The sequence below is a fragment of the Adiantum capillus-veneris genome, chromosome 2 (genome assembly GCF_014529385.1).
Source record: "Adiantum capillus-veneris isolate H3 chromosome 2, ASM1452938v2, whole genome shotgun sequence".
NCBI lineage: Eukaryota > Viridiplantae > Streptophyta > Polypodiopsida > Polypodiales > Pteridaceae > Adiantum > Adiantum capillus-veneris.
The window spans coordinates 29,496,569-29,568,657 of NC_140932.1; the positions used below are offsets into that span (position 1 = coordinate 29,496,569).

The 72,089-nt window shown below is 45.6% G+C and overlaps 3 protein-coding genes and 1 pseudogene across 3 annotated transcripts; 2 read left to right on the plus strand and 2 right to left on the minus strand.

Moving 5' to 3' along the window:
- Positions 1-28,020: 28,020 nt before the first annotated feature.
- On the plus strand, positions 28,021-29,107 carry LOC147462566 (uncharacterized). The gene has a single exon (XM_086484386.1). It carries the CDS (start codon positions 28,366-28,368, stop codon positions 28,969-28,971), a length of 606 nt encoding a protein of 201 aa, XP_086340512.1. The 5' UTR covers positions 28,021-28,365; the 3' UTR covers positions 28,972-29,107.
- A 99-nt stretch (positions 29,108-29,206) lies between these two features.
- Positions 29,207-31,575, minus strand: LOC147462567 (uncharacterized). Its single transcript, XM_086484369.1, has 2 exons — positions 29,521-31,575; positions 29,207-29,341 (listed from the first exon to the last, which is right to left on the minus strand). Exon 1 carries the CDS (start codon positions 31,573-31,575, stop codon positions 30,601-30,603), a length of 975 nt encoding a protein of 324 aa, XP_086340495.1. The 3' UTR covers positions 29,207-29,341; positions 29,521-30,600.
- Positions 31,576-31,608: 33 nt separating this feature from the next.
- Positions 31,609-31,986, minus strand: LOC147462568 (uncharacterized). The gene has a single exon (XM_086484393.1). The coding sequence runs from the start codon at positions 31,984-31,986 to the stop codon at positions 31,609-31,611; it is 378 nt and encodes a 125-aa protein (XP_086340519.1).
- A 612-nt stretch (positions 31,987-32,598) lies between these two features.
- LOC147462569 (uncharacterized) lies at positions 32,599-33,211 on the plus strand (annotated as a pseudogene).
- The last annotated feature ends 38,878 nt before the right edge of the window (positions 33,212-72,089 follow it).

Below are 72,089 nucleotides of genomic sequence, written 5' to 3' on the forward strand. Positions count from 1 at the left end.
TGGGAACCCACTGCTACTGAGTAGGCACGTGAGGGTCACTCTAAGTGCCAGACTGTCACTATGGCCCCTGGCGTCGATGGCCACGGGCCTGCTGCCACCCCTCCTCTGCTGGAGCCCCAGGCTCGAAGGGTGGCTCTGAATCTGTGTGTTGTGCCGTTGACTGTGGCTGCGGCCGTGGCTGCGGCCCCAGCCTTGGCAGGCTGGGGCTGAGACTGAGCTGCAGGTCATGGCCTCCTCCGTGGACAAGCCTTCGCTAGGTGGCCCATCTGTCTGCAAATGAAGCACTGGTTCAGGAGGCCCAAGTACTCCACACTCTGTCTAAACTAACCCCCACTCACCCGAGGCAGAAGGATGACCTTCGGGAGCGTGTGGGTATCTCTGACCAAAACTCTAACTGAGGGGATGCCAACCGCCTTGGCAACTACTGATGCTGTCGTACGAGGTGTCTCCAGGACTGTCGCGATGGCAGAGCCAATCATGGAAAGAAGTGGTAGGTACTCCCTCCGTAAACCCGGAAAGCACACTGACATGGGGATGTCTGCCTCCTCTACTAGCCCATCTGAAGTCGGGTCAAAACCATGTCGCCATTGTCGAAAGTGGGTGCGTGAGGCTCGGATGGCTAGTGGACTGATAGCTATGACCTTGGAAGCCATCTCAGAGGTCTCGAACTCGATCTGATAGTAACCCCGTCCAAGAATTTGGACATCCAAGATCTTGCCCACCTCTGCGAGAAGGCGGGCCTGGAGAAGGTCTCGTAGCTCTCCTTTGCTAGGACCGGTGCCGAGAATTTTGCAGATGACCAAAGTCACCTGCAAATGCTCTACCTCAGCGGCTAGGCTCGCTTGCTCTATCGGCGATAGAGCAAGTCGAATGGTGGGCTCAGCGGGGTCGGGCGAGGGGGCTTCTGGCGAGTCCCTGTGTGGCAAAGCTGGAGCCTCCATCTGTGTCTACTGTTGTGTCATACGAAGAGGTCGACGGGTGGGCGCTGCAATCAGGCATAGGAGACACTGCCCCGAAGAATGAAGCAATGCCGAGGAGGCCGAACTATAGTGGTTGACGGGGAGAAACCGAGGCGGGGGGGGGGGGGGGTGGAGGAGGGCTGGTAGGGGAAGGCGAAAACGTTGGCGGCAACAGGAGGAGGGGGTGACGGGGGGGGCGGCAGAGGGCAGGCAGCGGGCGGGCTGGAGGCAGCACGGGCAGTGTGGCAAAGCTGGAGCCTCCATGTGTGTCTACTGCTATGTCGTAAGAAGAGGTCGACGGGTGGGCACTGCAATCAGGCATAGGAGACACTGCCCCGAAGAATGAAGCAATGCCGAGGAGGCCGAACTGCAGTGGTTGACGGGGAGAAACCGAGGCGGGGGGGTGGTAGGGGAAGGCGAAAACGCTGGCGGCAACATGAGGAGGGGGTGATGGGGGGGGGGGGGGGGGGGGCAGGGGGGCAGTGGGCAGGCAGGAGGCAGGCAGCGGGCAGGCAGCAGACGGGTTGGCAGGGGGCGGCGCAGGTTGACAGGCAGCGTAGGGGTGGACAGCAGGCAATGGGGTAGGGGGGGAGAGGCAGCGGACCGAGGAGGAGGGGGGGGTGTGAAGCTAGGCGTACGCAGGTGGGCAGCAGTAGAGAGCCTTACTCTTCTTTCTAGCAGGACATTTAGAGGATGCTTGCTGATTTTTTCCCTATCGACCCAACTGTAAGTTATTTCAGCATCTCGCTTAGTGCATGATTATATTCAAATATTAAGTGGTGGATATCATCTTTGATATGTTTCAGATATTTATCCATCGAATAGGATAGATTGGAAACCAGTTGAGAGCATAGTTGGGATTTTTGATGCTTTCCATGCGTTTATTGGTGAGCAAATGTACCGAGGAAGACAACACAAGGAACTTGCAGATAATGGAATTTTCTTTTATGATATGTCATATGTGGAACCGAGAACTTCCATTGGTTGGGGTCGTGTAGCTCCTTTGTCACTTCCATCCTTTGATAGCAAGGATTGGTCCTTGCCTGCTTCGCAAACTACTGAAAGCTTTAGGAATAAGTTGTTTCAGGATATACAAAAGTCTCTCAAGTATTCAATTGCCACAAAAATAGTTAGGCTCGCACTATTTATACCTCTTGAAGTGTTTTTAGATTTTTTCTTTGATGAGCAAATAAGAACTACCGCAACAATGTTCATTTGCAAGTCTGAGAGCTGTTTGGAATTTTTAGATGATAATTAGGATAGGAAACAATCACAGAATAAAATCTGTATTTGCAAAAGAAGTCCATAATTTGCAAGTTCATTATAATCTCTCAAAATTTCTTAGTATCGTTTTACTATATTAGATATCATCTTCTTAGTGGGCAGCTTATTCCACTCAACCAAGATACAAAGAACAGTCTCGAGAACAAACCTTTATCAATGGAGCTCTACTTTCGAGATAGCCTACTTACTATGATGGAGACAATGTCAAGCACAACTCTTGCACAGCTCAGGATAGATCTTACATGTGAAGAACTTCCACTTTTGCCGGAATTGTATGCATTCAGTCTCAACAATAGAAAGGTGCTTACTAAATCAATAAATTTTGATTGTCTTTAATACATTAAGACAGAATCTAACTTTTTCTTCTTTTCAGATTCCAAGGCGTAAGGAGAAAACAACATTGTGCAAGGAGTCACTAACAAATACACTTCACTTAATTGCTTTCACCAGAAGCTAGGTCACATACCTTGTGCACGCAAAGAGCTTTGATGCCATGCAAACCATGATGTACTCTTCAAAATGACTAGTGCAGAGACATTTTTTGGCGGTCAAACAATGTTTCAAAAATGTACATTTTCAATGTTTCAAAACTTTACATATTGTGTTGTTTCTATCAAGATTTATACAAGTAAATTGCTCCCTTTCCCTGCTGTTGTCCTCTCCCTCGGTTTGTGCCACTCGTCCCCTATCCTCTCCCCCGGTTTGTGCCACTCGTCCCTTGCCCTTTGCTCCGGTTGCTCCCCTGTCCTTTGCTCCAATTGCTGCTACCTCTGCCTCTGGGGACGCTGGTCTCGGGCATCCTTTCGCGTCGCTCGAAATCAGGGGCCTCTTCCATGGCTTCCCATGCTTCTTGCACCTGTGAAGCTTCCCGTTGTTCTTGCTCTTGCCGTCGACGTGTAGCCCATTCCTCTACTTCTGCAACGTCCGCATAATATTGATTTATTGCTTCTTGCATATTTCAAACTTCTTCTTGAGTTTGATTGCGGCGTTGCGTCATCTCGTTAATGCGAGCCTCTTTGAACTCCTCAGCTCTCGCCGCTTCCTCTCTTGTGCGTCTGTTTACCGAGATTATAATATGCTGGATGGCCATTACAGAAAAATGTTGCACATCGCTGGGGGTGTAGTTATGTAATCGAAGCTCTTGTAGAAGCGTGATACAGACATTTGTTGCTTCATACATACGTTGCAGCAAACAATAAAACAACAGATTACTTACGTTCGGTACATCCATAATTTGACTCATGAGCAACAGGGCATTCAAACAGGTTCGCCAGCCACAGCTATAGTCATCAGTCTGCGTGGGCACGGTTACCTGTTCGTGCCGGACTATATTTCCTAGATCATTTTCTAACAAAAGATGCTATATACAGCATACAAGTTTTTTCGCGACACTACATACATAACCACTTGAGTCAACAACACATTACAAAGAGACAGTGCTTTCCAAATGTACCCAAATGGGCCTTACGTTTTTACACGACCGTGAAACACCTTGCTTTGCCCGGAGTTTGCGTAGTAAACAATCTTAGCTTCCATGTCAAATAACATCAGACTCCAATGATCACTACAAAGACACCATCAAAGATGAGGAGAGATTCTAAATGCAACATGTTTTTTACAAGGCAAGAAAATACTCATGATTGATTGTACGCAGTGACCAGAAAGCGCGCTAGATCAAAGTTGACTTTGCTAAACCAGTTCATCAGACTCAAAAATGAATCTGAGTTGTTCTGCAGATAAGGCAATATCAACAAATCTATTACATATACTTTGTCTTGAACCTTAGGGGGCAGAAGCGAGACAGCGTGGCTAACATGAACAAATGACAGAGATTAGACTTGAGGTATTTCAGCGGGCTGTCACTGCCACAAACCCGTGAGTCAATATTGAGCGAGTGGGGCAGCTATTGAATTCCATCTGCCACTGACTCGCTTGGTATTGACCCATGTCTTAACGGTAGTGAGCCATTATAAAGAAAAACTTGACGAGCGACTGCCGCAAAGACATGCGTCAATACCGAGCGAGTCACTGGAGGATTCCAATTCCATAAGCCACTGACTCGCTTGGTATTGACCCATGTCTTTAAGGTAGTGAGCCATTATAAAGAGAAACTTGACGACTGTCGCAAAGACATGGTTCAATACCGAGCGAGTAGTACCACTATCCAATTCCATAAGCCACTCTCTCGCTTGGTATTGACCCATGTCTCGGTAGAGACCCATTTAATGAACCAAACGTGACTTTTAAAGAGCATGAGAATTAGCACAAAGCAATGTTGACGACCTCATTTGTTGCATTGGAGTTGCTGAAACTGTGCATGCACAAGAAGTCTAGATGATCAAGTTTGAGAAAGCAGGCCTCCTCTGACCTTGCAGGCAGCTATATCTGCGCATGCAGAGGCGCTGAGCTCAACAAAACTCTCAACTCCTCTTCATTCTCTTCGTTGATTTGCTCTAAAATAATTAACTCATCCAATACGTTGGATGTCCCTTGTGATGCAGAGCCTTGCCCTTGCTTTTCTTGAGCTGACTCCCAGGCTGCCTCAGGCTCCTCCCTAACAGCCTCAGGCTCCTTAGGCTCCGGATAATTTTCCTTCAATATTGGTTGCTCCATAGATGCCTCAGGCTCCACCCTAGCCTGCTCTTGCCCCTCATCATCCCTTACTGGCTGCTCATTTTTGTGTCTAGCTGGCTCCTCGATAACTGTCTCTATTTCTTCCATGACTGCCTCGAGGTCCACTCTGGCTTGCTCATGCCCTCTGCGGCTATCTCAACCCGCCCATCTGTGTCGTTTCTCTCGACCTGTGATCGGATCCTTCTTCTGTTTGTTTCAGCCCTAGACGGCTCTGTCTGTCATGCACGAGGATGGAGAGGGGGGATGTTGAGAATATCCATGGTTCTACTATCCCGAATAGGCACTAGCTGAAGCAGCCCATCGTAGCAAAAATGCAACCTACGAAGAGTATCAAAATCCCGCGGCATGATAGTGACGCGGTGTGCATGGGCAGCCAGGATATATCCATCGCTGAAGAATTCCACAAGGTAGTCTTCAGCAATTTCTTGAAGGCAGAGTAGTGCACTACTGGCCCATCGCATGCCGACTCTCCACTGCTCGCAAATCTCCCACACTACTCGCTGGAAAAGGGAGACGTGGAATACCAGGTTGAACATGTTGTTCTATCCTGCGCAGCTCTTGCAGTACACCTCTGTGCGCCTCATATCGGCATCTTCTTGCTTGAGCATTCAAAGATTCACCTGCTGCCCTCCTAGCCATGGCCTTTACACGAGGCATCTCTACAAATAGCATAACATCAAAAGACAATTCATTTGTCAGCACAAGGGACTTCATATTTCAAAAAAGGTCAGTACTAAGCGAATAGGTGCATAGGAAAGAGTTTACCTTCCCATATTCGCTCGGTAGTGACCTCTAAAAATAGTAATAGCAGACATGACTTATATTTTTTGAGGTCAGTACCAAGCGAATAGGTGCATAGGAAATAGTTTGCCTTCCCTTATTTGCTCGGTAGTGACCTCAGAAAATAGTAATAGCAGACATGACTTATATTGCATGAGGTCAGTACCAAGCGAATAGGTGCATAGGAAAGAGTTTTCCTTGCCTTATTCGCTCGGTAGTGACCTCAGAAAATAGTAATATTAGACATGACTTATATTTTTTGAGGTCACTACCAAGCGAATAGGTGCATAGGAAAGAGTTTTCCTTGCCTTATTCACTCGGTAGTGACCTCAAAAAATAGTAATAGCAGACATCACTTACATTTTTAGAGGTCAGTACCAAGCAAACAGGTTTGTATCCCCTGCAGCAAAATACCTTATTCGCTTGGTAGTGACCTCAAAAAAGTGTACAAGCAAGCGAACAGGTTTTCATCCCCTACAACAAAATACCAATGTGAAGGAGATGTTTAAATCCATGGGGTCCTAACTGTCATGTTGTTCCCTCCCATCACCTCCCCTAATCTGGGGGGGATGGTACCATTGATTCTCTCTCCCGTGTCCACCTCTCATGAAACCGCATGGCGGTACCACCCCTCATAGACCACTCACTCATAAGCTAGAACACAGGCTCTGCTTTTTAGGCATGTTCATCTAGTCTATTTAACCAGAAGTTGTTTCAGAACCTCCCTCAGGGTTTCGCAGAACAACTACAAGAATCTTACGATAGTGGTGATGCCTTTCCAAGGTATACTCCCACAGTGCCAGCAGCACCGCATCTGGGCCCTCCTCATGAAGTCCCCCCTTGGCCCTCCCCCAATGTTACCCTTAATGTTCTCGACCGACACAGCCTGGGAGTGGCTGCTGTCAACACGGGAGTCAATTCTCGAGGTAAGCCGCTGGCTTTCTGCTCCCAATTTCCAAGCTCCTAGTTTGAAGAGCTTATTTTCTAAATGCTATGTGCAGGATGCTAGCCTGAAGCTGCAGCAAATGCTGATCGTCAGGCACAGGGTCTCAATCCTTAAAGACTCTGTAGAAGCAAGAAGGCCTGAAGACATGTAGCGATTGCTCGCCGAGAATGGCTATGTAGAGGCTATCTTTAATTGGCTACAGGAGATGAAGGATGAAGTGCTTGAGCTAGCCAGTAAATATGAGTAATCCATTAACTTTGCCAACAAGCTTCACGAAGAGATAGTCAAGTTGTGAAGGAAAAGGACTACATGGTTATTGCAAACCCTAAACCCCCAGAAATTAGTAGGCCACTCTTTGTAAAGTCTGAAGTGTTTTCTAACTCAAAACCCGGTGTTAAGTTGTAATTTTGTTTCTTTCTTATAAATTCAAAACGCGTATTTGGCAAAAAAAACCCTAAATCTGCAACAAACAGGGTTTACCTTCCTCTTATTTGCTTAGTATTGATCTTAGTATTGTGGTTGGTAAATCGTACTGCATGGGAATCTGAGACCATTTGTTACTTGTTGTCCTTGTGAGTGCAGCCCATATGCCTTTTTGAGTAACCGTTTAGGGTCAGACAGACGCCAATTGCCCTTGCAGTCGCCATCTCCAAGCGGAACAAACAGATCGCCGCTGCCTTTGCCTTTTTTGCGCTCTTCCCCTTGGCCAGCTCTCGTGATGCTGCGTTTAGAGTCATACGCCGATCGCCCTTGCATTCGCCATCTCCATATCCAAGTAGAACAAACAAATCGCCATTGCCTTTGCATTTTCTGCGCTCTTCCCCTTGGCCACTTCTTGTGATCCTGCGTTGAGAGTCGAACGCCGATCGCCCTTGCAATTGCCATCTCCATGTCCAAGTAGAACAAACAGATTGCCGTTGCCTTTGCATTTTTTGCGCTCTTCTGCTTGGCCACCTCTTGTGATCCTGCATTGAGCAACCTTCACTGGGTCGAGTCCTTTGCTGCCGCGTCGCCATCTCCATCGCCACCTTCTGGATCTTGCTGTCGGTGGACTGCAACATCACCATCGAACTTGGCGCCATTGGATATTGCAGAGACAGGTTCTTTCTCCATGCCTCTCCCCTTCCTGTGTGTTGTTAACTGTGTGCGCACCAAAGCCACTGCGTTAGGGTAAAATTAAAAGTCTCAAACCGCATGCATGGTTGGAACAATTACTCCTTATGTGACCATGCCTGAGTTTAGCCATAGTGAGTGAGTAGGCCTATAAATCTATCACCAATAACATTAAATGCTCTATTCTTATCCACCTGTTCCAAATGCTTGGGTCACAGGATAGAACTAAGCGAATAGGGCCCTTTGGAGATTCTTGGGCCCCTATTCGCTTGGTTCTGACTCAAGAGCCATCACCTTTTATGACATTAGCACACGGGACAGAACCAAGCGAATAGGGCCCTTCGGAGATTCTTGGGGCCCCTATTTGCTTGGTTCTGACTCAAGAGCCGTCACCTTTTATGACATTAGCGCACGGGACAGAACCAAGCGAATAGGGCCCTTCGAAGACTCTTGGGCCCCTATTCGCTTGGTTCTGACTCAACTAACGTCACCTCTTATGACATTAGCGCACGGGACAGAACCAAGCAAATAGGGCCCTTTAGAGATTCTTGGGGCCCCTATTCGTTTGGTTCTGACTCAACTAACATCACCTCTTATAACATTAGCGCACGGGACAGAACCAAGTGAATAGGGCCCTTTGGAGATTCTTGGGGCCCCTACTCGCTTAGTTCTGACTCAACTAACGTCACCTCTTATGACATTAGCGCACGGGACAGAACCAAGCAAAAAGAGACATTTGAGGGGTACTCGAGGCTCAATATGTGCTTGGTTATGACACCAAATAGTTTTGGCTTTCTTTTACTTTCAGTCATGGGGATCATAGTCTTGGAGACAGACATGAGCAAGGATACATGTGAAGAAAAGCTATTCACGTTCTTATATAATGCCCGTGCTCATCACCGTGCACCAAAACTATCAGGAACGTTCAATGCAGAGTTTTCTATACAAAGGATTATAGATTGCTCATTTGAGTACCTACAAACCCATTTGAAACAGTATGAGGCAGTCACTTGTGACAATTCCATGACAGTTGATGGCATGAGATATGTGCACCCAGCCGACCTTGACCCTGACAAGAGTGCTTCAAGGAGACTAAATCGATGTCTAGAAAAGTGTCCCTCTAATGCACTGCTTGTACAAGATAGGTGTATGAAACACTTCAAAAAGTGTCGCTTAGTGGAATTCTACCATGGGTTTGTCTGTTACTTATACTTGCAGACGGATGGTGAGTCAGAGACTTCCCAGTCATTAACAACTTTTGGTAGTTGTCCATTGGCGCCAGAGGACGAGGTAGAGGATGTGGAGGTGTAGTTCGACCCATAAGAAGAGCGGGTAGAGGTACTAAAGGAAACATTTGATGCGGGCTTAACTCTTGTTTCTCTTGCGGATGCAGCAATAGGGTGCAAGCAAGAAAGTCCAAGTAAGGAAGTGACTTTGCCTCTGAATTGTGCTCCCAGCTTTGCTATGGCGGGCGACACCCACTATGTTCTACTCACAGATATCATGCATGAGCTCAATATACTGGAGGACTACTGCCTAGCGGCAATTGAAAATTTTTGTGAGGCAGACATGGGGTTTGTGGACGATGATGGAGTGGACCAACATCTTATTGCTGACACAGCTGTCCGTGACTCACAGTTCACTTCAGGGTGACAACTGATCAAAGATACGTTCAATGAAGCAAAGTCTGGAGAGGCCAATTTGCCAACAGATGAGCAGTTTGAATCGATAACAAAACAACTCGGCTTGGAAAACATGGGTAGGCACGTGGCACTCAAAGATCAGGTAATGAATAGTCAGTCTATTCACTTGTGGGGGACGTCGATGCTGGAAATGGACGAGAATCAGATGGTAACTTTTATCGTGCATTCAGATGGTATTAGAGATGGCCCAGTGATAAAATATCATGATCATTTTTTTTGATGCCAGGTGCTAGTGTAAAACAATAGTTTCCTTAGAAGAGCGGGAGGCTCACGGCAAGGGCTTGTCACTGGAGTCCAAGGCAAGGATGCGACGTTGTCTCACTACATCGGGCGTTTCAACCACAAAAAGGTTTGTAGAAACAATTCAAGTACTTTACAATTATACTCATCTCACTTACAGCCCATAAATTCATTACAATTTTTATGTAATCATAATATACCACAAGGAATACTTCGATGACAATGCAAAGTTCCCACTATTTGCAATAAAAGTTATTACAAGATTGTGTGGTGGGCACCCCCTTCCAGTAAACGTAGAAAGACTAATTCTGATTGAGAAACGGTTTTCTCTACGCGTATTTGGCATTGGGTATGGCACTCAAAGTCCCCTATTTCATGTCCTACACAGCTCAGGCTCTGACTGCAGGGGTTGAAGACCCAGAAAGCTTAGATCCATACAACAAGCGGCTGTTTCTGAGGGAAAGAAGACGCCTGATGCCCGTGGGGATACTGCCATCAACAAAGGAACGATCTCGTCTACAGAGCTTGCACATCGAAGAGGTACAAAGTGAGGAAGGAGGAGGTGCATCGAAGAGGATAAAAAACGACGGGCTCAGGTCCATCTTCTCTCGCTCCTGACTCGTGACCGTCGCCACCTCGCATGGCGCTCCGCCGCATTTGAAGCTCCCCAAGCCATCTGTTTCTTCTCTTTGCGGATGTGTTATAAAGACCGTGTAATTTATGAACTCTTAAGACGTTCCTTCTGCCTTGCTCTATGAATTAGTCGTCTATAAGTCCATTGGTGTAACTCTAATAGGCTATTGGCCTTTTCTCTTTCCTCCCCCATGTCTAGTGTGCTTAAAATAACCTGTTCTTGCCATGTAGTGGGTTTTTTCCATGCCTTGTGTGGACCATATTGATAGTGAGCCGTATGTCTTGGCAAAATATGGACCATGGTTGAACAGTATGTGCTGCATTGAAATAAAACAAAATGGTCAGTAGAGTACAATTTAAATTTTTCTTTTGTATACGTAGAATGCCAACCCACCATGTAATGTGTGATATGTTGCCCACCCCACCCTGTAAGGTAAGCTTTTCTCCAATCTAGCAAGGCTGCTTGAAATGATGTGAACTTACTTTGGTCCCAAGAATGCTGCTCAACGTGATGGAAAATTTTATCTAGTGATTTTCACACGTTCGCCTTGTGATTCTGAATTGCCCCACCACTAGCATTGTCTTTAACCACTTTATGTAACTGTTTTCATTTGTTGAACATGTTTCTCCTTTCTTCTCTATCTGAATCTTTGAGGCTAAACCCAAGAAACCTTCTTTCCTTCGCTCCGCCTATCGATGCTTTCCTCGGTACCTTGTACCTACTTTGAGACATCTTAGGGTCCTCTTCGATTTTGACATTGCCTCCATGCAAACCAATGTCTGAGAGCACTCCCTCTAATGCTTTGATCACTCTTTTCGACTCACTCTCTGGCTTTAATGTCCATGCAAAAAATATGTACAAATGAACCACCTTTTCAATTATTCGACAGAGTGCATGAAGTGTACAGACGTGAACTCTATTCAGAGGAATATCAAGCACTGGTTTAAAAGTTTTATCTTGAAGATGTCTGTTGGGAGCTCTATTCCATTGCACACTCTCAAGTGATTGTGCATCAGCCATGCAATATAAGCATGGATTTGCCACAGCTGCTCCATGTGTTATGTTGTAGATACACTTAAGAGTCTTTAAGTCACCTGCCATGTGCCATTCCACTGTGTAGTCACCAAATCCTTCCACTGAAAGAATGGCTCCGTTTCTTTGTTCACTGATGATAGAAGGAATTTGGGTTTGACTAAAAACGCAATCGAGGATTTCAAAATTTTCCTTATCAACCTGCAGTGAAAAACAAAAACACAAAATCAACAACCAAATAATCAATATTTTTGTTACCATAGAGTGAACGAAGTATACCTGAAATGATCCTAGAGTTAGAATGTTGTTTTCTGATTGCACGTTCAAGTATCATGGATCCTCTTTCATTATTGATGGATCCAGAGCTCTGTTCATGAGGGTAATGGTGACTCTCTCCAGCTTCTTGTTCTTCAGGACCTCGCACTCGTCGAGCTTCAAAACAAACTTGAGAACCCCACCGCACTCGTCTCGACTGATGTCAAAGAAGTGAACTGCATACCTTTGCAATGCTTCAAGATCAACGAAGAGGTTGTTGTGCTCGTTAAACTGTACCTCTCTGCCGCCCTTGCCTAAGAACGTTGCTTCAATATGGAATGGTGACCCAAGTTTCTCAAACACCTCATCGTTTACGTGCCGACGAGCAGCCTTTACATGTGATGGCTTTGGCAGCAATGATCCTCTCTGTAGTTTATTTTGAGACTTTTTAACTAATGCTTTGAAGAGTGTCTTGTATCCCATCTACGAGATGCCACTCTCATCAAGTATTGCTTGCACTTCCGTTGGTTCCAACTGATTCTCGTTCATGAAGGAGGTAAGTAGCCTCCCTTTTAACTTACAAATTTTTTTCTAAGTTATCATCTCTTCAACTACTTTTTTTGGAACTAGACGGCTGTAATGCACTCCGGCATTGAAGCCTGCACCGTTCGAGTTTGGATGCAATAAAGACCTGCCAAAAAAGCACCATGCGTTATTATCATGTATAGGAAAGTAAGTGTATCCATTTCTTAATGAAGCACATTGAAGAAACAAACTTTGAGTTACCTTAAAGCTCGTATTCGTTTTTTCAAGCCACCACTACCAACCTTCATGTTCTCAATGTTGCACAAATCTCGTTTTCTTTTTCGACTACCAAGCACGGTGTCTTTCTCTCGCAAACTTGTGATCTTCTTCTCAAGGCCTTGTATTGTCTCTCTGTTTGATGAAATCTTTTGAGAGCATGCTTCATTAAGTTTCTTCAGCTGCATGTTCTCCATCGCCAGGAAGTTTCTTTGCCTTTCCGCATTCAATCCTCTCATTTACAAATGTTCGGTGTATCCCAATAGCCCATCCTTGCCATCGCCTGTGAAATGTAAGAGGTTAGTGATATTAGCAAAGGGAGGTGGCGCATTTGTCGTAGGATCCTTTGGATAAATAGACCCATCGGTCCATAAATCCAAATGATGTTCCTTGTTTGTCCTTCTAAGTTCTTTCTCCCGTTGAGATAAGAAAGACCCCTCCTACGTTTCTGCAACGATGCGTAGTCTTGCAATACATCAACATGAAGATGATGTGTGTTATTTCTTTGGGTAAGTGTTAAAGATGAAGGGGCTGAGGATTGTAAGTTCAAATTAGTGTTTTCATCAGGAAAAGATGCGTTCTCCATTCCTAGAGTTGATAGAGAAGAAGATGGAGAAATATCTCAGGTTTTGGGAGGGAAGGCCATATTCTCAAATTTAGAGTTGATAGAGTTCGTGTGGCTTATGTTTCTGGAGGGAACGCTTGTAAGCTGGCATTTCAAATCATTAGTCATATGGTTAGTTGGATTCTTGACAAGAGAACGAAGGATAAGAATGATAAGGACGGTGGCTACCTACCAAAGAATGTCATTTTGGATTTTTGTTGTGCAGAAAAGTATCACATAAAATGCACAATTTAACATTTTCATTTTCTCTGTCTAAGCCAACGTGGCACTTTTTACAGGGCCCAAAAGTGAGTCCAACTTTCTCCTAATGGTGAGAGGATTCCTTTTTCCTAGTGGATTAATTGTGGAATTAATTACACTAATTACATCCTAATATTTGAACAATTTGAATCTAAACATAGCTATATAAACATTGTGTGGTAATAGAATGACATAGAGTAACCTTATCACATTGCTGGTTTGATTCTATCATTCATTAACTATAATGACTTAGTGGATAATTCTCTTATTGCTAATCATACATTAATCTATGATTAGGAGAGGTTAATTGTTTGCATAATTGACAATTAGAATTAAGAATGTGCAATGAAATAATCATATAGCAATTTAGAGAGTGTCTAATGAGAAATTTAACTGTGATTATGCATACTAGCAGCAGAATTATGAGAACCATAGAAGGAATTATAACATACGTGAAATTAGCTTTATGTTACCGTAGTTTGGGTTGAATTTGAATCAATTTGCTGATCCAATGGAGCTTCTTGTGGCGAGAATTGGGTAGCACTTCCGTCTTTTGCTCCTTCTCCAAAGGCTATGTGTGCCGGCAGCACCTCCCCAGGGTATGTGTGTGTGTAGGAGTGTGTGTATACTGAATGTGTATCTGAGCATATATGTGCTTGTGTGTGTGAGCATGATCTTATATAGTCTCACAAGCTCAAAATTTTGAAATCACCTGCTATGCTGGTCTGGAGTCCACTCAAGCCTTCATGGGCAGGGTTACTTGCATGGGGTGCATGGGCTGTAAAGTGTCCCATTTGCTATTCTAACTCACTCACGCGACCAAAAACTTACTATTTTTGGAAAATTTCCACAAAAATTATTTTAATTCACTTTTGGAAGCTTTATGACATTCTAAACATCATGGCATCGACAGATTTTAGAAAACTGCTAAAAATAACAACTTTTTTCATTATTATGATTGTTTCATGGTACAATGGTATTCTTTTAGCTCGGGGTCGGAGACCTTACAAGTAGGATTGTGATGTCCATGAAACTTATCAGCAGTGAAGAAAGTACAAAAATCCTTGCTCGTAAGTTCCATGGGCATCGCAATCCGTCTCGACAGTCTACAATGGCACAATCACTAGTTTTTGACCATTGGGACCTTAGCAAGTTCAAAGCGGAAAAATTGGTGATTGTGCCACCCTACACCAACGAGAGGAGAGAGCATAACCATGACACTTTGCAGGGGTGAAGAAAGAATGCAAATCTTGGCCCGTAAGCTTCATGGGCATTGCAATCCGTCTCGACGGTCTACGGTGGCACAATTGTCCTCGCCAGTTTTTTACCATTGGGCCCTTAGGGAGGCCAAAGCGGAAAAATTGGTGATTTTGTCACCCTAGACCGATGAGATGGGAGCGGATGTCTATGAAACTCTACAAGGGTGGATAAATCACACAAATCATTGCCCCTACAAAGTTTCATGTACATCCCAATCGGTCTCGATCGTCTACGATGGCACAATCGCCAAATTTTCCGCTTTGGCCTCGCTAAGGGCCTAATGGTCAAAACCTAGTGATTGTGCAATCATAGAGCGAAGAGTAGGATTGTGATGTCCATGAAACATTGCAGGGTGGGGAAAGCACACAAATCTCCACTCTTGCAAAGTTTCATGGGAATTTCATTTTGACTCGACGGTCTACGGTGGCACAATCGAAAGATTGGCGATTGTGTCATCCTAGACCGACGATATGGGGACTATGAAACTCTACAGCTGCAAGAAAAGTACACAAATACCCACCCTTGCAAACCTTCATGGACGTCGCAATCCGTCTCGAAATCAACGGTGACACAATCGCCAATTTTTCCACTTTGTCTTGCTAAGGGGCCAATGGTAAAAATCTGGCGATTGTGGTACCCTAGATCGTCGAGTAGGATTGCAATGCCCATGAAAATTTTCAACGGCAAAAAAAGCACACTAATCCCTGTTCATAAGTTTCATGGGCATCTCAATGCGTCTCAACGGTCTACGATGGAACAATCGCTAGTTTTTTCACCATTGGACCCTTAGCGAGGCCAAAGCAGAAAAATTGGCGATTGTGTCATCCTAAACCGACGAGACGAGAGTGGATGGCCATGAAAATCTATAGGGCAGAAAAAGCACACTAGTCCTTGTCCCTACAGAGTTTCATGGGAATCACAATCTGTCTCGATGGTCTACGGTGGCACAATCGCCAATTTTTCCGCTTTGGTCTCGCTAAGGGCCCAATGGTCAAAACCTGGCGATTGTGCCACCGAAGACCGTAGGATAGGATTGTGGTGTCCATGAAAATTTTTAGGGGTGGTTAACGCACACAAATCCATGCCCTTGCAAAGTTTCATGGGCATCATAATCCGTCTCGACCGTTTACGGTGGCACAATCATTAGTTTTTGACAATTGGACCCTTAGCGAGACCTAAGCGAAAAAATTGTCCATTGTGCCATCCTAAACCGACGAGATGGGAGCGGATGCCCGTGAACCTTTGCATGGTTGAGGAAATCACACAAATCCCCACCCGTAACTTTCATGTGCATCGCAATCCATCTCGATCATGTACGATGGCACAATCGTCAATTTTATACCATTGGGTCCTTAGCGAGGCCAAACCAGATAAATTGGAGATTGTGTCACTTTAGATCAACGAGACATGAGCGAATGGCCATGAAACTATAAAAGGGTGAGGAAAGCAAACAAATCCTTGCCCCTAAAAATTTTCATGGGCATCACAATCTGTCTTGACGGTCTACGATGGCACAATTGCCAATTTTTTCGCTTTGGCCTCGCTAAGGGCCCAATGGTCAAAACCTAGTGATTGTGCCATTGTAGACCTTCGAGTAAGATTGTGACGCCCATGAAACTTTGCAAGGGTGGTAAAAGCACACAAATCCCTGCCCCTGCAAACTTTCATGGGAATCGCAATCCGTCTAGATGGTCTACGGTGGCACAATCACCAGTTTTTGACCATTGGACCCTTAGCGAAGCCAAAGCGGAAAAACTAGCCATCAAGTAGGATTGCGATGTCCATGAAATTTTGGAGGGGCAAGGAAAGTACACAAATCCCCGCCTGTAAGTTTCATGGGAATCCCAATGTGTCTCGACGGTCTACGGTGGCACAATCGCCAATTTCTAACCATTAGGTCCTTAGCGAGACCAAAGTAGAAAAAATGGGTATTGCATCACCCTAGCATCACCCTAGACCGACGAGACGAGAGCGGATGCCCATGAAACTTTTCATGGGTGGAGAAAGCACACAAATATCCGTCTATAAGTTCCATGGGAATTGCAATCTGTCTCGACGGTCTTAGCGAGTTTTATACCATTGGGTCCTTAGCGAGGCTAAAGCAGAAAAATTGGCAATTGTGCCACCCTAAGCCGAGGAGACGGGAGTCGATGGCCATGAAATAGTGCAAGAATAGGAAAAGTACAAAAATCCCCACCCCTACAAAGTTTATGGGCATCGCAATCCATCTCGATGGTCTACTGTGGCACAATCGCCATTTTTTCGCTTTTGCCTTGCCAAGGACCCAATGGTAATAAACTAGCGATGGCGCCACCGTAGACCATAAAGTAGGATTGCGATGCCCATGAAACTTTGCAGGGGCAAGAAAACCACACAAATATCCACCTGTAAGTTTCATGGACATCGCAATGTGTCTCGACGGTCTACGGTGACACAATCGCAAGGTTTTGACCATTGGGCCCTTAGCAAGGCCAAAGCGAAAAAATTGGCGATTGTGTCACCTTAGACCATTGATACGGGAGCGGATGGCCATGAAACTCTACAAAAATGGAGAAATAACACAAATCTCCACCCCTGCAAAGTTTCATGGGTGTTGCAAACCTACTCGACGGTCTACAATGACACAACCGCCAATTTTTTCACTTTGGCCTCGCTAAGGGCCCAATGGTTAAAAACTGGCGATTGTGCCACCGTAGATCGTCAAGTAGGATTGTGATACCCATGAAACTTTAGAAAGTACATAAATCCCCACATGTAAGTTCCATGTACATTGCAGTCTGTCTTGACGGTTTACGGTGGTACAATCGCTAATTTTTTACCATTGGACCCTTAGAGAGGCCAAGGCGGAATAATTGGTGATTGTGCCACCCTAGACCAACGAGACGGGAGCTGATGCCCATGAAACTTTGCAGGGGTGGAAAAAGCACACAAATCCCCATCCCCAAGTTTCATGGTCATAGCAATCTGTCTCGACGTTCTATACTAGCACAATCGTGAGTTTTTGATCATTGCATCCTTAGCGAGGCCAAAGCAAAAAAATGGCGATTGTACCATGCTAGACTGACGAGACGAGATCCGATGGCCATGAAACTTTGTAGGGATAGAGAAAGAACATAAATCTCCACCCCTACAAAGTTTCATGGGCATTGCAATCCGACTCGATGGTCTACGGTGGCACAATTGTCAATTTTTGACCATTGGGCCCTTAGCGAGGCGAAAGCGGAAAAATTGGTTATTGTGCCACCCTAGATCGAGGAGATGATAGCGGACAGCGATAAAAATCTGTAGGGGTAGGGAAATCACACAAGTCCCCACCCTTTCAAAGTTTCATGGGCATTAAAACCCGTCTCAACGGTCTACGGTGGCACAATCACCAGTCTTTTACCAATGGACCTTTAGCGAGGCCAAAGCGGAAAAATTGGCAATAGCGCCACCCTACACCAACGAGACAATAGCGGATGGCCATGAAACTCTGTAGGGGCACAGGAAGCACTCAAATATCCACCTTGCAAAGTTTCATGGGTATCACAATCCGTCTCGACAATCTACGGTGGCACAATCACCAGTTTTTGACCATTGGGCCCTTGGCGAAGCCAAAGCGGAAAAAATGGCGATTGTGCCAACTTAGACTGACGAGATGGAAGCAGATAGCTATGAATTTCTAGAGGGACAAGAAAATAAAAAAAAATTATGCTCGTATGTTCCATGGGCAACGCAAGCAGTCTCGACAGTATACGGTGGCAGAATCACCAGTTTTTGACCATTGGGCCCTTAGCGAGGCGAAAGCAAAAAAATTGGCAATTGTGCCACCCTAAACCAACAAGACGGGAGCATATGGCCATGAAATTTTTCAGGGGTGGGAAAAGTACTCAAACCCTTTTCGTTACAAAGTTTAATGAGCATCACAATCTGTCTCGACTGTCTACGGTGGTACAATTGCCTATTGTTTTGCTTTGGCCTCGCTAAGGGCCCAATGGTCAAAACCTGGAGATTATGCCATCTTAGATCGTCGAGTAGGATTGTGATGCCCATAAAACTTTGCAATGGTGAGGAAAGCACACAGATCCCTATGGTCTATAGTGACATAATTGCCAATTTTCCACTTTGGCCTCGCTAAAGGCCCAATGGTCAAAACCTGGCGATTGTGCCAACGTAGACATTGGGTAGGATTGTGATTCCCATGAAACGTTGCAGGGGTGGGAAAATCACGCAAATCCTTTTCCCTATAAAGTTTCATGGGCGTCGCAATTCCTCTCGAGATTCTACAATGGCATAATCACCAGTTTTTTACCATTGGGCCCTTAGCAAGACCAAAGCGGAAAAATTGGCGATTGTGTCACCCTAGACTGACGAGACGGAAGCGGATGCCCATGAAACTTTTCACAGGTGGAGAAAGAGCACAAATCCCTTTCTGTAAGTGCCATGGAAATTGCAATCCATCTCGACGGTCTACGGTGACACAATCACTAGTTTTATACCATTGAACCCTTAGCGAGGCCAAAGGGGAAAAATTGGCGATTGTGCACCCCTAGACCATCAAGACGGAAGCGAATGGCCATGAAAACATACAAGGGTGAGCAAAGCTGAAAATTCCTTGTCCCTACAATGATTCATGGGCATCACAATCCGTCTCGATGGTCTACGGTGGTACAATCGCCAATTTTTCCGCTTTGGCCTCGCTAAGGGCCCAATGCTCAAAACCTGGCGATTGTGCAATCATAGACCAACGAGTAGAATTGCGATGCCCATGAAACTTTGCAAGGATGGGGAAAGCATACAAATCCTTACCCCTCCAAAGTTTCATGGGAATCTCAATCTGTTTCGACGGTCTACGGTGGTACAATCACCAGTTTTTCACCATTGGGTCCTTAGCGAGGCCAAAGCTGAAAATTTGGCGATTGTGTCATCCTAGACCGACGATACGGGAGAGGATGGCCATGAAACTTTGTAGAAGCAAGGAAAGCACACAAATCCAACGATGGCACAATCGCCAATTTTTCCGCTTTGGTCTTGCTAAGGGACCAAGGGTAAAAATCTGGCGATTGTACTATCGTAGATCGTCGAGTAGGATTGCGATGCCCATGAAACTTTGCAGTGCTAGGGAAAGCACACAAATCCATGTCTGTAAGTTTCATGGGAAACACAATGCATCTCGACAGTCTACGATGGCACAATCGTCAGTTTTTGACGATTGGGTCCTTAGCGAGGCCAAAGCGAAAAAATTGGTGATTATGCCACCCTTGACTTATGAGATGAGAGTGGATGGCCATGAAGCTCTGCAGGGGTGTAAAAAGCATACTAGCCCTTATCCCTATAGATTTTCATGGGGATCACAATTTGTCTCAACGGTCTACGGTGGCACAATCGCCAATTTTTCCGCTTTGACCTCGCTAAGTGCCCAATGGTCAAAACCTGGCGATTGCGCCACCTTAGACCGTCGGATAGGATTGTGATGTCCATGAAACTTTACAGGGGTGAGAAAAACATATAAATCCCTACCCCTGTAAAGTTTCATGGGCATCGCAATTGGTCTTGATCGTCCACAGTGGCACAATCACAGTTTTTGACCATTGGGTCCTTAGCGAGACCAAAGCGGGAAAATTGGCAATTGTGCCACCCTAGATCGACGAGACGGGCTCGAATACCCATGAAACTTTGCTGGACTGAAAAAGCAGACAAATTCCCATCCGTAAGCTCAATGGACATCCAAATCCGTCTGGATGGTCTACAATGGCACAATCGCCAGTTTTATACCATTGGGCCCTTAACGGGGCCAAAGTGAAAAAATTAGTGATTGGGCCATCCTAGACCGTTGAGACGAGAGCAGATGGCTATGAAACTATACAAGGGGGGAAAAATCAAATGATTCATTATCCCTACAAAGTTTCATGGGAATCACAATCCGTCTCGATGGTCTACGGTGGCACAAACACCAATTTTTCTGCTTTGGCTCCTCACTAAGTTCCCAATGGTCAAAACTTGGTGATTGTGCCATCGTAGACCATCGAGTAGGATTGCGATGCCCATGAAACTTTATAAGAGCAAGAAAAGCACACAAATCCTTGCCCGTGCAAAGTTTTATGGGCATCACAATCCGTCTCTATGGTGGCAGAATCACCAATCTTAGACCATTGGACCCTTAGCGAGGCCAAAGCGGAAAAACTGGCGATTGTGCCATCCTAGACCAACGAGACGGTAGGGCATGGCCATAAAACTTTGCAAGAGCAAGGAAAGTACACAAATATACATCTCTGCAAATTTTTATGGGTGTCGCAATCCATCTCAACGGTCTACGGTGGCAAAATCGCCAATTTTTCTGCTTTGGCCTTGCTAAGGGCCCAATGGTAATAAATTGGCGATTGCGTCACTGTAGATCATTGAGTAGAATTGTGATACCCATGAAACTTTGTAGGGCTAGGGAATGCACACAAATCTTTATCCGTAAGTTTCATGGGCATCGCAATGCGTCTCGACGTTCTACGGTGGCACAATCGCCAGTTTTTGACCATTGGTCCCTTAGCGAGGCCAAAGCGGAAAATTGGCGGTTGTGCCACACTGAACTGACTATATGGGAGAAGATGTCCATGAAACGTTATAAGGGTGGAGAAACCCCTTACAAAGTTCCATGGGCGTCGCCATCCTACTGGACGGTCTACAGTGGCACGACCACAAATTTTTTCGCTTTGGCCTCTCTAAGGACCCAATGGTAAAAAACTAGCAATATACCACCGTAGATCGTCGTGTAGGGTTGCGATGCCCATGAAACTTTTGAGGGTGAGAAAAGCACACGAATCCCTGTCCATAAGTTCCATGGAAATTAGAATCCATCTCAACGGTTTACGATTGCACAATCGCCAGTTTTTGACTATTAGACCCTTAGCGAGGCCAAAGCAGAATAATTGGTGATTGTTCCACCCTAGACTGACGAGACGGGAGCGGATGCCCATAAAACTTTGGAGGGGTGGAGAAAGCACACAGATCCCCAGATGTAAGTTCCATGGGCATCATAATCCATCTCAACGGTGTCACAATCCACTTTGGCCTCGCTAAGGGGCCAATGGTCAATACCTGGCGATTGTGCCACCGTAGACCGTTGGGTAGGATTCTGATGCCCATGAAACTTTGCAGGGTTGGGTAAAGCACAAAAATCCCTACCCTTGCAAATTTTCATGTATATCACAATCCGTCTCAATTGTCTACGGTGGCACAATTACCAATTTTTGACCATTGGGCCCTTAGCGAGATCAAAGTGGAAAAATTGGCGATTGTGCCACCCTAGACCGACAAGACGGGAGCGGATGTCCATGAAAATTTATAATGGTGGAGAAGGTGTACAAATCCCCATCCACAACTTCCATGGGCATTACAACCCGTCTCGACCGTCTATGGTCGCACAATCGCCAGTTTTTGACCATTGGGCCCTTAGCGAGGTCAAAGTGAAAAAATTGATGATTGTGCCATCCTAGACAGACGAGACGAGAGCCGATGGCCATGAAACACTATAGGGGTGGAGAAAGAGTACAAGTCCTCACCCCTGCAAAGTTTCATGGGCATCGCAATTCGACTCGATGGTCTACGATGGCACAATCACTAGTTTCTGACCATTCGGCCCTTAGCGAGACCAAAGTGAAAAACTGGCGATTATGCCACCCTAGACGGATGAGACGGGAGCGGATGCCCATGAAACTTTGCAGGGGTGGAAAAAGCACACAAATCTCCACCTGTAACTTCCATGGGCATCGCAATCTGTCTCGACCGTCTACGATGGCACAATCGCCGGTTTGATACCATTGGGCCCTTAGTGAGGCCAAAGCAGAGAAATTGGCAATTGTGCCACTCTAGATCGACGAAATAGGAGCGGATGGCAATGAAACTATACAAGGGTGGGGAAAGAAATCAAATTCTTGCCCCTACAAAGTTTCATGGGCATCACAATCCGTCTTGACGGTCTACGGTGGAACAATTGCCAATTTTTTCGCTTTGGCCTCGCTAAGACTCAATGGTCAAAACCTGATGATTGTGCCATCGTAGACCTTCGAGTAGGATTGTGATGCCCATGGATTATGATACACATAAATCTCCACCTCTGCAAATTTTCATGGGCATCGCAATCCGTTTACATGGTCTACAGTGGCACAATCACCAGTTTTTGACCATTGGACCCTTAGCGAGGCGAAAGCAGAAAAATTGCCGATTGTGCCACCCTAGACCCATGAGACGGGAGCAGATGTCCATGAGACTTTGCAAGGGTAGGACAAATACACAAATCCTTGCACGTGCAAAGTTTTATGGTTGTCGCAATCCGCCTCGACGGTCTATGATGGCACAATCGCCAATTTTTCCGCTTTGGCCTTGCTAAGGGCCCAATGGTAATAAACTAGCGATTGCGCCACCGTAGACCATCAAGTAGGATTGCGATGCCCATGAACTTTGAAGGGGTAGAAAAATCACACAAATTTCCATCCATAAGTTTTATGGGCATTGGAATGCGTCTCGACGGTCTACGGTGGCACAATCGCCAGTTTCTGACCATTAGGCCCTTAGCGCGGAAAAATTGGCGATTGTGCCACCCTAGAGCGACGAGACAAGAGCAGATTCCATGAAACTTTGTAGGGGTGAGGAAAGCACACAAATCTCCTCATGTAAGTTCCATGGGCATTCCAATGCGTCTCGACGGTCTACGGTGGCACATCGCCAGTTTTATACCATTAGGCCCTTAGTGAGGTTCAAGCAGAAAAATTGGTGATTGTGTCATCCTAGACCGATGAGATGGGAGCGAATTTCCATGAAACTTTGCAGAGATAGGGAAAGTACACAAATCCTTGCCCTTGCAAAGTTTCATGGGTGTCGCAATCCGTCTCGACGGTCCACGGTGGCACAATCATCAATTTTTCTGCTTTGGCCTTGCTAAGGACCCAATGATAATAAACTATCGATAGCGCCACCATACACCGTCGAGTAGGATTGCAATGCCCATGAGACTTTGCAAGGATAGGAAAAGCACAAAAATCCCCACTCGTAAGTTTCATGGGCATTGCAATGCATCTCAACGGTCTACGGTGGCAGAATCGTCAGTTTTATACCATTGGGCCCTTAGTGAGGCCAAAGCAGAAAAATTGAGAATTGTGTCATCCTAAACCAACGAGATGGGAGCGGATGGCCATGAAACTCTACAAGAGCAAGGAAAGTGCTCAAATCCTTACCTCTACAAAGTTTGATGGGCATCACAATCCGTTTCGACTATCTACGGTGGCTCAATCATCAATTTTTTCTCTTTGGCCTCGCTAAGGGCCTAATGGTCAAAACCTGAAGATTGTGCCATCATAGACCGTTGACTAGGATTGTGATGCCCATGAAACTTTGCAATGGTGGGGAAAGAACACAAATTCCTATGGTCTACGGTGGCACAATCGCCAATTTTTTCGCTTTGGCCTCGCTAAGGGCCTAATGGTCAAAACCTGGAGATTGTGCCAACGTGGACATCGGTAAGGATTGTGATACCCATGAAACGTTGCAGGGGTGGAAAAAGCACACAAATCCCTTCCTCTATAAAGTTTCATGGACATAAGAATTCCTCTCATTAGTCTACAGTGGCATAATCACTAGTATTTGACCATTGGAGCCTTAGCGAGACCAAAGAGGAAAAATTGGTGATTGTGCCACCCTAGACCGACCAGACGGGAGCTGATGCCCATGAAACTTTGCATAGGTGGAAAAAGCACATAAATACTTGCTTATAAGTACCATGGGCATCGCAATCCTATTGGACGGTCTCCAATGGCACAATCGCCAGGTTTTGACCATTGGACCCTTAGCAAGGCCAAAGTGAAAAAATTGGCGATTGTGCAACCCTAGATCGTGGAGACGGGAGAAAATGGCCATGAAAGTATACAAGGGTGGGGAAAACAATCAATTTATTGCTCTTACAAAGTTTTATGGGCCTCACAATCCGTCTGACGGTCTACGGTGGCACAATCGCCAATTTTTCCGCTTTGGCCTCGCTAAGGGCCCAATGGTCAAAACATGGCGATTGTGCCATCGAAGACCGTCAAGCAGGATTGTGATGCTAATGAAACTTTGCAAGAGTGGAAAAAATACTCAAATCCCCACCCGTGAAAAGTTTCATGGGCATGGCAATCCGTCTCATTGTCTATGGTGGCACAGTCACCAGTTTTTGACCATTGGACCCTTAGCGAGGCCAAAGCGAAAAAATTGACGATTGTGCCACCCTAAACAATGAGATGGGAGCGAATGGCCATGAAACTGTATAGGGTGTAGGAAAAGCACACAAATATCCATCCCTGTAGAGTTTCATGGACGTCGCAATCCGTCTCGACGGTCTACAGTGGCACAATCGCCAATTTTTCCGCTTTCACCTTACTTAGGGCCCAATGGTAATAAACTGGCTATTACGTCACCGTAGACCACCGAGTAGGATTGCGATGCCCATGAAACTTTGCAAGGACAGGAAAAGGACAAGAATCTCTGTCCGTAAGTTTCATGGGCATCGCAATGCGTCTCGACGGTCTACGGTGGCACAATTGCCAGTTTTTTACAATTGGGCCCTTAGCGAAGCCAAAGTGGAAAAATTGACGATTGTGCCACCCTAAACTGACAAGACGAGAGCGGACGGCCCTGAAACTCTATAATGGTGGAGAAAGAACACAAATCCCCGTCCTTGCAAAGTTTCATGGGTGTCGCAATCCTACTCGACGGTCTACGATGGCACAACCATCAATTTTTCTGCTTTGGCCTCGCTATGGACCCAATGATAAAAAACTGGCAATTGTGCCATCGTAGATCGTCAACTAGAATTGTGATTTTCTTGCAACTTTGCAGGGATAGGGAATGTACACAAATTCCCACATGTAAGTTCCACGAACATCGCAATCTGTCTCGACGGTTTACGTTAGCAAAATCACCAGTTTTTTACCATTGGACCAAAGCGGAATAATTGGTGATTGTGCCACCTTAGACCAACAAGACGGGAGCTGATGTCCATGAAACTTTGCAGGAGCGGGAAAAGTGCACAAATCCCTACCCCTAAGTTCCATGGGCATAGCAATCCTTCTCGACGTTCTATGGTGGCACCATCGTGAGCTTTTGACCATTGGGCCCTTAGCGAGGCCACAACGAACAAATTGGCGATTGTGCCACCCTAGACCGACACGACAAGAGATGATGGCCATGAAAATCTATAGGGGTAGAGAAAGAACACAAATCCCCACCCTTACAAAGCTTTATGGGCATTGGAATCTGACTCGACGGTCTACGATGGCACAATCGCTAGTTTTTGACCATTGGGCCCTTAGCGAGGCCAAAGCGGAGTAATTGGCGATTGTGCCACCCTAGATCGAGGAGACGACATCGGATGGTGATAAAACTCTGTAGGGGTGGGGTGGTGAAAGCACTCAAGTCTCCACCCGTGCAAAGTTTCATGGGGATCATAATTTGTCTCATTGGTCTACGGTAGGATCAATCACCAGTTTTTGACCATTGGGTCCTTAGCGAGGCTAGAGCGGAAAAACTGGCGATTGCGCCACCCTAAACCAACGCGACGACAGCGGATGGCCATGAAACTCTGTAAGGGCACGAGAATCACTCAAATTTTTATCCTGCAAAGTTTCATGGGCATCGCAATCCGTCTCAATGATCTACGATGACACAATCGCGAGTTTTTGACCATTGGGCCCTTGGTGAGACGAAAGCGAAAAAATTGGCAGTTGTGCCAACCTAAATCAAAGAGATGGGAGCAAATGGCCCTGAAAATCTATAGGGATAGGGAAAGCACACAAATATCCACCCGTAAGTTCCATGGGCAACGCAATCTGTTTCGACAGTCTACAGTGGCACAATCGTCAGTCTTTGACCATTGGGCCCTTAGCAAGGCGAAAGCGTAAAAATTGACGATTGTGACACCTTAGACCAATGAAACGGGAGCGAATGGCCATGAAACTCTATAGAAGCGGGGAAAGTGCTCAAATCCTTACCCCTACAAAGTTTGATAGGCATCACAATCCGTCTCAACTGTTTATGGTGGCTCAATCACCAATTTTTTCTCTTTGGCCTTGCTAAGGGCCCAATGGTCAAAACCTGGAGATTGTGCCATCGTAGACCGTTGAGTAGTATTGTGATGCCCATGAAACTTTGCAATGGTGAAGAAAGCACAAAAATCCCTATGATCTACGGTGGCACAATCGTCAAGTTTTTTGCTTTGGCCTCGCGAAGGGCCCAATGGTCAAAACCTGGCGATTGTCCCAACGTAGACATCGGGTAGGATTTTGATGCCCATGAAACGTTGCAGGGGTGCGAAAAGCACACAAATCCCTTCCCTTGCAAAGTTTCATGGGCATCGCAATTTCTCTCGACGGTCTACGATGGAACAATCACCAGCTTTTTACATGATTGGGTCCTTAACGAGACCAAAGCAAAAAAATTGGCAATTGTGCCCACCTAAATTGACGAGTTGGAAGCAGATACCCATGAAACTTTGCACGGGTGGAGAAACCACACCAATCCCCGCTTGTAAGTATCGTGGGCATCACAATCCGTCTCAATAGTCTGCGGTGTCACAATCACCACTTTTATACCACTGGACCCTAAATGGCGGCAAAGCGAAAAAATTGATGATCGTGCACTCCTAGACCTTGAGACGGGAGCAGATGGCCATGAAACTATACAAGGGTGGGGAAAGCAATCAACTCATTACCCTACAAAATTTCACGGGCATCACAATCCGTCTCGATGGTCTACAATGGGACAATCGCTATTTTTTTTGCTTTGTGCTCGCTAAGGGCCCAATGGTCAAAACCTGGTGATTGTGCCATCGGAGACCATCAAGTAGGACTTCGATGCCCATGAAACTTTGCAAGGGTAGGTAAAGCACACAAATCTCTACCCTTGCAAAGTTCCATATATGGGTATCGCAATTTGTCTCGAGGGTCAACGGTGGCACAATCACCATTTTTTGAACATTGGATCCTTAGAGAGGCCAAAGCAAAAAATTTAGTGATTGTGCCACCTTAGAGCGACGCGACGAGAGAAAATGGTCATAAAACTATGCAGGGAAAATGAAAGAACACAAATATCCATCCCTGCAAAGTTTTATGGGCGTCGCAATCCGTCTTGATGATCTACGATTGCACAATCGTTAATTTTTCCTCTTTGGCTTTGCTAAGGGCCCAATGCTAATAAACTGGCGATTGCGCCACCATAGGCCGTCGAGTAGGATTTCGATGCCCATGAAACTTTGGAGCGGCAGAGAAAACACACAAATATCCGCCCATAAGTTTCATGGACATTGGAAAGGGAAAAATGGGAAAACCACCAGCACATAAACTTGATGCCTCTATATAGCGCAGTGCTCTCACAGCACCCCTATCCCCTAGCAAATACACACCTCGACTCCCAATCTGCAAACAATTACTGTCCAAGCCCGAACCCGACCAACCGTGACTAGATAGATCCGATTGCAAAGAAGGTTCAGATAGCCTCCATCTATATAACACTGTAGAACACCATGTAACAAATAGGCAAACCAATAACAATCGATAGTCAAATTCCTACCCAATCCTTGGCATACACCTGTTTGCCCTCAAGCTTGGAGACTTGTATACATCAACATCCATATAGAAAGCACGTATACACCCATCGCCTTTGGAGATACACATATACTAGACCAATAGATAAGAGAGAGAGAAAAAAGAGTGATAAATTTGCGGATAGATGTAACCAATATCAGGTAGACAAAAGCTCCCGAAGAGGGTGTACAATGATGGAACTATGTAGAAATCGCCCTCCTTTCATTTTGGATTAGACGAACCCCTATTAGGCTTTTTCCAAGTTGACCCCACCTCCCAATGCACTCCTACGATCCCTCCTTCTCGGCTCCTGACTTCCGTCCTCTTTCCTTTGCCCAGGACCTGTATGGCAACCCTGCCCTCTTCATGCAAGCCCAAGTGGCGCCCTCTCCTCATGCAGCGCTGCTCTGCAGCCTCCTCTTCATCCCCTTACCATGCAAGTGGCGGCCCCTTCAAGCAGCGCCACACGGCCCTCTTCTCCCACCTCACGCCATCACTGGCTCCTGCAGCCCTGGCGGCCTTCAAACCAAAAAAAAAAAGCGATTTCTTGCAGCCCCTGCGTGTCCCTCACTGAACAAGGCAGCCCTTCAACCTCTCGGGCGCCCCACGTCCTCAGTAGCGGCTCAGCAGCCCTCCTGTCTCCTACCATGCAACTGGCGGCTCTTAAAGCAGCGCCACTTCAGTCCCCAGTCCTGCGGCCCTCCTCTTAAGCCCTCCTTCTCCTGGCTTCTCGCCTCCTGCAAACCAGCCCTTGCCCTGTCGTATTCAGCCCCGCCACCTCACTGGCCCTGGTATGGCGGCCCTTCACCTCCTCATCAAACCTCCATATTCGCCTCCTTTCCTCCTCGTAGCCCTCCTTCAACTGCAATTGGCGGATCCCTTTAGCCTGCAAGTGGGCGGCCTTCAACCTCTCACCTCCTTGCAGTCGGCCTTGCCTTCTGCCTGCGCCATTACTGCATAGCGGGCTCCAACCCGTCAACCCGTTTCCTTGAGGTTGTCCCCTCCTCTCTTCTCTGCATTGGCCTTCCCCTTGGTGTGGCTTCTCTCCTCCTGCTCCCTCTGCAGCTCTGGCCAATAGCGACCTCACTATTGGTCGCTCCCTCTATCAACTGGCCCCCCTTGCAAACTGGCCAACTCCTCCTCTTATACAACTGCCGCGCCCTCCCCGCATGCAGACTCCAAGTGGCGGCTATCTCTCCATGCATGGCCACAGATGGCGCCTCCTTCCCTCGCCTTGCTCGTCGACTGCAGACAACTGCAATGCATTTTTTTAATATATATTAATAGCCTTGAAAAGTTTTTTTTTTTGGCTTGGCCCCCTTGCACACGCCAAACATAGCCACCTTTGGTCGTGCTGCGAGTGAATGTACATACCAGAGTATACCAAATAAAATCAACGACATTGCTTGTTGACGAACATCAAGACTTTAGTACCTAGCATAAAAAGAACCCCTCAATTGTCGTGCTTCGATTAGAAGTTCCCCAACACACCCATCACGATTGTTTGTTCCTTCGAGCTCGATGCGATATCCAACTGATGAATGGAAAAGCACCTTCATCCGAGCACATGAAAAACTTTGAAGCGTTGAGGTTGACCACCCATCCAGCATAAATACCACAACCGCACCACCTTTAAGCTTCCTGACTCACATAGCTCAAAACCCACGACTTTACCTGCAAAGGACCGCACTTGGCATGCATACCATTGTGAGGCCTGCTCCAAAATACAGTTGAGACCTACCAAAGTCTGATACCATCATCCTGCTTAATACCGGGCACCTGCTGGCTGGCTTCTCCCTGTGTCGACCAAAACTCGCTGCACCATCATTGCCCACCCCCTCTTTGAGCATTCATGCTCAACCATAGTGTTATTTAGGTAAAATAAGTATGTATAGAGAGCATGATAAAAATAGATACATAGACCGCATAAGAAAAATGATAATATAGCGACTATATAGATAGGATGGAGATAGTGAGAAAACCATCTGCTACTGCATCACCCGCCAGGGTCAAACGGAAAGCTCAGAGCTTCCCCAATCATAGTGTAGAGTCTACCTGGATTAAAAGAAAAACAATGTCCATGGCCATCCACCTATAAAGCATGCATCTCCAAATCTTCCTTTGCACCTGTAGGCCAATAGACATGCCATCCTTCCAGCTCTCCATAGCATGGAGCTTCATCATCCGGCATCCATAAGTCTTCGTGTCCACCATAAGAATACTTTCGACCACTTGAAGCATTGGTACCATAGGCAGCTATTCTGTCACCTATTAGAGAACCCTCTGTAGTATAGTCTTCTGCAAAAAAACCTTGCCACTGACACAAAAACACCTGTAAAGCAACCTCCAATAACACATGTATCCATAGCATAGCATGAAGAAACAATACCCTGCCATTTGCCTCTACCTACTGCATAGCCAAGCAAACGTGGTCCCTTTGCAAACCTATATCTAAACCCGCTGTAAACGACTTCCAAACCATCTCTTTATACTCAAGAACATGACCTGCCAGAGCTACAACCTGTTCTTCAAACACTTCATCACCTGCAAGGTTGGTGGCACCTCCCTCTTTGCATGGAGCTTTCGCTCATAGGCTGCACCCGCACCAGTTTTCATAGAGTCATCTGCCGGAGTTAGCTCTCCACGGCCACAAACCAACTCTAAAACTTCAAAGTGCATCTCTACATGCTCTCCAAGGCAAGGTTGCCCCACCCCTTGCATAGACAAATCACTTCGACATACCTCTCTTTCTGCTTCTAGCTCCTGCAAGTCATCCTCAGAAACCTGCTCTCCAATCCAACTGGATGCACAATTAAACCACATTTCTTCCTCCAATAGGGACTCACCATCACACAACATTTGATAGGGTTGCTCAACTGGCAGATTCACACAAGGTGAAACACTATACTTCTCTTCAACCATTAGCTGACTGGCAGACAACTCGCATACACTATTCATCACTTCATCTACATGAAAAACATCATAAGTCTCATACCTGGAAGACCGGGACTCTGTCTCCCACATGCTATCTGTGTCCAAATTGCTGTTAGAGCTATGAGAACTGTCGAACTCCTCTTTTGCACTTGCCAATTCTTGGACCACTGCTACCTTCCTCATTACTGGTTCTGAAACCAACACTTCTTCTTCAAATCCTTTTATTACCTCGTCCTCTTGAGTAAGCAAACTGGGTGGCACCCTGAATATACCTCTCTGCACCCTTCGAGCCCTGACTGGCATTTCTTCTACATCTTCTACCCTGACATCACCTTCATGTACTTTGACCAAATGCATATCAACAAAAGAAGCTTTTACCTCATGATGCTCTTCAATCTGTCTGGGCCTAGGTCCACTGGCTGCCATGATGGTAGACTGTAGCAATCCTGCCTCCATCTTTTTCTTCATCTTTCGACTCTTTGCTCTTTGCTCTGGCAACTTGGATAGCTTCATCAAAGGTCCTTGGATCTTCATACTCGACTCTCTCACGAACATAGGGATGCAAGCATGATAGAAACCTTTCGAGCTTCAAATATCCCGCATTGGTTGCTTGTGTAGCAACCGCCAAATCCCCCAATAAGCTTCAAATTTATCAAAAAAAGCATCAAAATTGGCACTTATGTCCTGTTGCAAACTTTTGATCTTCGCATCTGCTTCCGAAGCCAACACCACCTTTCGATACCTTTGTGAGAATTGCTCTCGAAACCCGATCCAGTTCTGCTTGTGCACATCTTCTAAGCCATCGAACCATGCTTTTGCTTTACCTCGCATCACCAAAGGTAGAGTTCGGAGTTTTGCTTCATCACTTGGCATCCGCAATACTGTCAGCATAAATAGCTCAAAATCAGCTATCCAATCATCAGCATCTCCATCTCCTTTGAACACCGGCCCAAATTCCTGCTTCATCTTGATTCACGAACACTCGATCAGAAAGCAATCAGCGGGTCCTCAGTGGGGGCACCACAAGATGGAAAGGGGGAAATGGGAAAACCACCAACACATAAACTTGATGTCTCTCTATAGCCCAGTGATCTCACAGCATCCCTATCCCCTAGCAAACACACACCTCGACTCCCAATCTGCAAACAATTACTGTCCAAGCCCGAACCCGACCAACCCTGACTAGATAGATCCGATTGCAAAGTAGGTTCAGATAGCCTCCATCTATAACACTGTAGAACACCATGTAACAAATAGGCAAACCAATAACAATCGATACTCAAATTCCTACCCAATTCTTGACACACCTGTTTACCCTCAAGCTTGCAGACTTGTATACATCAACATCCATATAGAAAGCACATATACACCCATCGCCTTTGGAGATACACATATACTAGACCAATATATAAGAGAGAAAAAAGAGTGATAAATTCGCGAATAGATGTAACCAATATGAGGTAGACAAGAGCTCCCGAAGAGGGTGTACAATGATGGAACTATGTAGAAATCACCCTCTTTCCTTTTGGATCAGACGAACCTCTATTAGGCTTTTTCCAAGTTTGACCCCACCTCCCAATGCACTCCTACGAGCCCTCCTTCTCGGCTCCTGACCTCCGTCCTCTTTCCTTTGCCCAGGACCTGGCCATGGCGACCCTGCCCTCTTCATGCAAGCCCAAGTGGCGCCCTCTCCTCATGCAGCGCTGCTCTGCAGCCTCGTTTTCATCCCCTTACCATGCAAGTGGTGGCCCCTTCAAGCAGCGCCACACGGCCCTCTTCTCCCACCTCACGCCATCAGTACTGGCTCCTGCAGCCTTGGCGGCCTTCAACCAAAAAAGAAAAAACCCTGTCCTGCAGCCCCTGCGTGTCCCTCACTGAACAAGGCAGCCCTTCAACCTCTCTGGCGCCCCACGTCGTTAGTAGCGGCTCAGCAGCCCTCCTGTCTCCTACAATGCAACTGGCGGCTCCTAAAGTAGCGCCACCCCACTCCCCAGCCCTGCGGCCCTCCTCTTAAGCCCTCCCTTCTCCTGGCTTCTCGCCTCCTGCAAACCAGCCCTGCCCCTGTCGTATTCAGCCCCGCCACCTCACTGGCCCTGGTATGGCGGCCCTTCCACCTCCTCATCAAACCTCCATATTCACCTCCTTTCCTCCTGGCAGCCCTCCTTCAACTGCAACTGGCGGATCCCTTTAGCCTGCAAGTGGGCGGCCTTCAAACTCTCACCTCCTTGCAGTCGGCCTTGCCTGCTGCCTGCACCATTACTACATAGCGGGCTCCAACCCGTCAACCCATTTCCTTGAGGTTGTCCCCTCCTCTCTTCTCTGCATTGGCCTTCCCTTGGTGTCGCTTCTCTCCTCCTGCTCCCTCTGCAGCTCTGGCCAATAGCGACCTCGCTATTGGTCGCTCCCTCTATCAACTGGCCCCCCTTGACAACTGGCCGACTCCTCCTCTTATACAACTGCTGCGCCCTCCCCGCATGCAGACTCCAAGTGGCGGCTATCTCTCCATGCATGGCCACAGATGGCGCCTCCTTCCCTCGCCTTGCTCGTCGACTGCAGACAACTGCAATGCATTTTTTATATATATATTAATAGCCTTGAAAAGTTTTTTTTTTTGGCTTGGCCCCCTTGCACACGCCAAACATAGCCACCTTCGGTCGTGCTGCAAGTGAATGTACATACCAGAGTATACCAACTGAAACCAACCACATTGCTTGTTGACAAACATTAAGCCTTTAGTACCTAGCATAAAAAGAACCCTCAATTGTCGTGCTTCGATAAGAGGTTCCCCAACACACCCATCACGATTGTTTGTTCCTTCGAGCTCGATGCGATATCCAAGTGATGAATGGCAAAGCACCTTCACCCGAGCACATGAAAAACTTTGAAGCGCTGACCTTGACCACCCATCCAGCAGAAATACCACAACTGCACCACCTTCAAGCTTCCTGACTCACATAGCTCAAAACCCACGACTTTACCTGCAAAGGACTGCACTTGGCATGCATACCACTGTGAGGCCTGCTTCAAAATGCAGTTGAGACCTGCCAAAGCCTGATACCATCATCCTGCTTAATACCAGGCACTTGCTGCTGGCTTCTCCCTGTGTCGACCAAAACTGGCTGCACCAACATCACAATGCCTCTCGACGGTCTACGGTGGTACAATCGCAAGTTTTTTAACCATTGGACCCTTAGCGAAGCCAAAGCGGAAAAATAGACGATTGTGCCACCCTAGACTGACGAGACGGGAGTGGATGGCCATGAAACTCTACACCGGTGAAGAAAGAATACAAATCCCCCTCCCTGCAAAGTTTGATGGACGTGCAATGCTACTTGACGGTCGATGGTGGGATAACCACCAATTTTCTGCTTTGGCCTCGCTAAGGAGCCAATGGTAAAAAACTGGTGATTGTGCCACTGCAGATCGTCAAGTAGCATTGTAATGGCCATGAAACTTTTTAAGAGTGGGGAAAGTACATAAATCCCCATTTGTAAGTTCCATGGGCATCACAATCCGTCTCGACGGTCTACGGTAGCATAATCACCAAGTTTTGACCATTGGGCCCTTAGCAAGGTCAAAGCGAAAAATTGGCGAATATGCCACCCTAAACTGACGAGACGGGAGCGGATGGCCATGAAACTCTAAAAGGGTGAATAAAGAACACAAATCCCCATCCTTGCAAAGTTTCATGGGTGTCGCAGTCCTACTCGATGGTCTACAGTGGCACAACCACCAATTTTTCCACTTTGGCCTCGCTAAGGGCCCAATGGTAAAAATCTGGCGATTGTGCCACCATAGATCGTCGAGTAGAATTGTGATTCTCATAAAACTTTTTAGTGATGGAAAAAGTACAAAAATCCCCGCCTTTAAGTTCCATGGACATCGCAATCCGTTCTCTCTCTACGGTGGAACAATCACGAGTTTTTGACCATTGGGCCGTTAGCGAGGCCAAAGCGAAATAATTGGCGATTACGCTACCCTAGACTGAGGAGACGGTAGCGGATGGCCATGAAAATTTTCAAGGATGGGGAAAGCACACAAATCTTGGCCCGTAAGTTCCATGGGCATTGCAATCCGTCTCAACGGTCTATGGTGGCACAATCGCCAGTTTTTTACCATTGGACCCTTAGCGAGGCCAAAGCAGAAAAATTGGTAAATGTGCCATCCTAGACCAATGAGATGGGAGCAGATGTCATCACAATCCGTCTCATTGGTCTACGGTGGCACAATGGTCAATTTTTTTGGTTTGGCCTCACTAAGGGCCGAATGGTCAAAACCTGGCTATCGTAGGCCGTCGAGTAGGATAGTGACGCACATGAAACTTTGTAAGGGTGGAGAAAGCATAAAAATCCCCGTCCTTGCAAAGTTTCATGGGCATCGTAATCTGTCTAGATGGTCTACGGTGGCACAATCACTAGTTTTTGACTATTGGATGCTTAGCGAGGCCAAAGTGAAAAAATTGGCGATTGTGTCACCCTAGACCGACGAGACGAGAGTGGATGTCCATGAAACTCTGCAAGAGCAAGGCAAGCACACAAATTTCCGTCCCTATAAAGTTTCATGAGCATCGTAATCCGTCTCGACGGTCTACGGTGACACAATCGCCAATTTTTACGCTTTGGCCTTCCTAAGGGCCCAATGGTAATAAACTGGCGATTGCGCCATCGTAAACGATCGAGTAGGATTGAGATGCCCATGAAACTTTGCAGAGGTGGGGAAAGCAAATAAATCTCCACCCCTACAATGTTCCACGGACATCACAATCCGTCTGGACAGTCTACGGTGGCACCAGTTTTTTACCATTGGACCTTTAGCGAGGCCAAAGCAAAAAAATTGGCGATTGTGCCACCCTAGAGCAACGAGACGGGAGAGAATGGCCATGAAACTATGCACGGGCAAGGAAGGCACACAAATATTCAACCTTGCAAAGTTTAATGGGCGTCACAATCCGTCTCGACGGTCTACGATGTTTGCATCGCCAATTTTTTTGCTTTCACCTTACTTGAAACTTTGTAGGGGTAAATATTTGTTTGCTTTCCCCACCATTGTATAGTTTCATGGCAACTTGCTCTCGTCTCGTCGGTCTAGGGTGGCACAATTACCAATTTTTGCGCTTTGACCTCGCTAAGGCCGAACCGTATATAACTGGCGATTGTGCCACCGTAGATCGTCGAGACGGATTGTGATTTTCATTTAACTTACAGGTGGGGAATTGTGTGCTTTTTCCACACCTACAAAGTTTCATTGGCATCCACTCCCGTCTCGTCGGTCTAGGGTGGCAAAATCGCCAATTTTTTCGCTTTGCTCTCGCTAAGGGCCCAATGGTCAAAAACTGGTGATTGTGCCACCGTAGACCATCGAGACGGATTGCGATGCCCATGAAACTTTGCAGTGTTGGAATTAGGGTTGCAGAGAAACGTACACAGCTTGGAGAAGACGAAGGAAGCTCAAGCCACACAATAGAGAGTGTGTTACTTAGTGTGCAATGGAAAGATAGATAGCCCTAGAGTGATGGGTGTATATACAATGCACGGGGGAAAAAACCTCCTAAAGAGGGAAAAAATACCCCGGAGGTCCTAGTGTGTTCACACACATCACTACCACATGTATATGGTAACAAATCCCCCCTAGAGTGATGTGGTGAACGAGAGCTTGCACATGAGTAAAGGGAAGTGCCATGCCCTAAGGACATGATCAGTCCACAAAGGGGAGTAAGCCCAAAGCTTTGCGGAAAGCTTCAAGCTTCTCACGAGACAATGCCTTTGTGAAAAGATCTGCAAGGTTGTCCTGTGTTGGCACATAAGCCAAGCTGATCTCTCCTGCTGAGAGCCTCTCTCTGACATAGTGGTAGTGTACCTCAATGTGCTTTGTGCGAGCATGAAAAACTGGGTTCCTCGCAACTGCCAATGCGCTCTGACTGTCAGTGTAGATAGTGTTGGCAGTGTCCTGTCCAACACCCAAATCAGCCATAAGGCGTCTGAGCCATACACACTCAACCGTAGCTGTGAAGACTGCCCTGTACTCAACCTCACAACTCGAAGTGGCCACAGTAGGTTGCTTCTTACTCAACCATGATATACATGAATTGTCAAGCATGAAACAAAAACCACTTGTGGAAACTCTTGTATCAAAACAACCAGCCCAATCTGGGTCCGAAAAAGCATGTAAGTCTGGCGGCAATGATCTCCCCTTGGGATAAAACAAGCCAGGATGTAAAGTGCCACTAAGGTAGTGGAAAATCCTCTTAACAGCCTGCCGATGCTTAGACCCTGGGCTATGCATAAATCTGCTGACCTGTGAGACTGCAAACTGAATATCCGGCCTCGTGTTGCATACATAAAAGAGGCAGCCAACAGTAGTTTGATAAAGAGTGACATCAGCAGGATCGCCAGCATCATGTAGACTCAACTTCAAACATGTTTCCATGGGAGTGGCAATAGGTTTGCAATCCTCAAGTCCAAACTTACATAGCAATGTCTCTATGTAACTTTTCTGACACAAGGAAATACCACCATCACACTGCTTAAACTGTATACCCAAGTAATGATGCAACAGCCCCAAATCTTTCATCTTGAAAGTAGCATTCAAATCAGCCTTAAATTCAGCAATATGTCTCTCATTTGGTCCAGTGATGAGCAAATCATCACATAAAGAACCACAATGAGAAGTACATCACCCTCACGCTTTACATACAATGTGCTTTCTGTTGGACTGTTACGAAAGCCTTGTTTGACCAAATGAGTGTTAGATTTCTCATACCAAGCACGAGGAGATGGCTTCAACCCATACAAAGCCTTGTTACATTTGCACACTTTGTCCTCTTGTCCTTTTATGACAAAACCACAAGGCTGCGTTACATAAACTTCCTCAAATATGTCACCATTCAAGAAAGCAGTAACAATGTTTGATTGATGTACATCCCAACCAAAATGAGCTGCCAATGCACATAGAAAACGCACAATAGTCATACGACAAGTGGGAGCAAAAGTCTCTTCATAATCTATGCCTTTTTGCTGTTCATAACCCTTTGCAACAAGTCGAGCCTTATGGCGGTCAATCTCACCATCCGGCTTGCGTTTCAACTTGTAAACCCACTTTGTACCAATGGCCTTTTTGCCAGGAGGCAAATCACATAAAGTCCACGTGTCATTTTCTATAAGTGCATCATATTCTGATTGCATGGCAGCCATCCAATTTTTTGAATTTTGTGCTTCATCAAAAGACAGAGGCTCCTCAACATCATGTAAGCTAGACACAGCCAAAGCATAACAATCTGAGGCATAAGATGCATGGTGAGAGCCTGAACAAATACGACTAGACAAAGGTGCATCCAATTTACTGTCACGCAAAGTGTGCACCAACCATTTTGGCATACCTCTAGCCTGCTCATTTTCAGCCCTTTCCTCATCAAGTACATCATGTACATCTGCATCAGTAATAGGCTGATCTAAAACATTTTTAAAAACCCCCATAGGCTGTACATTTGCCTCATTGGAACTTACATTTGTATTTCCACCACTAAAAAGAGGCAACAAAGTGTCATAAATGTCCTGTGAGCTTACATTACTGTCTCTAGTACATGACAACAAGGGCTGAACAGAATCTTTCACAAACACTACATCCCGTGAAACCAGAATACGTTTTGTTTGCGGATGATACAACCTGTAACCTTTGCTTTCAGCACTATAACAAAAAAAAAATACATTTGATAGCCTTATCATCCAATTTTCTGCGCTGCACTTGTGGCACCAAAGCATATACCAAACAGCCAAAAACATGCATGTGCTCAATAGAAGGCTTTCTATCATGCCATGCTTCATATGGAGTAATAGACTGCAAAGCTTTTGTAGGACACCTATTAAGTACATAAGTGACACACATGATGGCCTCAAGCCAAAAAGAATGCGGCAAAGCTTGACTTTTGACCATACATCGTGCCATTTCTGTCAGTGACCTGTTTTTCCTCTCAGTAACACCATTTTGCTGAGTTGTATAAGGCATTGTACATTGGTGTTTTATCGCACGACTAGCCAGAAATGCATTAAATTCATGACACATATACTCCCCCCCTCAATCGGAACGGAGGGTGCCCATAGTACATTTCGAGACATTTTCAGCCAGAGCCAGAAATTGTTTGAAGCACATAAAAACTTCGGACTTCGCTTTAAGCGAAAATACCCATGCATGCCTAGAGTAATCATCAATGAAAGTCACTAAGTACAGGTAATTGCCCAAGGACAGAGTTGCATGGGCCCACAAACATCACTATGCACAAGCTGCAACCTGCATGTGGCCCGGACTGAACCATCCTTTGGAAACTTAGAACGCTGCATCTTACCCAAAATACAGCCTTCACAAACATGTTTGACAGGTGCTTCAAGAGGCGGCAAAGAAGCAACCATATCAAATTTCTGCAAACGCAGCAAACTGGAAAAATTCAGATGACCAAAACGTGCATTCCAAAGTTTTGCATCTGAAATAGCCCTTGAATCTGCAACAGCATTTGCAAAATTTTGTCCACACTTGTCATACAAAGTGAGCTTATACGGCGCACGGCACAAAAGGCCAGATGCAACAATTTCATCACCAAAACTGAGATCATGAACTGTACATCTGTCATCCACAAATTTGACTACAAGTCCAATTCTAGCAAGTGCAGATACAGACAAGAGATTCTTCTTGATCCCAGGTACATAAAGTGCATCAACAAGTGTGAAGAAGCTGCCATTAACAGCAGTGAGCACAATCTTTCTAACTCTCTGAACTGGATAAGAGGCGTTGTTGCATGAGGGACAAACTCGAGAGAGGTAAACAATTCACGATGTGAGGTAATGTGCTGTAACATTTAATGGCCTAATAACTTGTGTGTAGCGAAAATGAGCATGAACATAGTGGGCATTTCATTAGAATAGATTCCTAATAACTTGTGTGTAGCGAAAATGAGCATGAACATAGTGGGCATTTCATTAGAATAGATTCCTAATAACTTGTGTGTAGCGAAAATGAGCATGAACATAGTGGGCATTTCATTAGAATAGATTCCTAATGAGAATTACAAGAGTGCTTGGGTGGAGAGAGCAACAAAAAGCATAACACCTAGTTAGATAGCATCGACAATACTTTCAAAAGAGAGAGAAATTAAGCTAAATGACAACAGTTGAGGACCGGATTTGCATGGAGCCGGTCCCCCCTCCAAAAGGCTTTGTATTATGGTTTCTCCCATCAAGAGAGACATTGTACAATACAATTCTTTGTGTTCCTTCAAGACTAGCTAGTGCAATGAAGATGAAAGCTTCATGCACTAAGCAAACACTTAACAAACACAACTTGACTTATCCCCGTTCTCAGACCCAAGACCTCACACACCTTCGAAGATGGTGAGAGCTAGCAGGGTATGAGAGTAAATTGAGAGGAAGAAGGAGTATGTTACGAGAAAGATGTACATCTCCTCACATAATCACTCATATTAGCATAGCTTAGCTTAGTAATTAGCTTGGTAGAGGAGATGAGCATGCATTGAAGCTTGGCTCTTGGTTGGATTTGCATCCACATGCCAAGAGAGTGTTGATGTAGGCTTCTATCTCACAAGCTTGGAGTAGGTGATGAGTTCTCCATTAAAGCTTGGGAAGAGATAGTCTTCTTTGTCTTCACACATGAGCTTGTGTGAGTGTGTGTGTGATAATGCCTTGCAAAAATCAGCCCCCTCTCTCTCTCTTGGGCGAGCCCCCTTGCTATTTGCTCTTGCTCCAGTCTCGTTGACCCTCCCCAAGTCAATCCAATCACCATTAAGCAGCATAAGTGATAGCCTTTTGACATGTGTCCCGCTTTTCCCTTTTGTGAGAGCTTTAGGTAATTAAATAATTAAACTAAACTCTCATTGGACCCCTTTGCCTCCTGGCCAATAGGAATCAGGCAAGCCATTGGGCTCATGAATGCTCATTGGACCCCTTGGGAGACTGCCCAATAGTCTTCTAGGAGACTTAATTCTCATTGGTTTCTTTTATTAAATGTTTTTAAATTAATTAAACTAGATTTACTTTAGCTTAATTCTCATTGGTCCACTTCAAGGGTCATCCAATAGAAACTGGGCACACCTTGTGGGCATCTGACCTAGGGAGCTGACATGTGTCCCTCATTCCCTTTGTGTAAAGGGAGCCTGTGTGTGTGTGTGTGTGTGACTTTCTCTCTCATCCCCTAGAAGAAGGGCTCGCCCCCTCCCATGTAGGGATATGCATTGACTTTGGAGAGCACACAAAGCATCCAATTCCCCCTAAGCTTTAACCCTTTGGACACAACCTTTGAATTTTGGAACCTTAGCATTTTGGAAGTCTTAATGGGTTGAACCTTAGGGTCTTTTTAGCCCATTGTTGCACATGGCTCTTTTGCAGATGGCCCCCCACTTTGGATCCCTATTTTCCCTCCTTTGGATCCCTACTGTGGCCGGTCTGCTAGCTTAACCAATATTCTAGCTTTTTCTCCCCTGGAACTTCCCCACATTAAATGATCAGTTTAATATGAGAAAATTATTTAGGAGAATTAGATATTGATTATTATGACATTACCTCTCTCTTGAAATCATAGTCGTCCTCGACTATGGTGTAGAGAAGATAAAGCATATTCATGAGTCCTTTTCTTAGCGGGTAGAGGATCCCTATGTTACCCTACGACATCATTCCACAATGGATGACTAGTCCATTTGGCACTTGAGAGCCTGAGGCTGCCGCAAGCATGTCTGCACATTAGTCCTATCAGTCTTCCATAGTAGAGTGACAAGCTCTACTTGGTGTTTGGGAGACGTCGTCTCCGCAAACTTGATCTAAGCATGCATACTACTTCATTTTTGTGCACAATAAAGAAAAAGAGAGTCTTATAAGACAAAAAAATTGTTTATTTTTAACATTTGTACATTTGCTTACTCTTGGGAAGCATTATAAGCATTGACAAGGTTTAGGTTATCCTTTAATTGTATGCCTTGCATCCATCTAGCATCTTCAAAAGGATAATTCTTAAACTTAATAAGATATCATCGGATAGTCTTATCGCCTCTTAGTACCTTGTCTTCATGTCGGAGAATGGACTCGGGCTGCAGCACCTCCTCTTGGTCCTCGATCTCCGGTGGGTCTTCAATAGTTGGTTCTTGAGGTGGCTCTCCTTTGTAAGGCTTTAATAGGCTCACATGGAAAGCATTGTGTATGAGCCAATCATTGGGAAACTTGAGTTGATAGGCCATCTCATTGATTGGCCTAAGAATCTAAAAGGGACCATAGTACCTTTTTGCTAGTTTAGCATAGTACTTTTGGTGGCCCGTAGGATTCTTGCCCGTCGTGTGCCTTAATCGAGCCTTGGGAAACTTTAACAAGACCCAATCGTTTTCTTTAAAGGCTTGGGCTCTTCTGTGCTTGTCAGCAGCAGCCTTTTGCCTTTGCTGTGAGATAGAGATAGCATCCTTAATCTTTTGGAAAGATTCTTGTAGGTCTCGGCTATACTCATCGCAACGAAGATCTTCCCATGTACCTTAAGTAGCAAGGGACTTTTTGATCTTCCCTCAATTACCTCGAAAGGTGCTTTTCCCGTGGAAGTATGTACAGTGTTATTGTAAGCATATTCCACTAAGGGTAAGTACTTTTCCCATTGGGATCTTTGATCTACTTTCGTTACATAGGCTTTTAGTAGATCAAGAATAGTTATGTTAGCTATTTCACTTTGGCCATCCGTTTGTGGATGATAGGCCGAAGAGAAGTTTAGCCTTGTCCCTAAATTCTCAAAGAGACCCTTCCAGAAATTACTGGTCATTCTAGGATCTCTATCCGACACTATGGACATTGACAAGCCATGGTACTTGAAAATTTGTGAAATGAAGAGGGTTGCCATTTGATGGGATTTGATAGTCTTTTTGACAGGTATAAAATGAGCTTGTTTACTGAACCTGTCTACTATCGTCCATATTCCCGTATTCCCATGGATAGACTTAGGAAATCCAAAGATAAAATCCATGGATATGCTCTCCATAATGAATTAGGGATTGGCAAGGGTTGAAGCAATCCAAGTTGCTTCCCTCTATCAAATTTTGTCTTTTGGCATACCACACATTTAGAAACATACTCTTGTATGTTCACTTTCATGGTAGGCCAATAGAAATATGTTTCAATTCCCTTTAAGGTAGACTGAATCCCTCTATGCCCCGCATAAGGTGGAGCATGAGATTCATACATTAATTTCTCACGTAGTGAGTTAGTAACGCATAGTCTATTGCCATAGAGAAGATAACCATATTGTAAAGTAAATGGTTCTTCTTTCTTCCCTAATGCAAGGGCTGAAATCACATCTCTAAAATCGGGATCAATAGCGTACTCATCTATCATTGAAGATAGATCATTGTGAGTTGCTATGGAAACCGCATTCACTCTCGGCCGTCTTGAGAGTGCATCGACTACTTGATTATGCTTGCCAGCAATGTGAGCAATATGAAAATGAAATTGTGAAAGGAAATTTTCCCACCTCATTTGTTTGTCGGAGAGCTTGGTCTGCGTCATGAAGTACTTAAGACTTTGGTGATCCGTTCGTAGAATGAAAGGAGTCCCCAATAAATAGTGCTTCCATGAGTCTAAGGCATGTAGAACTGCAAGGAGTTCCTTTTCGTATATGCCTAGAGCTTGCTCAACAGGGTCGAGCCTTCAACTCTCATAGCCTATGGCGTGCCCTTCTTGGAGCAAAACAGCTCCAAGGCAATCACCACAAGCATCACATTGGACCTCAAATGGTTTTGAGAGATCCGGTAGTGTAAGCACAGGTTGAGAGATAAGCTTTTCTTTAAGCTTTTCGAAAGCATTGTTCTCCTTAGCAGACCATGTATACCTAACGCTTTTCCTTGTTAGGTCATGTAATGGTCCCGCAATTTGTGAGAACTTTTCTATGAAGCGTCTATAGTATGCACACATACCTATAAAGCTTCTTAGTTCATGAAGATTCCTTGGTTTAGGCCATCCTTTTATTACCTCTAACTTAGATGGATCCATTTGGATGCCATCTTGAGAGATAATATGACCTAAATACTGAATCTGTTGCAAGAAAAATTCACTTTTCTTTCGATTAACATAAAGTTTATTCTCTCTAAAACTTGAAATATTACTTGGAGGTGTTGCTTGTGTTCCTCCAATGAATTAGAGTAGATGATAATATCATCAAAGAACAGTCCAGTGAAGGTTTGATGAGGCCTGAACAGCTTCTCCATCAAGCGGTTGAATGTGGCTAGGGCATTGGTCAAGCCAAAAGGCATGACAATGTATTCGTAAAGACCAAATGTGGTGCGAAATGCGGTCTTTACAATGTCTTGATCAACTATCCTTATTTGATGATAGCCACTTTTTAGGTCAATCCTACTGAAGTAGGTCGATCCTTGTAGCTTATCAAATAGGTCTTCTACCCGTGGAACGGGAAACCTATTCTTGATAGTGATTCTATTTAGTGCTCTATAGTCAACACACATACGATATGTGCCGTCTTTCTTTTGCACCAATAGCATAGGTGAGCAAAATGGAGATGAGCTTGGCCTAACCATACCCTTCTCAACTAACTCATGCACTTACCGCATAATCTCCTCTTGTTGAGCTTGAGAAACTCTATAAGGAGGTTTGTTAGGCGGTGAACTTCCTGGAAGATGTTCAATTGCATGGTCATCATTACCTCGTTTAGGAGGTAGCTCACAAGGGATGTCGTCAATAAAAACATCTTGAAACCCCCTTGAGAAAATTGGATAACTCTAATTCCTTTTGGTTGCTTTTATTTTCTTTTGTTAAAGCATTAGGTTTATTTTGAGAATCTTTAACAAAAATCATGTACACGGAAATAGAGCTCTTTATTAACTTGTTGAAAGCTGGTGTATGTACAATGGGGATGGTGTTACCCATTTCCTTAGCATCTATATACATGTCTTTTTCCATGAACTTAAAGGAGATTCTCCTTTCAGGAAATTTAACATCGGCAGCCAGGCGGTCAAACCATGGTGTCCCTAGGATTACATCCTCATGCTTGAAGGGAGAGATAAAGAAGTCCTCTTTGTCCACATAGCCTTGGACATGAAGCTTCAATTTCCCAATTAAGGGAGTGACTGAAGCTTCTTGCCCCTTGAAGGCATTGTCTGCGGGTAGGACATCTCCCATCTCATAGGATTGTATGCCTAGCTTGGTGGCTAACTCCATAGATATAAAATTGTGAGTAGAACCAGGGTTAAAGAGAATAAAAGCATCATGTTCTCTTACCTTTCCCCAAGCATGGCATAGAGGAGATCCTTTGTGGTGAGTTTGGTGAGTCTCCTCCTCTTGGATTTCAACCAAGGAAGCTCTAGGAGGATCTTGGTGGTTGTTCTTTTGGGGACAAGCACGGTACGCATGCCCTTGTTCGCCGCACTTGAAACACCCGTTATCCTTACGATAACGCTCAAGCTCTTCAGGAGAGAGTTTATTCTTACCTTTGTAAAATCCCTTCTCTTTAGCTTTGTTGGAGTTGCCCTTAGGAGACTTTTGGACATTGTCGTTCCCCTTAGGCTCATTGGAACCCTTGTTTTTCGGGGGCTTATTATTTCTTTTAACCCCCGTTTGGAAATTGATTCGAGAGGCCACCATAGTATGGTGTATTACCACCGATATGGTACATGGCCTTTGGGAGTTGACATACTCCACCATTTCTTCGGTTAAGCCCGCACAAAATTGTTGCTTTTGCTCTCCAAAATCCAACTTTTTGAAGACAGTGGCTTTAATTTGAGTTGTAGGTCCCAAAACTTGTCTACATATTTGTGGATGGATTCATTGGGAGAGAGCTTTAAGCTTCGCCATTCGGTGAGTACTTTGTCTTTGGCATCGGTGGCCAAAAACTGCTTCATAATGGAAGCTCTTAAAGCTTTCCATGTTCGTGGAGCTTCACCGTTGGCTCGTAGGCTAGACCACCATTGTCTGGCGGACTTTTGAAAGTGCATAGCTACATGGCGTAGATTAGAGGACTCCGTGAAGCCCTCATTTCCAAACGCCGCATCGAATTGCTGGTTAAAGGCCAAGACTTTGTCCGTAGGACCAAAGGTGACGTCATAGGTAAGTAAAGAGATTCTCTTCCCTCCCTCTTTGAATTTCTTCAGCTTGGACGACCTCTTCCATGAGGCATAGGATTTCCTATGGCCTCTTCTTTTTGATGGTTCAAAGGTTGCACCATCACTTTCTTCAGAAGGTGAAGAATTTGAAGAAGGTGGAGAAGAGGGTGACCTCTTTCTCGCCTTTTTCTTGTCTTGATCTTTGTCGTCTTCACCATAGCTTTCATAAGAGGAAGAGGATGAAGAAGATGGAGAAGAGGGTGTCCTCTTTCTCGCCTTTTTCTTCTCTTGCTTTTTATCATCCCTCTTTGAATTATGGCGTGGAGAAGAGTATGATGGTCTTCTCCACTTTGGTGGTGATGGAGAGCGTTTAGCCCGCCGTCTTCGTGGAGCCATCTCCGCCGAGGTGGTGGGAGACTCGCTTCTTTCTCGTTCCTTCAATAGAGGCTCTTGAGTTCTCCTTTGGGAAGGAGATGCATCATCAAGAAGTAAATTCTTGAGCCCTTCATATGGATTCTCTTCTTCTTCCCGAATTGGAGAGAGACCTCTTTTGGGAGTCTCACAAGGAGGCTTCCTAGGTGTTCTCTCGTCATGGTGATGAGCTTGGAGAATCCCGTGAGCACGAAGCTGCCGTTGCACTTCACTTTGGAGAGATGGATTGCCCATGGCTTGTTGAAGCCTAGAAACAAGATAGTTAACAAGCATTGAAGCATCATTAGTAGCTTGCTCATGAGCAAAATCAATGTTATCAACATTAATTTCACTCTCTTTACTATTGTCAGCCATTCTAACAAATTTTAGGTGTAAACTTTTTAGGTGTACTTTGGCACTTCAAGCCCTAGTTGCTACTCCTCTTTACCCCTTTAGAAAAATCACTCAAGCTACTATACCCGCGGCTCGAATACCATTAATTGCAAGGAATAGAAGAGAGGGTCTTTCGACACCAAAACAACATCGGCTCCTGTCAAGCTTCTAATAGATCAATAGTGGTTAACCGTAGGCAAGCCCCGTAGGACTCCACTATTAAGACCATAGCTCTCGACGGTGATGCCCCGTTAACTGCACAAAGACAGGCGCATTGCAAGGCTGAAAAATCCTTATTCTACTTACTCACAGGCAATTAATAATACCAACCATTTGTAGCTAGCTTGAGGACCTCCCTTCTTGAGCAAGAAAAGAGAAACCTTGAGCTCTGATGCCAATGTAAGATTTAATGGCCTAATAACTTGTGTGTAGCGAAAATGAGCATGAACATAGTGGGCATTTCATTAGAATAGATTCCTAATGAGAATTACAAGAGTGCTTGGGTGGAGAGAGCAACAAAAAGCATAACACCTAGTTGGATAGCATCGACAATACTTTCAAAAGAGAGAGAAATTAAGCTAAATGAAAACAGTTGAGGACCGGATTTGCATGGAGCCGGTCCCCCCTCCAAAAGGCTTTGTATTATGGTTTCTCCCATCAAGAGAGACATTGTACAATACAATTCTTTGTGTTCCTTCAAGACTAGCTAGTGCAATGAAGATGAAAGCTTCATACACTAAGCAAACACTTAACAAACACAACTTGACTTATCCCCGTTCTCAGACCCAAGACCTCACACACCTTCGAAGATGGTGAGAGCTAGCAGGGTATGAGAGTAGATTGAGAGGAAGAAGGAGTATGTTACAAGAAAGATGTACATCTCCTCACATAATAACTCATATTAGCATAGCTTAGCTTAGTAATTAGCTTGGTAGAGGAGATGAGCATGCATTGAAGCTTGGCTCTTGGTTGGATTTGCATCCACATGCCAAGAGAGTGTTGATGTAGGCTTCTATCTCACAACCTTGGAGTAGGTGATGAGTTCTCCATTAAAGCCTGGGAAGAGATAGTCTTCTCTTTCTTCACACATGAGCTTGTGTGAGTGTGTGTGTGATAATGCCTTGCAAAAATCAGCCCCCTCTCTCTCTTGGGAGAGCCCCCTTGCTATTTGCTCTTGCTCCAGCCTCATTGGCCCTCCCCAAGTCAAGCCAATCACCATTAAGCAGCATAAGTGATAGCCTTTTGACATGTGTCCCCCTTTCCCCTTTTGTGAGAGCTTTAGGTAATTAAATAATTAAACTAAACTCTCATTGGACCCCTTTGCCTCCTGGCCAATAGGAATCAGGCAAGCCATTGGGCTCCTGAATGCTCATTGGACCCCTTGGGAGACTGCCCAATAGTCTTCTAGGAGACTTAATTCTCATTGGTTTCTTTTATTAAATGTTTTTAAATTAATTAAATTAGATTTACTCTAGCTTAATTCTCATTGGTCCACTTCAAGGGTCATCCAATAGAAACTGGGCACACCTTGTGGGCATCTGACCTAGGGAGCTGACATGTGTCCCTCATTCCCTTTGTGTAAAGGGAGCCTGTGTGTGTGTGTGTGTGACTTTCTCTCTCATCCCCTAGAAGAAGGGCTCGCCCCCTCCCATGTAGGGATATGCATTGACTTTGGAGAGCACACAAAGCATCCAATTCCCCCTAAGCTTTAACCCTTTGGACACAACCTTTGAATTTTGGAACCTTAGCATTTTGGAAGTCTTAATGGGCTGAACCTTAGGGTCTTTTTAGCCCATTGTTGCACATGGCTCTTTTGCAGATGGTCCCCCCCTTTGGATCCCTATTTTCCCTCCTTTGGATCCCTACTGTGGCCGGTTTGCTAGCTTAACCAATATTCTAGCTTTTTCTCCCCTGGCACTTCCCCACATTAAATGATCAGTTTAATATGAGAAAATCATTTAAGAGAATTAGATATTGATTATTATGACATGTGCTTTGTAGCACCACTGTCGAAATACCACACATGTGAATCTGCAGCAACTGACAAGCATGAATCATGGACAGCAGGATTGTAAGTGCACTCTGCGCGAAAGGCCCATTCTGCATCAACATCAGCATTACAGTTTCCTTTCACAGAAGACTGAACAATGGCTGCATTTGTAGTGGAACCAGCATTTGCAGTGGAACCACCCTCTTTCTTCTTAGCCTCTTTGGCCTTCAACTTAGGACACGACTTGATCAAGTGATCATTAGCTTTACAATAATGGCAACGCATCTTCTTTTTGCCCTTGTCACCAAAATTTCCAGATGAATTGCTGCCAGCAAAAGCATTAGGAACAGAATTTTTGCCACTCACAGTAGAAGCATAAGAAGTGGTTGCATTATTGTTACCACCCTTTCTTTGAGAAGCAATAAAAGCCTGTTTAACTACACGCTGCCTAGTCGCGTGTTTTTTTTGGAAAGTGACTCTTGCAACAGCAATGTGCATAATGCATCAAACTTGACAACTTCTGGATTTCCTTGAGTCATAAGTCTCCAAGTACTAGCAAAAGTCTAGTAAGAATCTGGTAAGGCATCAAGAATAGTCTGCACAAGGGAACTGTCTGAAATGACTTCTCTTGCAGAAATAAGTTGCTCATTGATATCCTTGACACTAGCAAGGAAAGTGTCCATATCATCTTTCTCATGCATAATCTTCGACTCCAACTCTTTACGCAGCAAAGCAATTTTAGCCTCATTGCGAATTGCATAAAGACCATGCAAAATATCCCAAGCTTGTTTTGCAAATTTTGCTGAACGGATGTGAGGAACAATGGTGCGCTTCATAGACAATGCAATTAATGCATGAGCCTGCGTATCCTTAACATCCCAACGAGCTTGTTCTGCCATAGGAAAAACAACTCTAACAACAGCAATCCTTGCAGCAAGACCTGCAACATCCTCAACATCGCCTACATCTTTAGAACCAGGACATACATCAATTCCCTGCACAATGTTCCAAACTCCCTTTGACACAAGAACATGTTGCATCATATAAGCCCACATAGGGTAGTTGTCCCCATCCAACCTGTCCTCAGCAGCAAACATCTTGAACACATCTGTGTTGTTGGTGTTAGCCATGGTAAATGTTGCACCTGATGTGAAAACTGCCCAAAAATAGGAGAAACGGAGCGGGAACAACACGTGCTATATAGCACAAATCATAGAAGACTATAAGGTACCTGTTATGCAGAAAACGGCACTCACAGAAATTCTGCACAAAATGACAAAATAGCCTGTGCAGTACTGTCTGTAGTGGAAACGGAGTCCGAAATGAGTCCAAATCAAAAATCTGAGTAGACCAAGCTCTACGAGCTTACCCAAAGTATTTGTCGACCTGCGAAAGCTTGCCAAAGCTCACTGAAATCGGAGAAAGTGAGCAGGCGTGTGCTGGAGCAGCTGGCGACTAAGCCCGGGAGGATGCAACCTGCTCTGATACCAATTGTTGGAATTAGGGTTGCAGAGAAACGCAGACAGCTTGGAGAAGACGAAGGAAGCTCAAGGCACACAATAGAGAGTGTGTTACTTAGTGTGCAATGGAAAGATAGATAGCCCTGGAGTGATGGGAGTATATACAATGCACGGGGGAAAAAACCTCCTAAAGAGGAAAAAATGCCCCGGCGGTCCTAGTGTGTTCACACACATCACTACCACATGTATATGGTAACATGCAGGGGGAGGGATTTGTGTGCTTTTTCGACCCTTGAAAAGTATTATGTACATCACAATCCTACGTGACGGTCTACGGTGGCACAATCGCTAGGTTTTGACCTTTGGGCCCTTAGCGAGATCAAAGCAAAAAAATTGGCAATTGTGCCATCGTAGACCGTCGAGAGGGATTGTGATTTCCATGAAACTCTAAAGGAGCGATGTTAGTGTGCTTTTCCCGCCCATGTAGAGTTTCACGGCCATTTTCTCTTGTCTCGTCGGTTTAGGGTGGCACAATCGCCAATTTATCCGATTTGGCCTCGCTAAGGGTCCAATGGTCAAAAGCTAGCGATTGTGCCATTGTAAACCGTCGAGATGCATTACGATGCCCATGAAAGTTACAAGCATGGATTTGTATGCTTTCCTTGTCCCTGCAACATTTCATGGGCATCGCAATCCTAATCAACGATCCACGGTAGCACAATCACCAAATTTTTATCATTGGTCCCTTAGCAAGGCCAAAGCAAAAAAATTGGCCATTGTGCCACCGTAGACCAAAACAAGACGGATTGCGACACCCATGAAACTTTGCAAGGGTAGGTATTTGTGTGCTTTCCCTGCCCCTGGAGAGTTTCATGGCCATCAGCTCCTGTCTCCTCGGTCTAGGATGACACAATCGCCAATTTTTCGCTTTGGCCTCGCTAAGGGCCCAATGGTCAATGTTAACCCTCACGGCTCACGGACACCCATCACCTACGATGGACGCGTATTATGTATTTGGTAGAGTCAGGTACCGGGCTTGTCGGACCAATAGGAAAAGGGTAAGAGTGATCGTCGATGAGAGGTGCACTTTAACTTGGACATTCAAGGGATTAGTTGGTTAAGCATGGGCGCCCAAGTGTGAATGGGGTGAGCTCCTATAAAAGCCAACTAAACCTAATTTTTACTCATTCTCTCATTTGTGCAATTGAAGAGTGCTCTTGCTCCATCTCCATCTTCTTCTTCTTCACCTCCTTGTGTGTGTGTGTGAGAGAGAGAGAGAGAGGGAGAGTGTGTGTGCGATCGAGCATTACGAAGGCACGACGGCGGCGAAGCGGTTGAGCGCGGCACGACTGCAGCTTCTTCTTCATCGCGGCGAGGAATCCACCACGAAGGCGAGCGTAGAGCGGTGAGTGACACACCCTTTGTTTTCTTGAGCTTGCTAGTTTAGGCTTGTTGTGTGCTTGGAGCCGTTTGTGGCTCGCACACGGTGTATTGGCAAGTCCCTTGCTTCGACAGTGCGGCAAGGAGCGCACATTTTTGGCGCCGCTGCCGGGGATATGCCCTACACTAAGCTCGGTTAGCACTTTACGCTTCCTTGTGGTGCAATTTCTATCATAGGAAAGGCAGGGAAGGAGTGTGTGGAGATTTCTGTTTTTTGCGTTTTCTGCATTTGCTGTCAAGTTTCAATTTCTGCTATTGTCTGCGTTTTTTCAATTTCTGCAATTTCTGCATTTTCAAGTTCGGCGTTTTCAATTTCTGCAATTTCTGCATTTCTTGCGTTTTTTTTCAATTTCTGCGTTTTCTGAAATTTCTGCATATCTGCGTTTTCTGCAATTTCTGCGTTTTCAATTTTTGTATTTTCTGCACCCAAAAAAAAAAAAAAAATTTAAAAAAATCTAGAAATCAAAAACGCGAGCGAGCGGGATGCTAAATTTTTCAAAAATAAAAAACGTGACTCTTAAAACGGACGGGTTTGTATAAAAGATAGATCGGGATCGTTTTCCCAAGCCCAAGCCCAAGCCCAAGCCCAAGCCCAAGCCGAGGCCCAGGCCTCAGTCCTCAGTCTTATGATATATACTAGACTCACTCTTATATATATACCCTACTCCCTCAAGAGAGAATGAGAGCATGTGGGACAAGTCCTCCACTCTCCTCCTTTCTCTTCCCACTTGCACCCTTAGACTTTCTAGTTTGGGCCTAGTTCCCTACTGGAAATTGACAGTTTTAGGGATTCCGAGGGCATAGAGTGACCAAACGGAGGGCTGTAAAGCACGGCACGACCCTCTGACCGATACGCTCGTTTCGAGCTATCACACGGCCCATTCCACGACACGCTCTAAAAAATCTAGCAAAAAAACAAACAAAAAACACGCTAAAAACTAGTCACAAGGCCTCCTAGAGCAGCTTTTTGACACCTTAGGGTATCAAAAGCACATGCACTTACGCTCTGGGCGGGTGCTAGAACACGAGCATATTGAGGGTGCCTCTGTTCATACGGACACCCATTACCCATCCACGATAAGCTCTAGACCCTCAGCGGGGACACAAGGTAGCACCACCCAAGACCCTAAAATAGCCGCTAGTGATTCCTCCTCCGACTCAGAAATCATGGAAGCATACCCTACCCAAAACACTTAGAGAGAAGGCCATGCACCTCCCGAAGCTCCACAGCCTAGTACTAGTATGTTTAGCCGTTTCATGGAAACATTAGGTAGAGCTACTCGCTCGGAACCTGATGCAAATGAAGCACACGAAGGGGGTGGGGAAGTGGACTCTCCTTTCACATCGCACGTGGACCCCACACCCCCAAAGAGTGTCCATGTGGATATCCTGCCAACTTCTTACCAAGAAGGCCCTGTTGAGCTACCTCCTTCAGAAGTTCCCTCTAGAGTACCATTGGTGACAAGTAAAACCACGGGGAGCAACATTGCTTCTACCTCACAAGAAACCATTAACACGTCGACTCTAGAAGGATTGTTCATTAATGATCATTGGACATACGACCTCCACACTGAGGTGTTGACGGATCTACACTCTGGCCACGCCTGCCATGTAGGATGGATAGAGATTGTACAATCCACCTCTAGTGCCACGAGCATCGAAGATCAACAGAAAATGATCTGTAATGTTATCCATGGCATTATTCAATCAGAAAGGCAAAACCGAGGGGTAAATATACTCTCAACTGGCCCCATGAGATTTCTGGATACGAGCAAGGCTCAACAGCCTACTCTATCACAAATGGAGACTCCTCTAATGAGCCCCATGGACCCATCTTACGTCATTTCACCTGGGGTCTCTATGCAATCTGAGCCTCCGAGCGAAAACTTTAGCTTCCCTAACTTGGCTCAACCCTCTATTAAGGAAAACACAGTGCTCACTCCAGGGATAAGCCTGACAGAGAATGTACCGATGACATCTACGGTTAGCGCAGTGCCACTACCTAGTGTCGTAGTACCTAATATGGGGCCTCGACCGTATGTGCCTCTAGCCCCTTATGCACACATGGCCCCCACACCTCCAATTGTACCACTTGCTTATGCTCCTCGAGTGCCGCTCCCTAGCTCTTATCCGAGTGGACCTATGCCCGGTTATGTTCCATATCCTGCATCATCCACACATATGCCAAGACCGGTACCCGTTCCTCTCCCACATATGATTCCAAGAGTACCTCCACCGGCCCTGCCTCCTCACATAGGTCACTTGGCAGCGTTTGCTCAAACCATAGGTCGATCTATCGCGGAAAATATGCGTCACGCATCTGATAGAGAGCCTAGAAGTAAAGCAGTACAAATTGCCAAACTCACGCAAAAATTCAATGGGGAAGAAGATGCTAGGAAACACATTGAAGTGTTTGAACAAGTATGTGATTCCTTAGGGGAACGCAACGAACTACATAAGTGCAATGCCTTAAGCTTGACATTAAGTGGGAAGGCTGGAGATTGGTATAGGACCCTAAGGGTGGACGAGAAAACAATCTACCCTACCCTTCGAAGGTTGTTTCTAAAGGAGTACATACGAGAAGGTGTGCTTTGGGGTGTAGCATCTCAACTACAGAAGGCCGAACGTAAGGAAGGAGAGTCAGTAAGGGACTTCATTAGTCGTCTAAAGCACTTAAACTCTCGTTGCCCTGTAAATGAGCGCTTCAACAATAACCAACTGCTTGATCGATTCATTCGAGGGTTGAGGAATGAAGGAATCTATAATGGACTAGTGATTAGAGGTATCACAACCTGGGAAGATGTCACTGCCAATGCAATCCAATTAGAGGACAACTTGATGATAGCAGGCATGAGGGTGTCTACTGACACGAGATCCACTAGCTCACAAGCCATTGAGTATGAACCCATGACTGCAAAGCCCATTGCCAATGAGCCAAAGGTATTTGAGACATTCTTGACAGACCTCACCAAGGCAATCCAAGAGTCTCTTAAGGATAATCGACCCCCTCAAAATAGTCACATGTATCCAAGAAGGGAGCAACAATGGTGTTCCATTTGCTTAGGTCCACATAGCACTAGTGAGTGCCCTACGTTTAGAGTAAAATTTAATGGAACTTGCAACGCATGTGGTAGGTATGATCACCAAGCTAAGGATTGTTTAATGATCAAACGTATGATGGCAAATAGACCACCTGTAGCCTGGACGGATGCGCCTCGAGCTCCTGTATTGATGCCTACTCCACCTGTTGAGCAACTACCGCAACACATGGTCCCTAGATCTCAAAATGTTGTACAAGCTACACCGCTACCACCTCCTGTGCTAGGACCACAGCCCCCGCATCCAAGAGTCGCCCCTATGAACCAAGTGGGTTGCGAGCCATCTAATGCTTATGCAGATGGTTGTGAGGAGGAAATAGACACTAGTATTGCCTACGGACTTGATACATTGGAAGAGTGTCCTATATACTACATGGAAGATTGTTGGGGACAAGTCAAGCCGGTTTATCAAGCTGCTGCTCTCGCATCCAGAGGTCAAAATATCAACACCCAGGCTAGGAGGCCACCTCTTCAATGCTACGAGTGTGGTGGACCACATCGAGTAGCGGAGTGCCCTATTAGGCTGCAAAAGAATGCTGCACAGATGCAAATGAATCAAGGGAGCACGTCTGCAATGCCAATACTCACATGTAATCGTTGTGGCATAGATCACTTGATTGCCCAATGCCCCTATAACCCAAATGCGCCTAAAATCACACCCCTGAATTTGGTCGAAATTGCTAGTGTGACATCACCAATACCACCCGTCGCACCCGCTTATGCGATTACACGGTCCATGCTTCAAGGGCCAGGACATATCCTCGAAGAGAGAGATACCGCGTCAGTTATCCAAGCAAAGAAAAAGAAGACACGAAGGAAGAAGTCGCAGAATACGGAAAATTCAAAGCCAAGTTCCAAAACAAACATAGGAACAAGAGATGACCCCGTGTATATGAATGACCTCGAGGATGATTCAGATTCAGGCGAGACAATGGAGACTAGAACCAATACCACAAAGGGAAATACCGACAAAGAAAACCGTAACATGGAACCAAATGAAAACCGAATAAGAGAAAACCATAAAGAGCCTCTGAAAACACCACAAGTGTTTCCAAATCCAATCCAAGACCCCCAAGATAAACCGCAGGGGCAAAAAGGGAAGAATCGTAAAAAGAAGATTGGGACGTACCCAAACCCAGTAGACGAGATTGAGCAGGTGAAACATCTAAGAGGTTTAGTGGAGGGGACTCAAAGGAAACTAGAACCAGAACCCATGCAGGTCAAAATTCATGACACAGTGTTTCCCACGCAAGTTCATCCACCCCACATGAACCATAGACCGTTAGCCATATCTAGTATCATCCATGAAGGGAGCGAGGACGGGACATCAGAAAGTGAGCATACACCCTTCTTGTTGGAAAGGATGTTTAACGAAGGAATACCTGATCCCATTGAGGAATATGAGATTCCATCCTCACCAGTTCCTAGTCAAGGACCTACACCCTGCAAAACGCCAATGAATGTTGCCAAACTAGTGGACTTCATGTCTTCTGAGGTCCGAACCACGATCATAACAAAGCTGTATGGAGATCCTGAGTTATTCCTTGCACTTCGAGCATTCCTTAACGGAGAGCTACGAACGGGATTACCGCAGTTTGCGCAACCAAATAGGCCTGACTCGATTATGATTGATGAGGAAAATCATGTGCAATCACTTGACCTAGATGGACACGAGTCTGTGATCGAGGTACCCATTAACGAATTAGGGCAGTATTTTGAAGGCGACGAGTCTAATGCGACCCTACCCATCACTACCAAGGGATTAACTATAAAGGGAATTCTTGATGGTGGTGCGGGAGTTAGCATCGTTACAAAAGATTGTTGGGAATCCATGGGAAAACCCCGCCTCAGTGTTACTAACATTGTGGTAAAGATGGCAAATGGTACCATAGCCAAACCTATGGGGATGCTCAAGGATCTTAAGATCAAAGTTCTAGGACACAAGGTACGACATACGTTCATTGTAATGGATTTCTCTAAACACCTTATGTCATATGAAATGATTTTAGGACGACCATTCATGAGGGAAGCACAAATGGTTCATGATTGGTCTAAAAATCATGTCTATTTGCAATTCCAAGACTCTGTCCTTAGAGTGGATTTGGTGACTGGTAAGGTACACCCCTTAGGGATTAAAACCATTATTGATCATCGCTCTGACACCACAGTTCACTCGGCCCCATTACAATATTGTTACACTTGTAAGAAGGATACAGACATTGGCCAAGATTCTCCTTACATGGATGTGTTACCGGGTATGACGGAATCAAACAATGTGGATTGGGTCCACCTAGCATCAACCATAGACACTTGGGGAAATAGGGGGACGACCTGGGTAACACCTGAGGGGGATGAAATTCCTGTACCCTTAAATATGCTACAAGCAATGCATATCGCTTCTGACAAGACTCATCCTAAGGTAACGAAGAAAACATACAAGTGGGTCCCTAAAGCTTCTTTAGTGACCATATCTAGTGCTAAAAAACAGAAGCCTTCTAAGAAACGTACCACTCGCTCCAAGAAAAGTAAGAAAATGTTGTGATGGATCCCTAAACGACTATTGGAAGCCCAAGGCTACTATCAAGGAAATGATCAAATCTGGGTGCCAAAACGTAGATTGTACTCTTACCTATCACCTGACCCAAGTGAGCCCAATCCCGTAGCTCCAAAACGAATCAATGATCGTGGAAAGGAAAAAATCACAGAATGCTACACACCCGCTCCCGAGCTAGTTTGGGTACCAAAGAAAGAACGATTTGTTCCACCTAGCTCAGGAAGGGGGGAGTCCCATGAAGATTCTAGCTCATCATGTAATACATCCATAGACGTAAAAGCTTCTACACAGCCTCCATCTATAGTAGTGGACCTCCATGAAGCTACAAAAGAATCCACACCTCCCAGTGTTCAAGAATCACCTGATGAACCACTTCAAGTTCGATCCTGGGAGAGTACCTTACCACCCTTGCAACTTGACGAGGCACCTAGGGTAATAGAAAACTACTGGCAAAAATCCTCACCTATTACCAACTGAAATAATTGGTTTCAAAGGGTGACAAGCTCATTTCAAACGGTATGATCTACCCAAGGAAGGGGGGAGTGTTTGCTGACAGTCATCATTCACTTGTTTCCCTCTCAACCTTTTTCCCTGACCTCTCAATCACCAATCTTAGGGAATGTGCATATAAAGCTTTATACTCACAAAAAAAAAAAAAAAAGAGCAAGAGCAATTCGCAAACGAGTATGCACAATAAAAGTCAAAACATTGACTCAGACCTACACATGTCACATCTGGTATAGTGAAACAGAAACCTATGCCATAAAACACCTTTGATCCTCATCACTTGAATGATGGAGGGTAGGTAAGATTAGTACGATAGGAGTGTTTCTGTTTTAGAGTTGAGAGATTAGCGAAGTTCTCTTTTCCCACTGATGTGCCTCCTAGAGGTATTGTTTTTGTTTCCTAGTGTGTACAGGAGCGTGTTGCTATTGATAGGATTTGGACCTTCATGGAATCTTTATCTCGACTCACTCTTCAAATCAAGCGCGACCATCGACACAAACAGGTGTTTCTTGTCCATTAGCATTGCCGTTATCTTTTTGCATCTATGATTGTCTGCTTTGATTGTGATTGGTAGCATAATATTCAGCGCATTTGCTTAGTATCAAACATTTAATTCAATGTAATGTTTTGTCATAATCACTTGTCTAGGTTTAAAAATCAAGCAGTCCGACTAAGCTAGTTTGACCAAGCTAGGTATTAGAAATCTTCTCTTAATACCATGGGGAATGCCTTCCTAATAAGCAATGGTTACTTAGGTTCTTAATCCGATTTAGGCAGCATTGTGTGAAATGTACTAGGGCTTTCTAGTGGGCTTAACCCTATCGACCTTTAGCTTAAGTATTATAAAGGGACTTTACTAATGTGATGAGCCTGGGGAGGGTAACAGTGTTATATGACCCCCCAAAGTTACAAAATTTAAATGCTGAAAATGAACAAACAAAAAATCAAAGTGCCACAATGTAAAATCTTAAGCTGGAAGAGAAATCTCGGCTTGATTTGGTACTTCACTCACATGTATTGCCTATGGTACTAGAGCCCTAGAGGTTCCCAGTGTGGGCGCTTTTCCTTGAAAAGCAAAAAACCTAAGGCATACAAAATAAGCACACACATCATAATTGAATCAATGTGAAAAGAATTTGGCGGGTCAAAGAAAAAGTAATCAGTCAGGCGATGATTTCATGAGAAATTCCTTTTATGGTAGCTTAACTACAAGGTTTTCTAAATATAGCCTCTAGTCAGCCCTCGAACATGAATACTTGGCTCTCGCGATTAAACAACTTAATTGACCACAGAAAATTAAGAAGCTTACCCATGGTATTAATATTCGATCTCTAGTGCTTTTCGATCGTCAAATTAGCGACCCCAGACTTGTTTAATTTTCTACCTTTACATCTGTTTATGCATTTGATTACATTGAAATTTAATGTTCATTGCTGAAAAATTGTTTGAAATTCTTTTTCCAATCAATGTGTCTACCTAAAACTGCATATGCTTTTTAAGAGAATGCCATTACTGTGCCAATGTTGTTTGATTTTGCAGTGACTGAAGAAGGCTAAGGACATTCATCTCAAATGCTCTTCCACCTCGACGAACCAGCTTCAACTCAATAGCTTCCGAGGACGGAATCTACATCAGGAAGGGGGGCATGTTAACCCTCACGGCTCACGGACACCCATCACCTACGATGGACGCGTATTATGTATTTGGTAGAGTCAGGTACCGGGCTTGTCGGACCAATAGGAAAAGGGTAAGAGTGATCGTCGATGAGAGGCGCACTTTAACTTGGACATTCAAGGGATTAGTTGGTTAAGCATGGGCGCCCAAGTGTGAATGGGGTGAGCTCCTATAAAAGCCAACTAAACCTAATTTTTACTCATTCTCTCATTTGTGCAATTGAAGAGTGCTCTTGCTCCATCTCCATCTTCTTCTTCTTCACCTCCTTGTGTGTGTGTGTGTGTGTGTGAGAGAGAGAGGGAGAGTGTGTGTGCGATCGAGCATTACGAAGGCACGACGGTGGCGAAGCGGTTGAGCGCGGCACGACTACAGCTTCTTCTTCATCGCGGCGAGGAATCCACCACGAAGGCGAGCGTAGAGCGGTGAGTGACACACCCTTTGTTTCCTTGACCTTGCTAGTTTAGGCTTGTTGTGTGCTTGGAGCCGTTTGTGGCTCGCACACGGTGTATTGGCAAGTCCCTTGCTTCGACAGTGCGGCAAGGAGCGCACATTTTTGGCGCTGTTTGTGGCTCGCACACGGTGTATTGGTAAGTCCCTTGCTTCGACAGTGCGGCAAGGAGCGTACAGTCAAAAACTAGCGATTGTGCCATTGTAGACCGTTGAGACGGATTGAGATGCCTATGAAACTTTTCAGGGATGAGGATTTGTGTGCTTTTCCCACCCTTGCAAAGTTTTATGGCCATCGAAATCCTACTCGACATTCTACGATGGCACACTCGCTGGTTTTTACCATTGGGCCCTTAGCGAGGCCAAAGCAAAAAATTTGCAATTATACCACCGTAGACCATCGAGACGGATTGTGATGCCCATTAAACTTTGTAGAGATGAGGATTTTTGTGCTTTTTGCACCCTTGTAGTGTTTCATAAACATAAGGACCCAATGGTAATAAACTGGCTATTTGGCCACCGTAGACCGTCGAGTAGGATTGCGATGCCCATGAAACTTTGCGCGGATGGGGAAAGGACATGAATCTTTGTACATAAGTTTCATGGGCATCTCAATGGATCTCAATGGTCTAAGATGGCACAATTGCCAGTTTTTGACCATTGGGCCCTTAACGAGGCCAAGGAGGAAAAATTGGGGATTGTGCCACCATAGTCTGACAAGACGGGAGAAGATGGCCATGAAAATCTACAACGGAGAAAGAACACAAATCCCTATCCCTGCAAACTTTCATGGGTGGCGCAATTCTACTCGACGGTCTGCGGTGGCACAACCGCCAATTTTGCCGCTTTGGCCTCGCTAAGGGCCCAATCGTAAAAAACTAGCGATTGTACCACCGTAGATCGTCAAGTAGGATTGTGATTCCCGTGAAACTTTGCAAGAGTGGAAAAAGTATACAAATACGCACCTGTAAGTTCCACGGGTATCACAATCCCTCTCGACGATTCACGATGGCACAATTGCCAGTTTTTTACCATTGGACCCTTAGCAAAGCCAAAGAAAAATAATTGGTGATTGTGCCACCCTAGACAGACGAGACGGGAGATGATTCCCATGAAAGTTTGCAGAAGTGGGAAAAGCACATAGATGCCTGTCCCTAAGTTCCATGGGCATAGTCGACATTCTATGGTGACACAATCGGGAGTTTTTGACCATTGGACCCTTAGTGAGGCCAAAGCAAAAAAATTGGCGATTGTGCCACCCTAGACCGAAAGGACAAGAGACGATGGCCATGAAACTCTGTAGGAATGGAGAGAGAACAAAAATCCTTGCCCCTACAAAGTTCAATGGGCATTGCAATCCAAATCGACGGTTTACCATGGCACAATCGCTAGTTTTTGACCATTGGGCCCTTACCGAGGCCAAAGCAAAAAAGTTGGCGATTGTGCCACCCTAGATCGACTAGACAGTAACGGATGGCGATAAAACTCTGTAGGGCTGGGGTGGGAAAAGCACTCAGGTCCTATCCCTACAAATTTTCATGGGGATCACAATCCGTCTCGACGGTCTATGGTAGGATCAATCGCCAGTTTTTGACCATTCGGCCCTTAGCGAGGCCAGAGCGGAAAAATTGGCGATTGTGCCATCCTAGACCAATGAGACGGCATCGGATGTCCATTGAACTCTGTAGGGGCACAGAAAGCACTCAAATTTCTACCCTGCAAAGTTTCATGGGCATCACAATCTGTCTTAATGGTCTACGGTGGCACAATCGCCTGTTTTTGACCATTGGGCCCTTGGCGAGGCCAAAGCGGAAAAATTGGTAATTGTGCCAACCTAGACCGACAAGATGGGAGTAGATGGCCATGAAAGTCTATAGGGGTGGGAAAAGCACACAAATACCCACCCATAAGCTCCATGGAAAACGCAATCCGTCTCGACATTCTACGATGGCACAATCGCTGGTTTTTACCATTGGGCCCTTAGCGAGGCCAAAGCAAAAAATTTGCAATTATACCACCGTAGACCATCGAGACGGATTTTGATGCCCATTAAACTTTGTACAGATGAGGATTTTTGTGCTTTTTGCACCCTTGTAGTGTTTCATAAACATAAGGACCCAATGGTAATAAACTGGCTATTTGGCCACCGTAGACCGTCGAGTAGGATTGCGATGCCCATGAAACTTTGCGGGGATGGGGAAAGGACATGAATCTTTGTACATAAGTTTCACAGGCATCGCAATGGATCTCAATGGTCTAAGATGGCACAATTGCCAGTTTTTGACCATTGGGCCCTTAACGAGGCCAAGGCGGAAAAATTGGGGATTGTGCCACCCTAGTCTGACAAGACAGGAGAAGATGGCCATGAAAATCTACAACGGAGAAAGAACACAAATCCCTATCCCTGCAAACTTTCATGGGCGTCGCAATTCTACTCGACGGTCTGCGGTGGCACAACCGCCAATTTTGCCGCTTTGGCCTCGCTAAGGGCCCAATCGTAAAAAACTAGCGATTGTACCACCGTAGATCGTCAAGTAGGATTGTGATTCCCGTGAAACTTTGCAAGAGTGGAAAAAGTATACAAATCCCCACCTGTAAGTTCCACGGGTATCACAATCCCTCTCGACAATTCACGATGGCACAATTGCCAGTTTTTTACCATTGGACCCTTAGCAAGGCCAAAGAAAAATAATTGGTGATTGTGCCACCCTAGACAGACGAGACGGGAGATGATTCCCATGAAAGCTTGCAAAAGTGGGAAAAGCACATAGATGCCTGTCCCTAAGTTCCATGGGCATAGTCGACATTCTATAGTGACACAATCGGGAGTTTTTGACCATTGGACCCTTAGTGAGGCGTTAGCGAAAAAATTGGCGATTGTGCCACCCTAGACCGAAAGGACGAGAGACGATGGCCATGAAACTCTGTAGGAATGGAGAGAGAACAAAAATCCTTGCCCCTACAAAGTTCAATGGGCATTGCAATCCAACTCGACGGTTTACGATGGCACAATCTCTAGTTTTTGACCATTGGGCCCTTACCGAGGCCAAAGCAAAAAAGTTGGCGATTGTGCCACCCTAGATCGACTAGACAGTAACGGATGGCGATAAAACTCTGTAGGGCTGGGGTGGGAAAAGCACTCAGGTCCTATGCCTACAAATTTTCATGGGGATCACAATCCGTCTCGACGGTCTATGGTAACACCAATCGCCAATTTTTGACCGTTCGGCCCTTAGCGAGGCCAGAGCGAAAAAATTGGCGATTGTGCCATCCTAGACCAATGAGACGGCATCGGATTTCCATTAAACTCTTTAGGGGCACAGAAAGCACTCAAATTTCTACCCTGCAAAGTTTCATGGGCATCACAATCTGTCTTAATGGTCTACGGTGGCACAATCGCCTGTTTCTGACCATTGGGCCCTTGGCGAGGCCAAAGCGAAAAAATTGGTAATTGTGCCAACCTAGACCGACAAGATGGGAGTAGATGGCCATGAAAGTCTATAGGGGTGGGAAAAGCACACAAATACCCACCCATAAGCTCCATGGAAAACGCAATCCGTCTCGACATTCTACGATGGCACAATCGCTGGTTTTTACCATTGGGCCCTTAGCGAGGCCAAAGCAAAAAATTTGCAATTATACCACCGTAGACCATCGAGAGGGATTGTGATGCCCATTAAACTTTGTAGAGATGAGGATTTTTGTGCTTTTTGCACCCTTGTAGTGTTTCATAAACATAAGGACCCAATGGTAATAAACTGGCTATTTGGCCACCGTAGACTGTCGAGTAGGATTGCGATGCCCATGAAACTTTGCGGGGATGGGAAAAGGACATGAATCTTTGTACATAAGTTTCATGGGCATCACAATGGATCTCAATGGTCTAAGATGGCACAATTGCCAGTTTTTGACCATTGGGCCCTTAACGAGGCCAAGGCGGAAAAATTGGGGATTGTGCCACCCTAGTCTGACAAGACGGGAGAAGATGGCCATGAAAATCTACAACGGAGAAAGAACACAAATCCCTATCCCTGCAAACTTTCATGGGCGTCGCAATTCTACTCGACGGTCTGCGGTGGCACAACCGCCAATTTTGCCGCTTTGGCCTCGCTAAGGGCCCAATCGTAAAAAACTAGCGATTGTACCACCGTAGATCGTCAAGTAGGATTGTGATTCCCGTGAAACTTTGCAAGAGTGAAAAAAGTATACAAATCCCCACATGTAAGTTCCACGGGTATCACAATCCCTCTCGACGATTCACGATGGCACAATTGCCAGTTTTTTACCATTGGACCCTTAGCAAGGCCAAAGAAAAATAATTGGTGATTGTGCCACCCTAGACAGACGAGACGGGAGATGATTCCCATGAAAGCTTGCAGAAGTGGGAGAAGCACATAGATGCCTGTCCCTAAGTTCCATGGGCATAGTCGACATTTTATGGTGACACAATTGGGAGTTTTTGACCATTGGACCCTTAGTAAGGCCAAAGCAAAAAAATTGGCGATTGTGCCACCCTAGACCGAAAGGACGAGAGACGATGTCCATGAAACTCTGTAGGAATGAAGAGAGAACAAAAATCCTTGCCCCTACAAAGTTCAATGGGCATTGCAATCCAACTCGACTGTTTACGATGGCACAATCGCTAGTTTTTTACCATTGGGCCCTTACCGAGGCCAAAGCAAAAAATTTGGTGATTGTGCCACCCTAGATCGACTAGACAGTACCGGATGGCGATAAAACTCTGTAGGGCTGGGGTGGGAAAATCACTCAGGTCCTATCCCTACAAATTTTCATGGGGATCACAATCCGTCTCGACGGTCTATGGTAGGACCAATCGCCAGTTTTTGACCATTCGGCCCTTACCGAGGCCAGAGCGAAAAAATTGGCGATTATGCCATCCTAGACCAATGAGACGGCATCGGATGTCCATTGAACTCTGTAGCGGCACAGAAAGCACTCAAATTTCTACCCTGCAAAGTTTCATGGGCATCACAATCTGTCTTAATGGTCTACGGTGGCACAATCGCCTGTTTTTGACCATTGGGCCCTTGGCGAGGCCAAAGCGGAAAAACGGGTAATTGTGCCAACCTTGACCGACAAGATGGGAGTAGATGGCCATGAAAGTCTATAGGGGTGGGAAAAGCACACAAATACCCACCCATAAGCTCCATGGAAAACGCAATCCGTCTCGACATTCTACGATGGCACAATCGCTGGTTTTTACCATTGGGCCCTTAGCGAGGCCAAATCAAAAAATTTGCAATTATACCACCGTAGACCATCGAGACGGATTGATATGCCCATTAAACTTTGTAGAGATGAGGATTTTTGTGCTTTTTGCACCCTTGTAGTGTTTCATAAACATAAGGACCCAATGGTAATAAACTGGCTATTTGGCCACTGTAGACCGTCGAGTAGGATTGCGAGGCCCATGAAACTTTGCGGGGATGGGGAAAGGACATGAATCTTTGTACATAAGTTTCATGGGCATCGCAATGGATCTCAATGGTCTAAGATGGCACAATTGCCAATTTTTGACCATTGGGCCCTTAACGAGGCCAAGGCGGAAAAATTGGGGATTGTGCCACCCTAGTCTGACAAGACGGGAGAAGATGGCCATGAAAATCTACAACGGAGAAAGAACACAAATCCCTATCCCTGCAAACTTTCATGGGCATCGCAATTCTACTCGACGGTCTGCGGTGGCACAACCGCCAATTTTGCCGCTTTGGCCTCGCTAAGGGCCCAATCGTAAAAAACTAGCGATTGTACCACCGTAGATCGTCAAGTAGGATTGTGATTCCCGTGAAACTTTGCAAGAGTGGAAAAAGTATACAAATACCCACCTGTAAGTTCCACGGGTATCACAATCCCTCTCGACGATTCACGATGGCACAATTGCCAGTTTTTTACCATTGGACCCTTAGCAAGGACAAAGAAAAATAATTGGTGATTGTGCCACCCTAGACAGACGAGACGGGAGATGATTCCCATGAAAGTTTGCAGAAGTGGGAAAAGCACATAGATGCCTGTCCCTAAGTTCCATGGGCATAGTCGACATTCTATGGTGACACAATCGGGAGTTTTTGACCATTGGACCCTTAGTGAGGCCAAAGCAAAAAAATTGGCGATTGTGCTACCCTAGACCGAAAGGATGAGAGACGATGGCCATGAAACTCTGTAGGAATGGAGAGAGAAAAAAAATCCTTGCCCCTACAAAGTTCAATGGGCATTGCAATCCAACTGGACGATTTACGATGGTACAATCGCTAGTTTTTGACCATTGGGCCCTTATCGAGGCCAAAGCAAAAAATTTGGCGATTGTGCCACCCTAGATCGACTAGACAGTAACGGATGGCGATAAAACTCTGTAGGGCTGGGGTGGGAAAAGCACTCAGGTCCTATCCCTACAAATTTTCATGGGGATCACAATCCGTCTCGACGGTCTATGGTAGGACCAATCGCCAGTTTTTGACCATTCGGCCCTTAGCGAGGCCAGAGCGAAAAAATTGGCGATTGTGCCATCCTAGACCAATGAGACGGCATCGGATGTCCATTGAACTCTGTAGGGGCACAGAAAGCACTCAAATTTCTACCCTGCAAAGTTTCATGGGCATCACAATCTGTCTTAATGGTCTACGGTGGCACAATCGCCTGTTTTTGACCATTGGGCCCTTGGCGAGGCCAAAGTGGAAAAATTGGTAATTGTGCCAACCTAGACCGACAAGATGGCAGTAGATGGCCATGAAAGTCTATAGGGGTGGGAAAAGCACACAAATACCCACCCATAAGCTCCATGGAAAACGCAATCCGTCTCGAAATTCTACGATGGCACAATCGCTAGTTTTAACCATTGTACCCTTAGCGAGACGAAAGCGTAAAAATTGGCGATTGTGCCACCCTAGATCGACGAGACGGAGCGGATGGACATGAAACTCTATTGAGGTGGGGAAAGCACACAAATCCTTGTCACTACAAAGTTTAATGGGCATCATAATCAGTCTCGACTGTCTACGGTGGCAGAATCACCAATTTTTCCGCTTTGGCCTCGCTAAGGGCCCAATGGTCAAAACTTGGAGATTGTGCCATCGTAGACTGTTGAGTAGGATTGTGATGCCCATGAAACTTTGCAATGGTGGGGAAAGCACACAAATCCTTATGATCTACGATGGCACAATCACCAAGTTTTCCGATTTGCCTTGAGAAGGGCCAAATGGTCAAAACCTGGCGATTGTGCCAACGTAGACATCGGGTAGGATTGTGATGCCCATGAAACGTTGCAGGGGTGGGGAAAGAAAAAAACTACCCTCCTGTGCAAAGTTTCATGGGCATCGCAATCTGTCTCGATGGTTTACAGTGGTACAATCACCGGTTTGTTACCATTGGGCCCTTAGCGAGACCAAAGAGAAAAAATTAGCGATTTTTCCACCCTAGACTGACGAGACGGGAATGGATGCCCATGAAACTTTGCAAAGGTGAGAAAAGCACACAAATCAACATGTGTAAGTTCAATGGTCATCGCAATCCGTCTCGAGGATCTACGGTGGCACAATCGCCAGTTTTATACGATTCGGCTTTAGCGAGGCCAAAGCGCAAAAATTGGCAATGTGCCACCCTAAACCGACAAGACGGGAGAAGATGGCCATGAAACTATACAAGGGTGGGGAAAGTAAACAAATCTTTTTCCCTAAAAAGTTTCATGGGAATCACAATCCGTCTCATTGGTTTACGGTGGCACAATCGTCGCCAATTTTTTCGCTTTGGCCTCACTAAGGACCCAATGGTCAAAACCTGGCGAGCGATTGTGCCAAGGTAGACCCTCGAGTAGGATAGTGATGCACATGAAACTTTACAAGGGTGAGGAAAGCACTTAAATCCCTACCCTTGCAAAGTTCCATCGGCATTGCAATCTGTCTCGATGGTCTACGGTGGCACAATCACCAGTTTTTGACTATTGGACCCTTAGCGAGGCCAAAGAGAAAATATTGGCGATTGTGCCACCCTAGACCGACGAGACAGAAACTCTGCAAGAGCAAGGAAAGCATACAAATCTCCATCCCTATAAGTTTCATGGGCGTCGCAATCCGTCTCGACGATCTACGGTGACACAATCGTCAATTTTTCCGCTTTGGCCTTCCTAAGGGCCCAATAGTGATAAACTGGCGATTGCACCATCCTAGACCGTCAAGTAGGATTTCGATGTCCATGAAACTTTGCAGGGGTAGAAAAAGCAAACAAATCTCCACCCATGCAATGTTTGATGGGCATTGTAATCCGTCTGGACGGTCTACGGTGGCACAATCACCAGTTTTTGACCATTGGACTCTTAGCGAGGCAAAAGCGAAAAAATTGGCGAGTGTGCCACCCTAGAGAAACTAGACGGGAGTGAATGGCCATGAAATTGTACAGAGGCAAGGAAAGTACACAAATATCCATTCATGCAAAGTTTCATCGGTGTTGCAATCCATCTCGACGGTCTACGGTGGCACAATCACCAATTTTTCCGTTTTTGCCTTACTAAGGGCCCAAGGGTAATAAACTGACTATTGCGCCACCGTAGACTGTCGAGTAGGATTGTGATGCCCACAAAACTTTGAAGAGTGGGGAAAGGACATGAATCTTTGCTTGTAAGTTTCATGGGCATCGCAATGCGTCTCGACGGTCTACGGTGGCACAATCGCTAGTTTTTTTACCATTGGGCCCTTAGCAAGGCCAAAGCGGAAAAATTGGCGATTGTGCCACCCTAGATCGACCAGACGGTAGCGGATGGCGATAAAACCCTGTAGGGCTAGTGTGGAAAAAGCACTCAAGTCCTGTCCCTGCAAAGTTTCATGGGAATCACAATCCGTCTCGACGGTCTACGGTAGGACCAACTCCAGTTTTTGACCATTCGGCCCTTAGCGAAGCTAGAGCAAAAAATTGACGATTGCACCATCCTAGACCAACGAGACGGCAACGGATGGACATGAAACTCTGTAGGGACATGGGAAGCACTCAAATTTCCAGACTGCAAAGTTTCATGGGCATCACAATCCGTCTCAACGGTCTACAGTGGCGCAATCGCCAGTTTTTGACCATTGGACCCTTGGCGAGGCCAAAGCGGAAAAATTGGCGATTGTGCCAACCTAGACCGACGAGATGGGAGTAGATGGCCATGAAAGTCTGTAGGAGTGGTAAAAGCACACAAATACCCACCGTAAGTTCCATGGAAAACTCAATCGGTCTCGACGGTCTATGATGGCACAATCGCCAGTTTTTGACCATTCTACCCTTAGCGAAAGCGTAAAAATTGGCGATTGTGCCACCCTAGATCGACAAGTCGGGAGCGGATGGCCATGAAACTCTATTGAGGTGGGGAAAGCACACAAATCCTTGTCCCTACAAATTTTAATGGGCATCATAATCCATCTCGACTGTCTACGGTGGTAGAATCACCAATTTTTCCGCTTTGGCCGCGCTAAGGGCCCAATGGTCAAAACTTGGAGATTGTGCCATCGTAGACCATCGAGTAGGAATGATACCCATGAAACTTTGCAGTGGTGGGGAGAGCACACAAATCCCTATGATCTACAATGGCACAATCGCCAAGCTTTCCGCTTTGGCCTCGCGAAGGACCAAATGGTCAAAACCTGGCGATTGTGCCAACGTAGACATCGGGTAGGATTGTGATGCCCATGAAACATCGCAGGGGTGAGGAAAGCACACAAATCCCTTCTCGTGCAAAGTTTCATGGGCATCACAATCCGTCTCAATGGCCTACGATGGCACAATCACCAATTTTATACCATTGGGCCCTTAGCGAGACCAAAGAGAAAAAATTAGCGATTTTGCCACCCCAGACCGACGAGACGGGAATGGATGCCCATGAAACTTTGCAGGGGTGAGAAAAATACACAAATCTCCACCTGTAAGTTCAATGGGCATCGCAATCCGTCTCGATGGTCTACGGTGGCACAATCGCTAGTTTTATACGATTCGGCCTTAGCGAGGCCAAAGCGTAAAAATTGGCGATTGTGCCACCCTAGACCGACAAGACGGGAGAATATGGCCATGAAACTATAAAAGGGTAGTAAAAGAAAACAAATATTTGCCCCTATAAAGTTTCATGGGAGTCACAAACCATCTCATTGGTTTACGGTGGCACAATCGTCGCCAATTTTTTCGCTTTGGCCTCACTAAGGACCCAATGGTCAAAACTTGCCAATTGTGCCAAGGTAGACCATCGAGTAGGATAGTGATGCACATGAAACTTTGGAAGGGTGAGGAAAGCACTTAAATCCCCGCTCTTGCAAAGTTTTACGGGCATTGCAATCTGTCTCGATGGTCTACGGTGGCACAATCACAGGTTGTTGACTATTGGACCCTTAGCGAGGCCAAACTGGAAAAATTGGTGATTGTGCCACCCTAGACCGACGAGACAAGAACAAATGGCCATGAAACTCTGCAAGAGCATGAAAAGCACGCAAATCTCCATCCCTATAAGTTTCATGGGCGTCGCAATCCGTCTCAATGGTCTACGATGACACAATTGCCAATTTTTCTGCTTTGGCCTTCCTAAGGGCCCAATGGTAATAAACTGGCGATTCTGCCATCGTAGACCGTTGAGTAGGATTGCGATGTCCCTGATAATTTGCAAGGGTGGGGAAAGAAATCAAATATCTACCCCTGTAATGTTTTATGGGCATCGCAATCCATCTGGATGGTCTACGGTGGCACAATTACGAGTTTTTGACCATTGGACCCTTAGCGAGGCCAAAGCGAAAAAATTGGCGATTGTGCCACCCTAGAGCAACGAGACGGGAGAAAATGGCCATGAAACTATGCAGGGGCAAGTAAATCACACAAATCCCCATCCCTGCAAAGTTTCATGGGCGTCGCAATCCGTCTCGACGGTCTACGTTGGCACAATCGCCAATTTTTCCGCTTTTGCGTTATTAAGGGCCCAATGATAATAAACTCTCTATTGCGCCACCGTAGACCGTCGAGTAGGATTGTGATGTCCATGAAACTTTTTAGGGGTGGGGAAAGGACATGAACCTTTGCGAGTAAGATTCATGGGCATCGCAATGCATCTTGACGGTCTACGGTGGCACAATTGCCAGTTTTTTACCATTGGACCCTTAGCAAGGCCAAAGCGGAAAATTTGGCGATTGTGCCACCCTAGATTGACAAAATGGGAGCGGATGGCCATGAAACTCTACAACGGTGAAGAAAGAATACAAATCCCTACCCCTGCAAAGTTTCATGGGTGTCGCAATCCTACTCGACGGTCTACGGTGTCACAACCGCTAATTTTTCGCTTTGGCTTCGCTAAGGGCTGAATGGTAAAAACCTGACGATTGTGCCACCGTAGATCGTCAAGTAGGATTGTGATGCCCATGAAACTTTGCACGGGTGGGAAAAGTACACAAATACCTGCCTGTAAGTTCCATGGGCATCGCAATCCGTCTCGATGATTTACAGTGGCACAATCGCTAGTTTTTTACTATTGGACCCTTCGCGAGGCCAAAGCGAAATAGTTGGTGATTGTGCCACCGTAGACCGACGAGATGGGAGCTGATGCCCATGAAACTTTACAAAAGTGGAAAAAGCACATAAATCCCTACCCCTAAGTTCCATGGGCATAGCAATCTATCTCGACGTTCTATGGTGGCACAATCACGAGTTATTGGACGGGTCCTTAGCGAGGCCAAAGTGGAAACATTGGCGATTGTGCCACCATAGACTGACACAACGAGAGAGGATGGCCATGAAACTCTGTAGGGGTGGACGGCCAAATATAGCAATAAGATAATGAGATGTGGCGCTCACGAATGAATCCATCATGCTGCTGGAAACAATGTTGCACAAACTGTGCACTGTCTGAGCAATCGTCACTGATGTAAAAATCGTACTCACGTATGATCACTTGTGAGTCCTCATAGCTCTCCACTCCATCAACTGCCACCTCTACATGACGATAAGATATATGGACGAGAATTGCCACCTTCAAGAGTATTTAAAAAGGTTAGAGTAA

Excerpts from the sequence above, each read along its gene's own strand:
- LOC147462566 (XM_086484386.1), top strand. The coding sequence starts at position 28,366 with ATGCACTCCTACGATCCCTCCTTCTCGGCTCCTGACTTCCGTCCTCTT.
- LOC147462567 (XM_086484369.1), bottom strand. The coding sequence starts at position 31,575 with ATGTTCGTGAGAGAGTCGAGTATGAAGATCCAAGGACCTTTGATGAAG.
- LOC147462568 (XM_086484393.1), bottom strand. The coding sequence starts at position 31,986 with ATGAAGCAGGAATTTGGGCCGGTGTTCAAAGGAGATGGAGATGCTGAT.